We start from the raw sequence: 72,089 nt of genomic DNA on the forward strand, positions 1-72,089 counted from the left end.
CGCGTGGTACTGAAAAAGTCTTGAGAGGTGGTGTCCTAGCCAGACATCCACCCAACAAGTGGTATCAGACCAAGATGGTACAAAAACGCAAATTGCAGTGGTGATGAGCAAGACTGAAGATGGAGAAGACAGAATCAATCAAGATGGAGATCAACAAGTTTGATGATAAGAGCAATTTCTTCTTGTGGCAGGCAAGGGTGAAGGACGTGCTCATCCAAACAGGGGTTGATCGATACTCTCTTGTGCAGTGAGAAGCTGACCACCATGGAGGTGCGGGATTAGAAATGGCTACAGATGCAGGCGGTGAGTACCATCCACATGTACCAAGCGGATGAGTTGGTGATCCATGTGCTGAGCGAGACTTCTTCGACGGTGCTGTGGTCAAAGCTCGAGGAGTTGTACATGGCAAAGTCTCTCACCAACACTCTTTTCCTCTGGAGGCAGTTTTACCAACTGCGGATGGCCGAGGGACAGAGCGTGCAGGAGTATTTAAGCCACTTCCAGAAGATCCTCACCGACCTCCTCAGCGTTGGTGAGAATGTTGAGGAGAAGACCAGGGCGCTGGTTTTGCTAGTGTCGCTTCTCCCTTCGTACGAGTCCTTGGTAACTACTCTTCTAGTGGAGAAAAGCACTATCAAGATGGACGAAGTCACCGCGGCGATACTCCAGAACGAGGTTCTCAGGAGGGAGAACCCAGCTTCGAGCTCAGGTGGCGGTAGCTCAGCTTTGGTGGCTTTTGGAGGAGCAGAAGGCGGTAGACGGAGCGACAGGAGATCGCAATGAGAACGGTCGAAGTCCAGGAGGGACTTGAGCAAAACCAGATGTTACCGGTGTGAGGAGTTGGGGCATCTAGCCAGAGATTGCCCTCAACTCAAAAATCAGACGGTGACTGCTGTAGCGACGGCCGGCAGCGATTCAGATGGAGATGTTCTAGAGATATCTGACGAGATATCTACTTCTTCCCAGCAGTGGATATTAGATTCTGCATGCCCCTATCATGTGTGTTGTAGAGAGGAGCAGTTTGATTCTCTGGAGAATAGTGAGGGCACTGTATATCTGTTGGATGGATCGAGCTGTGCGATCAGAGGTATTGAGACGGTCAACTGGAGTACACATGACGGTGCAATGAGGAGATTGGGAGAGATCTAATACATACCCAATTTCAGACAGAATCTTATCTCACTTAGCAGACTGTTTTCGAGAGGCTATAGGACGGTAGCTGGTGGAGGAATCCTGAGGGTGCTACGCAGCGATAGGATTGTGCTGGAGGGGAAGAAGGGGAGCAGAGGACATTATTACCTGACGGGGAGCTCAGTGCGAGGTGGAGCTTCGGGAGCCAGACGGAGTCCAGAGCGAGGTGGAGCTGCAGGAGGCGGATCGGGCATGAGACAGGAGACTCGAGAGGACGAGAGGCGACGTCACAAGATGAGATTCCTATTGCCGCAGGACGATGCCCCGAGCAGACTCAGGTCAGGAAAAGCATAGCATATGGCAGAGATGGGATCAAGCGGTCTGGCTCGACTTCCATGTTTGCCCATCCATGATCAGTAGGCGATTGCCCCGGGGCATGGGGACGAGGAGATTCAGAAGCTCTTGGAGTTTGGAGGAGATCGAATATCGAGTTGAGGTAGAGATTGTTAGGATTTGACATCTCGAGATTCAGTCCACATTGAGCCCACAGCAAGGTTCGCGATGAAAAATGAAGTCCAACGAGATCAAGATCATCTAAAATGGAGCTCGGACGGAGAAGATACGGGCTTTTGAAGATTACACGTAAGGCGAGGTGGCGTAGGACGGCCGGTGGCCGGCGGCGGGCCTACAGAGCGGCGGCGGCATGGCCGCAGGCAGCGGAGGGCGGCCCAGGCGGGGCCGACGCGCGGGACGCGCGACCCAGGCGTGCGGCCCAGGCGGGTGCGCAACCCAGGTGAGCGTGCGGCCCAGGCGAGCATGCGGCCCAGCCCATGCACGGGCCCGCGTGCGGGCACGGCCCAGGCCCAGATGCCTTGCCTGGGCCTTGTACCTCGGTCCACCATGGATCGGGAGGTCCATGGCGGACCACGTGGGCATTTTCCACACATTTCTCACGGTCCACGATACTATTCTGTGGACCGATCGCGATCGGATGGCCCAGGGAGTTTCCAGTCTTGATCCGATGGTTCAGGGGCTTGATTTGGCTTGTTTAGGAGAACTAAACCTAATCTAATTAGGTTTAAACCCTTGTTTAAGGCCTTTAAAAGGTCTGTGCCTCAACAGAGAAGGGTGGTGGTTTGGTTTTTGCCGTGGACGCCGTACGGAATCCGTGAGGAGAGAAACAAGAGCACGCGTTGCTAAGAGAGAAGGAGCAGGAGGCTCCTGGACAGCGGACTCCGATCGCTTTAAGGGTTCAGGAGGTCTTCCAAGAGAGAGAGCTTTTGTGAGGAAAATTTCTAGTGAGAGAGAAATTGGGTGTATGATGGTTGAGGGTGATATCTCCTCTTGTAAAATTTCTTTTTCATAGTGAAGTTTGCATGCCCCGTGGAGACGAGCCCTTTTGTGGCTGATCAACATATTTTGATTGTTTTTGTTTTATTTCTTCTTTCTTCCTGCTGTATCGCGTGGTACTGAAAAGGTCCTGGAAAGTGGTGTCCTGGCCAGACATCCATCCAACATTGTTTAATTTGAAAAAGATCAAGAGTATTTCATCCAACAACATTTGATGGTCACAAATTAACACTAAAAGACAGAATAACAAAATCCCCACAAAGTTAAACCAAACACAGGACGGTTGTTTGTCAACATACTTCTGAGTGAAGATAAATCTGCATGCCAGCTGAAAGGACCAGCAAGACCAATCGATTATCTGAAACTGGAAAGCTGTGGCATTCTCCATAGAATACATTCCCCATATTTTAGCTTCCTACAACCACATTATAGGAACTATAAGTGTGCCAGGAGATACTGAACGGCTTTCTCAAGTTCGATCATTCTGCTAGTTTTTGTCATCTCAGATTTCTTCTAATGCGTTAGGCTACAGGAGGCAGGGAATTGCATTGAGGATCTGGAGTATCAGAACTAAGGCAAATAATATATGAAATCAAACTATAACAATTCTAAGCATGAACTAATAGGGCTGGTATTTTTATTGAAAATCTCTAGCCCACCTTCCCAGACGATTTTTTTGTGACTCCGAATTCACTAGTGATTGATGATGATAAGCAATTCTTTTGCCCTGAATGCTAGCTACTTCTGGGAATTGCTCGGTTTAACAAGTACTAATGATGGTTTATACATACAGGTTTTCAAAGTACAAACAAGGCCACCTCTGATCTGAAATAAATACCAAGCAGATGATAATAGACAAGACTACAGCTACCTGCAAAAAAAATATTGTTATTTAACAACAACTTCTATTAGCTGACATATGAGAAAAGAAAAAGATTGATGTCATTGACATACAGGCAAGCGGGGTGCCTGCCTGAAAAGCAAAGGTGAACCCAATTCAAAAATGAGTTTTTTTGCATGCATACCTCCAAAACATTCAAATTTGAATGAATATTTTTTAAAAATTAATATTTACATATATATATCTTTATAAAATATTTATTTTATATGTATATTTTTTTTCTTAATATATATACCTATATCATCTAACATCGTTAAAAGATTAATGTTTTAAAATTTAAATGACTAAAATTCTCTCATGAACAGATGTGTAAAAAAAAAAATTTATAAGAATATATATATATAAATAGTAATTTTATGAGATTATTCATATAAATTTGAATGCTTAAAAAAATATACATATAAAAAATTCTAATTTAATTTTTATCTATTTCATCTAGATGGTTCAGTCCCTCTTACTCTATAATATAGTAACATATTACATAATACAACAACATGATGACGATATTATATGATATTTTATATATTAAAATACTATATTATATTTTATTTTTAGACAAGATGGGATAACCATACTCATCTTATAACAACATGATATACCTTATACATTTCACAAAAATATTTTAATAAAAAATTTTAAAATAAAATATAATAAAATAATAAATTTTTATTGTTACGTAATGCCTAAATCCACAACTATGTCAATTCTTGCAAATATACAAACAAACCATCTAATATCAAATTTAAACACTTTTTTCAAAAGTATATTATTATATATTAGAAGAAACATGGATGGTTATGATGTATCTATTTTTTAGATAAAATAATTTTGATCTATCGTTTGATAAAAAAATTATTTTATGTATATAAGTTAATAAATTAAGTATATTTATTTTTTTAGTTATGTATGCTAATTGTTCTCCATTAGAATAAAGAAACAATTTACAAACCAAAAAAGAGATATTATATGCAAAAAATTTTAATTTATTTTTTTTACATGTATATCCTTTCAAATATTCAAATTTGCATAAATACCCTCATAAAATTATTGTTTACATATATACTCTTATAAATTTTTTTTTTTGCACATCTACCCATAAAAATATTTTAATCAATTTAGTTTTAAATTATAAATTTTTTAACAACATTAGATAATATGGACATATATGCAAAATATATATCTATTTTATGAAAATATACGTGAAGATATCAATTTTGAAAAAATATTCATATAAATTAAAATATCTAGAAGGACATAAACATAAAAAACTCTTCAAAAATCTTGGAGAAGCTCCAGACATTACTATGTAACTTCTGTTCCCAGTTGTTTAATAAGCCTATGAGCAGTGGATACTACCATGAGTTATTCAGCATTGAATTCCATTGGGGCCTCTTTACCCAAAAAGGACAAAAAACAGAAACTTGCCTTTAAGTTGAAATGTGATGCACGTACAATGTTCGGCAGCATTGTTACAAATTGGAGCAACAGATTTTCAAATACTTGAATACTCCAAGCATGTCACCTTAAATGTACTCAATATGTAGATACAGAAAAAACATATAGAAAAGTATCAGCACTAATAACTTTAAAGGTAGTGTACACGCAACGCTCAACAATTGTTATGGACTGGAAACAGAAGATCGTCAACTGAATACTCAGAGCATGTCAGCTTTTCTTTTTTCTTTTTTAATTTTTTTTGTTGGTGGTGGTGGTGGTGGCGGTGGCGGCGGCAGCAGGGTAGGGGGGCTGGGGGATGGTAAAGCATCAGCATAAATAAACTCAAAGGTCAGATGTCCGAAACATGGCAGGCATCTTAATGCCTCGTATCTTTGGATCCTAGGGTGAATCAACCCTCAACAGATTCTGAAACCTTATAAATGTCTGCTTGTAGCAACTGTCACTTTCTATGGATGCCTGGGATGGATCCACACTAGCCTCTGGTTGAACCCTGTGACCATCTGCCAGTTTTACCTTCAAATTTTTCCTCATGACATTGAATTTTTTTTTTTTTTGTTCAAGATAAGAGTTCATTCTTTCTCCTGTATAGAAACTTAAAATCATCAGCTTCAGATCCCAGTTTTTGTGCCAGACTGAAACAACTGGTTTCTCAATGTACGAACAAACTCATCTACTACAGCATTATTTTTCTCTAGAAATAGTTCAGCTTCTTGCTGGTCTTTGAGAAACTCGCCTTCTATCCAGTATCCAGTTCCTTCTCTCAAAACAAGTCCATGCTTAGTAGCCATCTCCAAAACCTCAGCTTCAAGACAAATGCCCCTGCCAAATCCTAAATCCAGAGTAGCTTTCTTCATTGCAGGTGCTAGTTTATTTTTCATGACTTGCACTAATAAGCCAATGCCAGTGATCTAAAACAGAGAGAGTTGTTTTAAGATAAAAAGAGAGCCGGTAAGATAGATAAACATGAACTACATTAATTTAGTGCAACATACTGAAGGAAATAATTACACTATCACTGCTATAAGTCACTGATTCTTAAGGGATGTCATATACTCAGTTCTTTTAATTGAACAGAAACATATGCATAATAGCATGCTTGACTAAGTGGTCTTGTTTTAATAACTGTACTTAATCTGACTACACACAGAATAAGTTACTTTTTAAAATCATACAATTATCTTAAAATGGATGAATTAGAATGTCTAAATAATTTTGACTAGTCAAACAACTAGTAGCCGTTCTTCATGATATATAACAAAGTTCAATCATTATGACAGGAGATCATAGTGGGTTGTCAGAAAACAATGCTAGAGAAAACTATTTTTTACCTTTCAATATATAACCTTGCTTCTCCTATTAGAAAACCCACTTCACAGTGAAAAACTCCTAGATCTAACATAAAATTAAATCTGTTTCCAAAAAATATTCCTAGTTAAATATGTACTATTAAATTACTGAAGGTTGTTTAAGTTTTTTCAGTAGAGGTAGGAAGATAAATTGAGTTTGAGACATGCAGATTTGTTGAGTATACCTTATCTTCATTGTGGAGTAAGCCTCGTCTTGTAATTCTCATTCGTACTGCTGCATAGAATTTTAAGGCATTTCCACCACAAGTTACCTCGTTCATCTCTCCAAAGCCACGATTTGATCTTAAATTTGTCCTAACCTGGACACATACATGTCACTTGAGCTTATGAGAACAAAAAGGTGGTTGGGAGAGAGGGGGGAGGGGAATAGATTACACAATACAGTTTACATATCTGGAGAAAGAATGGTAATCCAAGTAATACAGTAAAAAGAATCAGGTATTGCAATTACCAACAATGAAATTATTTTAGTTCCATTTTTGTTATCTCATGAATAATGTTATAGTAAATTGAAATTCTTAAAATACCTGAACGAGCAAATTATCCAGAGGTCCTGATTGAAGTTGATTCACAATTGCATGCTTGACCAAGAAACTATGAACTTATAGATATGATCCTTTCCTAGATAGATTTTGCTCATAAAGTAATACTATATTATATCATGTGACTCACTTAGAAATATAAGATTGGATCAATAATTTCTTATAACATGAAAACCATCATCGTGAAATAAGCTAAGTTCTAAAGGACCAACAATAAAGCCAGACGTTTATGAATTTGAAGTACTGTCTTGCATGGAGTGATGTGGAGACGCCACAGGCAAAGCAGCAAACATAGCACCACAAATCCATCAGAATTACCTAAGCCAGTGTCAATGCCTGTCTTCTTAGAAGATTACCTTTTGATATCTGATGCAAATTGTGACAAATTGAACAAGCGTCAAATAAGTTGAAGCTAAAGCATAAGCCCCAAAGAAAGACTAGCAAGCTCTTGGAAACATAATTGGACAAGAACAAGAACCATCCGATGACTGGACTGAATGAAGGCGGATCCCCAAAGCCATTCATAGTGGTCAGGATCAAGTGGTTTCAGCTCTCTGTTGGCATGCGAGCAGAGAAAGAAACAACCACATATTTCTGAAAGGTCTGCACCATAATCTGTGATCCTAGGTTGTATCATAAATCCTGTACAAGTGTGTTTTTTAATGCTAGAATTTCTCAGAGCCGTTGGAAGGCTGTCGGGCTTCTTTCTCCATAATTTCTTCCTTTGTATCTCCTCTTGAAGGAGGATTCCTCTTTCCCCCAAAAAGTAGCAGCAGCAGCAGTGGCAGCAGCTCATAAAAGATCATGGTTCTCTAGTGTTGTGATAATGCTGTTCTCGGTAGCATCAGTGCGACTCCAAGTACAGCCAACAATAAAATGCCTTTCTTGTACAACGGTTGCAACTATTTCATGCCAAATGTCTCCGCATCACTCCTAGTAGCATCGACCAGCTGCAGCATTTTTGGCTGGTGCTGCAACCAGCATTTGGGTGATATAACAGTTTTAGAGCCTAATTTGGGTATTTTTCATGTAAAGACTGTTCCTTGAACTTGTGGACAACATTTAGAAGCACCAGTAAGGATTATTAGTTTTCCAGAAAGCCTAAAACCAGTGGTCAGAATTAATTTCAGGATTGGGTTAGGCTACTGCTTTCTTTATAAATTGAACTCCTGATTGTAGTTTACAATACTAAATAAAACTTGAAACCTTTAAATGAAATTCTGTCTGTGTTTCACAAGTCCCGCATCATCTTCTCACCCCTCTTCTTTTGATTTCCTTCTTCTTTTCCTTTTTCCCACCTCATTTTTAAAATCATTGTCCTGGCTTGACATTATGCTTCCTTCCAACCTTCTAATATAGACCATTTATCATTTGTACAAGAATCATCCAGCAACTTGTTTCTTGCGATCACTGCATCTCAAAGTCATTCATGTTTGGACTTTCTCTAGCTTCCTTTAGAAACAAAAATATTTTTCTACTAATATCATGAGATAATTCCACTTGGAGGGTTCATGATGTGTCAAGTCTGTGAATTAGGCAAAGGGCTAAGTTATGTATGCCAACTGCCAGTAAATTATTGTAGATGGTGTAGATTTTATTCAATAAAAGGCACCAGCTTCACTTAAAATTATAAAATAACTAACGAATGAAATTAAATGGAAAACTGATAAATGATGCCAGCCCATCCTTCTGTCTGGTCTCTAGCAACACAACGAGAATCAAAACTAAGTCATCTGTCAAAAGAACATAAGCTACATTCGACTGATATATTTGGTTAGCCTCCTATATTTAGTCAAATCTAGTTTGTTTTTTTTTCCTCTAAATTCTGAAGTCAAAAGAAGCTCAGCTAGACTCAACTGCTACTTTTGTTTAAACTCCTCTACAGTCAAATCTAGTTTTTTTCCCTTTCATCGACAATAAAATTTCCGGTTTCCTTCCAACCAAACTTTGCATGTGTCAATGATTTCAAATGAGCAAAATTTGACACGATGGATTTGGGAATCTCAAGCCTCATTCCACTCTCTGTAGCCATCTTAAAGAACAGGCAATCCAGATAGATTTGCTTGCACAGCCTGTCACAGGCACTATTGCAAATATTGTGGCATATTATACAAAATCCTAGGACAAATAATGGAGAAACAAAAAAGTTACATGATGATGGTTTGCTTAGAAGTTGTCTTTAATTGAGACAGAAAGATTGAATAGAGAGAGAAGGTTCATAGCAAACATTTTTAAGTCCTCGTACTGGGCCCTGTACTGGTACCTTAGTGGTATAGTATACTATGCCCTGGTACAATACAATATGCCCCTGTATCGACGCATGGTACACTATTGAATTCAGCCAAGTGAATATAGTAACATGTCAATACAGAAGGCATGCCAAGCCCTATATCATAGCCCACTGAGTCAGTAGGTTGCAACCAGTACCTGCCTAGCATGGTATGGTACTCAAAATATTGTTACATATAATAGTAGAAAATACCTAAAATAGCAGCCCTACTTATATGAACCTTCAAAGCATTTCAACGGAAACATAGAAACAGCCTACTTTCTAGCACTTCAAGCCCCAGCAAAACCTGGTAAACTTTCCCACTAAGAAGCCTTCTCACGCAACCACCATCCCTTGGCTTCCAAGTACAGTTTCCATCTTGAGAAACCCCCTGCTTGTAACCATCAGCCAGTTACCTAGAAGCCACCTTTTTCTTTTACTTAGGTCTAGAATGCTAGGTAACTGCAACAATTGGATCAGATGCAGCCAAAATAGTGGAAATACACTTCTCTTTTGACATAGCAAAGAAGTAGAGAAAGAGAAAAAGTGAGCAGGAGAAAAGGTCTAGGAAACCCTTAGCATGCAAGAAAGAGAGCACATGGACTAGCTCAACAGGTACAAAACACAACTTAATTGACACGATAATTTTGAGGGATTTGACATCGAGATGGTCTATAAAGAAGGATAAGTAAATCAAATAACAGTAGAAAAAGGTGAAGGCAGAGATTAGTAAGAACTATTTATGAACAGACTAATTTGAACCAAGGGTAGAATGTGAGAAAAGGCAAATATTCAAACACTATATAAATGATTAAATGGTTTATAAATATTTGGAAGGCAGAATTCTTATTTCTATTGGCCTGAAATTGACATCATTCTATATACATACATAAACCAATATGTCTTACCAAAAGATACAATTGAAATTTATTTATTTAAATTGATTTTAGTATTCTATTGTCAAGACAGGTTCCAAGGGTGCATGCCGCACAAAAGACTGTTCTAGACCAACAGCTAGAGTGTAAGCCTATCAATGTCTTGAAGATAGCCAACCATATCACGCATCATCACTTGTAGCGTATTAGACAACAAATAACTGATTGACTCGAACCATCATATACAATAAATACAAATTGTGAGCAATAAAGAGGGCACCAAAACATAATATAGCAAGGCAATGGAGCACCAGATGCATCCAATCTAAGAGTACGTACATTCTGGGCCAGATTTTGTTGGGATCCACGGTGGATTCAGAACAGGTTGGCTTAGACACTTAGCAGTTCTAATAAATGGATCGGATTTCATGGAGTGTTTAAAGGTGGCATTGAGCAGTGCAGGTATGTTGGGCTAGGTTCGGATCAAGATTTAAACAACTTAACAAATAAGAGCTATAGATAATACCCAGAATAACCTGAAAGCAGTAAATTAGAATTTCAATCTTGCTGCAATCGAGTAAATCAGAGCAAAAGTATCAAATTAATTCTCATCAACATAAGACAGATGTGAATCGTTGTAAAGTACAGATAAATTTCACACTAGAGAAAACTTAAAAGTTCCAATATCTTATGATGCATCAGATACCTGAAAAGGTGGATTAGGAGATCTGAGAAAGGCTAAAAGTGTTTAAGAAAGCAGGATTAAAGGAAAAACACATTCAGTAAATATCAACCTTGTCAGGAATAAAATACTTATTGGTTTCCATATAGATAGTTAAGATCCATCAGTTATCGCAATGTTATATGAAAAACTGCTGTGTAAGACCATATATGAACTAATATTGTAATTAAACACCTAGTTTCTAGTCAGTATATGCTCTCCCTCTCTCTCTGTAGTATAATTGTCATTTGGTAAATACTTTTTTCTTGAGAATATTGTGGTTATTCACCATCAGTCAGGATTGCACCTGAGAGGTACCAACCAACAAATCTAACAGCTATTCAAAAGATCAGGCTATCATTTTTCAAATAATAGTCCCAAGTTTTATAGAAGTAGATGTTAAAATAGGCCAAGCTCTGTTTGAAGATAGTGAAGACTCTAATTCATATAAATATTAAAGTAGAACAAGGTGCTTTAAACTGTCTACCATCATCACAGCTATTAGACTTGCCAATCCTTTCAAAAGGAGAGTCTCCGTGCTATTAACAAATTTCCATAAAATGTCAAAAGAATAGAGTCTACCTGGTTAATAAAAATAACAAGAGTTTGGGACCGGCTTAGTGAGTACTGAATTTTTTTAAGTGCTTGGGTCATGAATCGTGATTGCACTTCTTGAGAATTGATATCTATCAAGCCCTCAAGTTCACATTGGGGAACGAGGGCTGCCACCTATCATAATACAAGGCAATTTGAGCAAGAAGTCTATGAATTTGAATCCAAAATAAAGAATCCAATCATTCTATAGTGCTAAACAAGGATAAATAATGTGTATCATATACACGTATTTTAGCCACAAAATCTGTAGTATTGTTTGGATGACATGAACTTTCAAATTTACAAACTAGTCTACAAATGATTAGTATCGTAATATGGAGCAGAATATGGCATCTAGTTACATGCTGGCACATGTGAACATGGAAATATAAGCATATATCCAAGTAAATATGGAACTCCCAAATCAAACCATCTTCCTTTTGTTCCACATGTAAAACCGCAAACTCAAACAAATCAGATAGCAACTGATACTGAAATTAGGATGAAGGTAACACAGGTGCAATTTAAGATGCAGAGGGACTATAGCTCAATATCAGATCTTGAAATCTTGAATATGCATTTGCAACTTGCGAAAAATCATAGGCATGCAGAGATTGCAGGAAGGCATCATTTGAGCTTCAATTAAGTGGATTATTTCAAGGTTCTGCACAAATAGTTTTTTTGTAGCAAATAATCTTATTCTATCAAATAGGTTCTGCAAATTAAATGGATCATTTCAGTCCCGAATTAGTTGATGTCTGAGTTCAGACTTTGTGAATTTGAATGCTAAAGGAACTTCCAAAAGAGAGAAAAGAGACAAAAAGAACATAAAGGGGAAACAAATTTAAAACTTGATCAACAGATGCAGATAAATCTTATTCTATGAAATAAGTTGAATAAATATTAAATAGCCATCCAGAGGGGGGATTTTGAGCAAGATGAAATTTCCCCATACTCCCCTTTTCTTGTTTGATGAACACCTAGATGCTAAATTTTCATGTAACTATCAGAATAATACTGAAGAGATAAGCTCAGAGCAAAACACTTGCACATTATACCTTCATGCAAGGATATCAATCAAATCAGATATTAAAATAAAATAACCCATAGCTCTTTACATTCGCAAAATTTCATGATCTTTATGAACTTGTTTGATCATTCTGTATCCTTGTTACTTAAGCTATATCAAAATCATATTCACAAGTAATACAGCAACATAATTTTGTATCTTAAAAGTTCACCACATAATCAAGTTGTCAAGTCTGATAAAAAAATACATATCTCATTATTCCATGATAGAAATTCAAGCAAAGATTATTTTCAATAAATATCAAAAATTTTACTGCTCACAAACATAACCAGATAACAGGGTGCTACAATATAAGGAAAAAGAATTGTGTGATAAATGGATCTCAGTCTAAATGGATAAACATCTAAAAGCAGAATGTTATGCTTACGTACACTATCCACAACAACAACATCAACTGAGCCGCTATTAACTAGAGTATTCACTATGCTCAAGGAATTTTCAGCACAATTAGGATGTGAAATAAGAAGATTTTCTGTGTTTACACCCATTGCTTCTGCAAGAGCTGGATCCAAAGCATTCTCTACATCAAGATAAGCACAATATCCTGCAAATAAGACAATTTTATAATTATGCAGAGAATTAAAGCAACCATTGTTATGAATGATGTCATGGCAAAATTCAGTGCATAACACAGTTTCAAAAGGAAAGAAATGCGGGTGCAAAGCCTAAAAGAAGGCACAGAAAAATAATATGGATAAAGGAATTATAGAAATAAGGAATCAAAATATTGTATCAATGTGAGTGTAAGAGCTAAATGTGATGACCAATTTTGAGGATTTAGACACATTAACAGATGAAACTGAAAATACAGTTCTAGCAAAACAATTCGAAGCATTTTAAATATTTGACCCAGGACAAGTTTTCATACATGATTCCTACAGAACTCTACATGAAAATTGTAGTTAACTATTATTAGATAAAGAATTCCTATTGGAACCATTTATGAAATTTAAATACATAGATAAAGCTAAAACATGTTATGACACTTAAATTTAGCATGTTACACCAACAAGTTCATTAACACGTAAAAATGTAAAAACACTAGTATTTTTGGAATTAACAATTAGAGACTTGATAAGCCAATATACCGCCAAGGAAGACCATGATTGAATACAGCAATTCCTTGTGGCAAGTCTATTCCTGAAGGGATTGGCCTTGGCACCATTGGCAACATAGGATATATAATGCTGAGGCTGCTGAACATTAGACTGATGGAAAAGGCCTACTGCTTATGATTATTTGTATGTTTGGTAGAGATTTCAGCTACAATGATGTTGCAAGATTATCAGAATCAGCTTCTTTCCTTTGACTATGACTTGTAAGAAAGACAGCTTATGCATGACATGACATATACCGATTGATCATGCAAACTAAGAAGAGATTTTTCTTTTGTATGGCATTCTCATGCCGCAGCTAATGCTGTCCATTTTAGGAAAAGGAAAAACAAATACAAGCATAGTTCACATTAAATGGTAAAAAGTGGAACATTCGATGGATCTAAATCAGCAAAACAAGAGATTTTGAGCTTCGTTGACAATATCAGTCCCCATCAAATACAACCCACAAATCAACAGTCTCAATTATTCATGGGAAGATCCACAAGGACACTGACAATTCATAGCAGAATAGCATTAACTCATTAATTCAATGATAAGAAACTTAGCATAGAGAAAGAAGAACCTCCAAGCTTTTGTGCTTCCTTCACGATATGAAGTGCAAGTGTTGTTTTCCCAGATGCCTCTCTTCCATAGATTTCAATCATTCTCCCCTGCACAACAAACTTAAAGTCATAAATTTAGAATCTATGGAGTTTGTCGTACAAGATTGACACAAATTCAAGAGTGATAACTCCATAAATTTAAGAATTCGTTCCATATATTGCAAGAACATAAAGTAAGAAAAAGCAGATGAAATTAACAACATGTAATCACAAGATACAATAAAAAAATCAACATGCTATCATAATCAAAATATCCAACACAATGCAAGCAGTAAAAAAGAAAAATTACAGGTACTGGAAAACAATGGAAGCTAACTGACAGAACTCTTTCAGTTGAATATATTTGGAGCACCTACAATATTTACTAGGATCGATTTCAGCATTCTTTAAATCTTTGAAAAATCCAGAATACCATCAAACAGCCTACCTCAAACAGGCATTACATATGCTACTAGTTAGTCATAACCATTATATGATTCACAACGATGAGAAATAGACCAATTTCATGCATGACTAAAGTTTTATATGCATATTCAACTCAATTCAACTCATCTAAGCCTTAATCCCAGACTAGTTGGAGTCACCTACATAAATCCTATTTCTCCCCTCCACTCAATTTATAACCATACTTTCTAAAAGATGTTGAGATATCTAATCCTTCCTTGCTACTTCAACCCTTGTGATTTTTGTTCTATCTCTACACCCCTTTATTCCTTCTACATGTATCAAATCACTCCTTCCTACTGGTGCATCACTCGACCTACATTGTACATGTCCAAACCATCTATGCCATCCTTCTCTTACTTCTACCTCCACCTTTTTACAAATGGCTTCATTTCTATTCCATATGTTCTTGTATTACGAATGGGTAAAGTTTATAGACATAATAAATCAAAATCATACTTTGAATTTGCACAAAAAAAAGGCTAGCCAACATTGTCTAAACTTAAATATTTTCAAGAACATCATATAGAAGCCATATTAGACATGCAAGACTAGTACCATTTTAAGGATAATACATGTCAAAAATGCAAAGTCTGGAATGATATTTAATTAGTATTACGAGCAGATCCACACTTTCAATAATCTGGTTTCTTTTTTTCTTTCAAATGATAATTGATTGGATGACTTACACAAGTAGAGTAAAAAGAGCCCTTGTCTTACTGACTCTATAAAAGTTATCATTTAAAAATATGTATATCAGCTATAATCATTTAATAGATTGACAGACAAAGACGATATTAACTTAAGCTTATTTAAAAAATTCAGGAAGGACAGGGATAAGAAATGTCCACACAACATCCCAAGTGAATGATAACCACATACAACATAAAGCTACAGAAGACCACTCAATACAGAATGGCTGCTCCCAATGGAAGCCAGAGATTGCTTCATACATGGTATGTACCTAGATTATATTAAGACAAAGAAAAAAAATCTAGGTAGACATTCGAGAAGGAGATGAATAAATTATCATTAAAATCACACAGACATAAGATTCTGTGCTATGTCTACTGACCAAAAAAAAAAAGTGGAATATATTAAACAAAAAGATGCTTAATCAAGAATAAGTTTTCTTGTGGAACAAGACATATACAAGTAGACCGATAATGTCTACTTCTTGCTTAAAATGAACTAATAACTCTTTATATTATTTCACATGACAAGTTACCACAACTCATTCAAAATAGATATTCCACAAATTGATAAAATAAAGATATTATTTTCATGCATATGCTGTCAAATATTATCACCTTTGGCAGCCCTCCAATCCCAAGAGCCAGATCAAGCTTCAGAGAGCCTGTAGAGATCACATGTGTGTACCTTGTACAAAAGAACCGGCTCAAAGATAAATTGGATTCTACATCAAAATCAGCTGCAAGCTGAGAGAGAGCAAGATTAAGTGTTGAGTCTTTCTCAATCACTTTTTGATCATCAAAAGGTTGATCTCTTTCATACTCCAACAGTGTCTCAACTGAAAATTAGAATAGTTTATTGAGTAACATTGTAATGCGATGCTGAATACCAATCTATGGGTTATTTCATCAAATAAGTGCTAAAGAAATTACACATTAGAACTGCACCCTGTATTATATTTATGACAAATATATGCATGTATAATAATAGACACATTTATTGAAGGTAACTTACATGAAAAACAGCCTCTTGTAAAATAAAATGAACATTTGTGATAAAGTAAGGAACTAAGTGTTAAGTTTTCATTGTAACAATAGCTACAGTGTTATTATTTAAATGGCACACACCTAAAGTATTAAGACGACAAAGTGTGAGAGAAACTAGCACTATATGTTCTAGTCAATAGAAAGAAATAAAGTAAATTTTTCCATCAACCCAATCATGTTGCAAAATATAGGTAATACTTTAAAAAAAATGTTTAGTTGAAAACATGCCCTTGCAACCAGGACACACCTTTAGTGGTTATTGTGCATTAGTGAAGCAAGATCAACAATGATAATATCTCGATTCATAGCATCTCATGGCAGTTTTTACATTTGATGTTCAATTTGCACCATGTTAACTTCTTCCATTACAAATGTGGTGTCTGACAACCTTCCCACCCACAACATTCAGCTCAGAGATGCAAGCAACCAAGTCATTTGGTGGGTGACCATTTGCACCCACCTAAAGAGATGATAAATGAGGTATTTCAACAGGTTTTTCCACTTCTGTTATGTCTCCTTTGCTTCCTAACCATCACTTTGTATCTATCCAGTGATACAGGCAGAGAACTCACGCATCCACTTTTTAAAACAAAATAATTTTTGCAGTAGAATTACAGAAAAGATGGAATCAATAATATTCCTTGCACCTATAGCATCAGGACTAGCACACATTCGAATGTCTACTAATCAAAATAGCAAGTGAAACTAAGGATTCTACCATCACCAAATGATAGACTAGTTTAGACCAATGTAAAAAGTTTGCTACATGTAAGAATCCCAAACAAGCTTCAAGCAAAGAAGTGTTCAGAACAACAGCCTAATTAATCAAATACTACAAAGGACTGAAGAAAAAAGAGATGTAAGCTGTATGGAGCATAAAACAGGCAAAAGTCAAAGGTTTTTAGCTTGCTAAAACACTAGAAGTAGAAGGAGATGGAAAAAGGTGTAAACATAACTACATACGAGTGGTGAAATGAGGAGGATATGAGTTGAAGGAAAAAGAGATGTAAGCTGTGTGGAGCATAAAACAGGCAAAAATCCAAGGTTTTTAGCTCGCTAAAACACTAGAAGTAGAAGGAGATGGAGAAAGATGTAAACACAACCACACAAGAGTGGTTAGATGAGGAGGATATGAGTATAATAAAAGAAAAATCAAGGATAAATTAAAATGGAATGGAGGATCTTATCATTCCAAGGGAAGTATGCACATCTACCAATGTACCATTGCACCCTGTGAAGAAAAGAAAACTGTAAGGAAGGTGATGAACAACACATCAGGGAATTTTGATGATCAAGTATTTAGCTTGCTATCCAGTTCAGAAACAAAACAAAAGAGGAACTTTTGACTTTCTAGATGAAACAAGAAATTAAATAAAGCTGCCCTAGTGTTCACAAAATGGGGAGTGAAACTCAGAAATATATCGTATCAGTTCTAGAGGTTAAAGAATGTTAGTGGAAGATAAAGAAAGCAAAATCTGATATCCATAAAATGAAATCAAAATTTAACCATTATAGAATATCAGAAGCATCGAATAAGGTCAATTTTTTAGATAAAACTGAAAGTAAGACAAGGAATATGATTGCAGCAATATGTTTTGCACTACAGCAGAAACAGTGAAAAATGATTGTATGTTTAGTAGGAAAAGATAAAGACGAAGAGAACAGAAGTTTGAGAGTGAGTTAGAGGAAGAAGGGCTAGACCTGGCCTGAACTTTTTTTGTTCTTATTCGCAAAAGTAAACTGAGATGTTGATCTTCACCAGAAATTTAGGTTCTTTAGAGACTTCACTTCCTAATTTGGGTCTCACAAGGTCTCTCCATGGCTAAGCAATATATTTCCTACATGGGGTGCATTAAATCCCCTTCCTGAACCCTACAATCAGAAGGCCCATATCGTAGGCCTTTTCTACAGAATAAGAAGGCCCATATCAATCAGCAAGTTTAGGTTTGATTTTAAAAGAAATATTGTATAACTCTTAGCTAGCTGAAATATCATGCATTGAGGATAGGCTGTATTACACATATTTAACCTACATATGGGGCCATACTGTCCATGAGCAATTGCAAGAAAAATTCTAGAAGTCAGTTCTGGAATGCAAAACCCAAGTCCTACTTCCAATTCATCAGAAAGATAAAAGTAGCCTTCTTCTAGAAGTGTACTAAATATTGTCAACGTAGTCATGGGTAAAACATGGAAAGAAAAAGCATGAACATAGTTGCTTTAGATTTTCCAAAAAAAACTTTGCAATTCTTTTAAAAATCATCACTTCCCAAAAGTAGGAGGAAAATATGTAACTGAGATAGTGCACACTCAAGCTACACAATAGTCAGTTGCATAGAAGTGAACTACCAACATGACCTAAGTTTCATATCAATGTTCCAAGTACATCATTAAGCTTACATGATGTTCAACCATTTATAAATTTTAGAAACAAGTGATAGAAGCAAGTCTAGCTCAAGTTAAATCACAGTCCATGTATAAGTTCCTTATCCCCACTTATGGGGTCTTTTCACAGCCTAAGAAAACCCTTAGAAAAATCTCTCCAAGCATATAAGATAAACAGGCTTCAACTTTGCATTCATGGTGGCAAATTGTTCATAACTTACTCCATCTGCCAAGAAGACCTATAACTTGGAATTTCATACTTCTTGAAGTAACCATGTATTTTGTTTTGTTTTGTCCTCTTGGCTTCTTTTTTTGATCAAGCAGAATAAGGTGAGGAAACATTGGCCTAAATAGACCAGCATATACAATTTACGCCTTACATCAAGTAAATAATACTGCATAATTATACAAGATAATGATGTAATATAAGCTGATTAAGAATGGAAACAAGTATCACCATCATTTGCTTCCATATCTAATTTAAAATTTCCAAAAAAGAAGCTGTGGCATTTCATATAACAAAGAATGGCATAAGGCAGGTACTAGATCAAAGAATTTTTAGGAAACAGGTACAGTCCATAATACTGGTGTCCAGCTACACGTAATTAGTAACAGTGTTTTACAAAACAAAAACATGATATAGAGATCTAGAGAGAGAAAGAAAGGCGAACAATAATACCTGTTGATGATAGTAAACGGCCCTTTATCCTAGAAAAAGATAAAACCTTGCTTCCTCCATTCTAGCAAGAAAAAGAAAATTCAATAAAAATCATAGTTTAAAAGCATTTGGAAGTGAAATTTTTTTTTTTACGTTCCAGAATGCATATAAATGTGCCAAGCCCTCACTATGCAAACGATAAAAATGCCTCACATGGGCCAAGACTTTTACAATCACATCCAACTATGCAAATATAAGCAACCTCCAAATCATGACAAGAATCAATCTGAAGGACAAAAATAAATTAATGTAGCATAAAAGATGAGCAAACATAATATAGTGGGACCTTTTGTCATAACCCAAAATCACTAACTAAAAACACCAGAACAACTCGAGCACATATGTCATAATCTCCGTCAAGACGAAACCTTTTCTAACAAACCTGAAACTACTATTCCAAATGAACAAAAAAGAAGGTATTATTTAAGCTAAATATGGAAGACTATTACCACTACATAAGATAAAACTCGAAGTAAAGAATATTAGTGTTCGAGTTCAAAAATCCGATCAAAAGACAACGTAAAGAACCTGGAGAAGAAAGCAGAGAGGAGAGGGACCACGCAAAGGCCGTCCTCCGGCGCCGGCAGAGTAAATCGCTCGCAGAAGTGAGGAGGAGAGCGAGAGAGGCCTCAGGGCTCTCATGGCCAAGGGTTTTGATTTCCCTCCTTTTGGAATTCGAGGGAGGCTTGGGGGTTTTAATTTTTAGCCTCCGGCGCATGCATATAATGGACCAGGCTTGGGCCTACCATACTGTGGGCTTCGACAATGTACAAATTGGCTCCATGGTCAAGCCTGGGTTAAAATTTCAAATACAGTCCCAATTACGGATGGCCACAAAATCCAAACCCGCAGACATCTTATCTCAGCCGACTCGGTTGGATCGTTGACTAAGTTTGAACCAGATTTGGATAGACCCCAAATGCTTAACCTTGGGTTTGGATCGGGACCGAATAGTTATGCACCCGATCCTTTTCCCTAATTCTCTTCCATCGCCGTCCCACAAGCACAAAGCATAAAAACAGAAAACCAAACCCTCCTCACTTACAGTTTTACACGACAAGTCGGCCACACCCACACCACCGTCCACTAGCCATCCTGTCATCCTTTTTTCTGATCAGTAGTGACACAGCCGTCAATCCGTCTGTCCATCAGATGTGTTGGAATTAAATATTATTGTTAAATATCTTAGTTTATTAAATTTATATCGTATTTAAAATTTTATTTAATTGAACATAGATTTAAATATTATTATATTATATTTATTTAAAATAGGTATAATTTATGGATCTATAGTATGACTTTGGAGTTGATAAAAATGAAAAAAAAATGCTCAATGTGACTTAATTGGGTTCTGACCAAGTCAACCGAATTATAGGTTTGGATAAAAAAATTCAATCCTAATATCATTTGAGCTCGATTTGGATAATTTATTGAGTATTTAGATTTGGATTTGGATAGTTAGAAACCCATCTCGAATCCAGCCTGCTGTCATCGCTAACGTCAATCCAAAAACTTGGAAAGCTTTAAGATCCTATCGAAGTCCAATGATAAACCCTACGAACATGATTGGGGAGCTGGCAAAAAAAGATACATCCTTTTTTGCGAGATATATCTACTGTAAAGTGAATAGAGCTACTGATTGAGTCGCCTCTTTTATTGTTAGGATTTGACACCTCGAGATTCAGCCCACATTGAGCCCACAGCGAGGTTCGCGGCGAAAAATGGAGTCCAACGAGACCAAGATCACCTGAATCGGAGCTCGGATGGAGGAGATACGAGCTTTTGAAGTCGGCACGAGAATCGAGGCGGCGGAGGACCGCCGGCGACCGGCGGCGGGCGGCAGCGGCGCGGCCGCAGGCGGCGGCGCGCGGGACGCGCGTCCCAGGCCCGCGCGGGACGCGGGACCCAGGCCCAGGCCCGCGCGGGACGCGCGACCCAGGCCCAGGCCCGCGCGGGACGCGCGACCCAGCGGCCTGCTGGCCCTTGTCCCGGTCCACCGTGGACCGGGTGGTCCACGGCACGGTCTGTGGACCGCGTGGGCATTTCCCACGCATTTCTCGCGGTCCACGGCCCTATTTCGTGGACCGGAGCGCGATCTAAGGGTCGAGGACGCTCCCGGTCTGGATCCGACGGTCAGGAGGGTTTTTTTGGCTTTGTTTAGGATTCCTGATCCTTCTCTAATCATGGTTTAAAGTCTGTTTAAGTCTTTAAAAGGCCTGAGACACAGCAGAGAAGGATGGGCGGTTTGGTTTCTCGCAGCCGTACGAACCGAGAGGAGAGAGAGGCGTGAGGCGCTGTGAGAGAAGGAGCAGGAGGCTCCTGGACAGCGGTCGCCAGGCTCTTCAGGGGTTCAGGGGGGTCTCCAAGAGAGAGAGAGCTTTTGTGAGGGAAACTTTATGTGAGAGAGAATTTGGTGTACAAGGGTTGAGGGTGAGGTCTCCTCTTGTAAAATTTTCTTTTCATAGTGAAGTTTGCATGCCCCGTGGAGACGAGCCCTTTTGTGGCTGATCCACGTATTTTGATTGTTTTTCTTTTTGTTTTGTTTCTTCTTTCTTCCTGCTGCATCGCGTGGTACTGAAAAGGTCTTGGGAGGTGGTGTCCTGGCCAGACATCCACCCAACAAGTGGTATCAGAGCAAGGCGGTACAAGGACGCAGATTGCAGTGGTGGTGAGCAAGACTGAAGATGGAGAAAACAGGAACAATCAGGATGGAGATCAACAAGTTTGATGGTAAGAGCAATTTCTCCTTGTGGCAGGCAAGGGTGAAAGACGTGCTCATCCAACAGGGGTTGATCGAAGCTCTCTTGTGCGATGAGAAACCGACCACCATGGAGGTGCGGGATTGAAAACGGCTACAGATGCAGGCGGTGAGTACCATCCGCATGTACCTGGCGGATGAGGTGGTGATCCATGTGCTGAGCGAGACTTCCCCGACGGTGCTGTGGTCGAAGCTCGAGGAGTTGTACATGGCGAAGTCTCTCACCAACACTCTTTTCCTCTGGAGGCAGTTTTACCAACTGCGGATGACTGAGGGACAGAGTGTGCAGGAGCATTTGAGCCACTTCCAGAAGATCCTCACCGACCTTCTCAGCGTTGGCGAGAACGTTGAGGAGAAGACCAGGGCACTAGTTTTGCTGGCATCGCTTCCTTCTTCGTACGAGTCCTTGGTGACTGCTCTTCTAGTAGGGAAGAGCACTATCAAGATGGACGAGGTCACCGCGGCGATACTCCAGAACGAGGTTCTCAGGAGGGAGAACCCAGCTTCGAGCTCAGGTGGTGATAGCTCAGCTTTGGTGGCTTCTGGAGGTGCAGGAGGCGGTAGACGGAGCGACAGGAGATCGCATCGAGGGCGATCTAAGTCCAGGAGGGACTTGAGCAAAACCAGGTGTTACCGGTGTGAGGAGTTGGGGCATCTAGCCAGAGATTGCCCTCAACTGAAAAATCGGACGGTGGCTGCTGTAGCAACGGCCGGCAGCGATTCAGATGGAGATGTCCTGGAGATATCTGACGAGGTATCTACTTCTTCCCAGCAGTGGATATTAGATTCTGCATGCCCCTATCATGTGTGTTGCAGAGAGGAGCAGTTTGACTCCCTAGAGAACAGTGAGAGCACTGTATATCTGCCGAATGGATCGAGCTGTGCGATCAGAGGCATTGGGACGGTCAGCTGGAGGACACATGACGGTGCAGTGAGGAGATTGGGGGAGGTCCGATACATACCCGATTTCAGGCGGAATCTTATCTCACTTAGCAGACTGGATTCGAGAGGCTACAGGACGGTAGCTGGTGGAGGAATCCTGAGGGTGCTACGCGGCGATAGGATTGTGCTGGAGGGGAAGAAGGGGAGCAGAGGACATTATTACCTGGCAGGGAGCCCAGTGCGAGGTGGAGCATCGGGAGCCAGGTGGAGCCCAGAGCGAGGTGGAGCTCCAGGAGGCGGATCGGGCACGAGACAGGAGACTCGGGAGGACGAGAGGCGACGTCGCAAGGTAAGATTCCTATTGCCGCAGGATGATGCCCCGAGCAGGTCTCAGGTCAGGAGGAGCACAGCATACGACGGAGATGGGATCGAGCAGCCTGGCTCGACTCCCATGTTTGCCCATCCATGATCAGCAGGCGATTGCCCCAGGGCATGGGGGCGAGGAGATCCAGAAGCTCTCGGAGTTTGGAGGAGGCCGAATATCGAGTCGAGGTGGAGATTGTTAGGATTTGACGCCTCGAGATTCAGCCCACATTGAGCCCACAGCGAGGTTCGCGGCGAAAAATGGAGTCCAACGAGACCAAGATCACCTGAATCGGAGCTCGGATGGAGGAGATACGAGCTTTTGAAGTCGGCACGAGAATCGAGGCGGCGGAGGACCGCCGGCGACCGGCGGCGGGCGGCAGCGGCGCGGCCGCAGGCGGCGGCGCGCGGGACGCGCGTCCCAGGCCCGCGTGGGACGCGGGACCCAGGCCCGCGCGGGACGCGCGACCCAGGCCCAGGCTCGCGCGGGACGCGCGTCCCAGGCCCAGGCCCGCGCGGGACGCGCGACCCAGCGGCCTGCTGGCCCTTGCCCCGGTCCACCGTGGACCGGGTGGTCCACGGCGCGGTCTGTGGACCGCGTGGGCATTTCCCACGCATTTCTCGCGGTCCACGGCCCTATTTCGTGGACCGGAGCGCGATCTAAGGGTCGAGGACGCTCCCGGTCTGGATCCGACGGTCAGGAGGGTTTTTTTGGCTTTGTTTAGGATTCCTAATCCTTCTCTAATCATGGTTTAAAGTCTGTTTAAGTCTTTAAAAGGCCTGAGACACAGCAGAGAAGGATGGGCGGTTTGGTTTCTCGCAGCCGTACGAACCGAGAGGAGAGAGAGGCGTGAGGCGCTGTGAGAGAAGGAGCAGGAGGCTCCTGGACAGCGGTCGCCAGGCTCTTCAGGGGTTCAGGGGGGTCTCCAAGAGAGAGAGAGCTTTTGTGAGGGAAACTTTATGTGAGAGAGAATTTGGTGTACAAGGGTTGAGGGTGAGGTCTCCTCTTGTAAAATTTTCTTTTCATAGTGAAGTTTGCATGCCCCGTGGAGGCGAGCCCTTTTGTGGCTGATCCACGTATTTTGATTGTTTTTCTTTTTGTTTTGTTTCTTCTTTCTTCCTGCTGCATCGCGTGGTACTGAAAAGGTCTTGGGAGGTGGTGTCCTGGCCAGACATCCACCCAACATTTATCATTGAGCATTCAGATAAAGCGCAAGCCAATCTCATGTCTATTTCGAGAATTTTCATAGATATTTTGCTTTTTATTTTTTCTTGGATGTATTTTTATCATAATGGAAACTAAGCATAGAGTGATTTTTCTTGGATAAATGTATTTTTATCCATTTAGCTAAAAAAAACTAACAAAATATATAAAAAAGAAATTTAGGTCATCTGATCATGATATATTTGTCTTGAAAATATGCATGTGGGAACTAAGCACAGAGTGCATGTCTCTATGATGAGAACTAGCGTTGAACTTAATTAACATTTATACACGTAGAGATGCAATGTCATACTTTTATGAGCTGACCATCCATTAATCATACAACATTGAACTTTATTAACATCTTTTGGACATTGTGATTCTCGTGTTAACTTCTATTTTGCTACTCTTGAGCATTCTTTCTGTTCCGACGGCTGATTGCCTGATTCCTAGTGGCTCATGTTGGAAGGTGGGTTGGTAAACAGAGAAATCGGAATAGGATGAATTGCCTGCCACAATGAATTTATAAGGATCATTAGGAATCGCAAAAAGGGCTCACGGTCAGATTTCGTTATTAGGAATGAGTTAGTAGGATAATAATTCTTACTTGATTTACTTCTTGTAAAATGTGTTTCTTGTTAATTTCAACTTCATTTCTTCTTCGTTTTTGTTAAAAGATCTTGACCTGATAAATAACATCCATACCTTCTTTTTCTTTCTTTTATTTTCTGGAATGAACTCTTTCTTAGAGAGAGAGAGAGGTACAACAACAAAAGAAAAATGAAAGGGATTTGTGATTGAGGAGAACCATGAGTTACTTCTTCCCCTTGGGTTAGTTCTATACCTCAAAGATGAGGAATGCGAGTAAAAGATGACACTTCCCCCATGAAGCATGGACAAGCTGCAAGTAATCTATTAGAGATGGGCATGTGCAGTGCAGTACATGTGAGTTGATGCATGGATGAATATGCTGACAAGGGAGGAAACATACTAATTCATGATATTTACAATATATCACGCTCAAATTTAAACATTTTCTCCCTATTAAGCAAAAGCCAAACTAAGTAGGGATTAAATTTTAATAATAAAGGAGTATGCATATGTGACATGCTTAGAGTATCAAGCAGTAGGGTTTTTATTTGGGCAGCATCATAAAGCCCGATATCAGCTTCTCCAAGACCAACGACAACATTTTTAAGACCTAGGGCTTTTGCATATATCACATCTTTGTGTACGAAACATCAAACTTCGGAATCAGCGGTTGATGATCTGAGTAGTCTCTAAATCATCAAAGCAACAATCCAATATGCAAATACCACGATAAGTATCTGCCCAATTAGGAATGGCAAAAGATTATTAGAAAATTTCCTTTCCATGGCTTCTACGCTAGAATTCTAAGAAGCCTCGATCCAAAGATTATTTTGTATAATTTTAATCAGATTTAATTGGGCCAAAAATTGAACATTGATTGGTTCCTGCACACGTCACTCCATCAGCAAGAATGCAGAAGTACCCGATTTTTTAATATGATGCCAAACAAAATGTTGTCCAGATATGGGTTTCTGTTCTGTAGGTCCAGCAGATTGGAAGTTCTTGAATTCATTTATCATCATGCCAGATTCTGCTAGTGCCAAGATCTAGAAAGACCAACATTTTACACAAATACTAACATTTGAAAAGATAATATTATACCCAGCTATACAGCATAGAGCTATCAATAGTTCCAGTACTTAAATGAGCACTTATCTCTACCCTTATAATGCTTATTTACACAGCAGCCTCCCCATGACACTTTCTACCATCTGGCAATATCGATGGCCTTCGGTGTAAGAAAACCAAAACCTTGAATTTAACACCAAAAAAATATTAAGATATAACCAACAATACATTAGATATCTCTCTCATCTGAGCATCCACTAATTCTGAAGATTCCACCCTGCCCATAACCATTTGCTGTGCCAATGACAACTGTATCCTGATTCTAGATGATCATAGGCAAAGCTCATACAGCTCCAAAGCTCGCAATGCTTATTCTCCAGAATGGAGCACATGCACTCGCCGCCTATAGAGCCTCAGGCCCACACATACTGCTAGGGATGCATGATTACTTGTAGGTCTCCATGTCGATCCTTAGGGCTAACCTAAGATTGATTAATGCTTCAAATCTCCCATCAAAAAATTCTGTGTAGTTGGAGAACGAGCATGAGATGGCATTCCTTCCTCTACACCGCCCCTATGGTCACCAGGGCAGGTCATATGATGACGGCTGATACGTTGGTAGAGTTTGTGGTCAGCATGTTGGCAGTGGAGTTGAACACAGGTTCAAGGTTCTCATTCACACTCTTTGTTGGCCTCTTTGGTCTTTTTGGCCTCTGTTGCATGATCTGATCTTCCTCATATCCAATTGGGCTAGGTTCGTCCAACTCCTCAGGCAGATCTGTATTCTTGGCAATTTTCTGAGGATTCCGTGGCTTTGGAGGATTTTTCTTCTGAGAATCTGATTTCCTCTGAGGAAAAGTCACATAAAGAGTCACTAAACCAAACATATGCAGTTGCATCAATAACTTGCTATATTTTCATACTGCGTGAGTGCAAGCATTTGTTTGTGTTGTGATAGCTTTAATGGTAAGAACTGAGGATGGTTAGTGCACATCAAAAATTCAGGCTTCGATTCTTAATCAGCAGCTCGATGAAGGATCAAGAGAAAAGAGCATAATCACCATACAGATGCTGGAATACCCACCTAGATGTGGTGGACCCATACATAAATAATAAAAACATCATCAAGAATCCTCATCAGTTCTCCACGTAATGGTTACAGAATTCAAATCCTTCAAGAGGCACCGAATTAACCATTGCTGATCCCAGGTGAAGATCAGGAAATAGGGAAAGAAAACTTCAGAAGTAAAAATTAAATTAAAAATACCTTTTTGTTAGTTGCATTCTCTGGTTCATATTCTGCATCCTGCATCAAGTCTTCCAAAGACACATTCCCTTCTGCATCTACATGTATACCCTTTGTTACTCGTTTTTTCTTCTGCCGATCCTTGGCCTGATAAAGGATAACTAGGATCAGTCATATGCAGTGCTCAAACTCTACAAGATGCAGCAACAGGATGCATGGAATCTTTAATATGAAACCCAACAGAGAGGAACAATATGGACTTTCTCCCATGCTGCCAAACCCAGTTTTAAGATCATTATGTAAAATGTAGAGAGATTGATCTATTTTGGAAAATGAGGGAAGGCCTCTGATCAAGAGAAAAAGAAAAAAACATTATACATAACACTGTTCAGCAGATTTTCTCCGATACATGAGAGTGATCAAAACCATATCTAAATATTATTAATTATAGGCTCAAAAGGAATATTGAAAACAAAGAAAAATAACAGAAGAACAAATGCTCACCTGCAGGGATGTTTCTCTCAGTTTCTGATCTAACTGTGCATCATCAAGAAGTAGAGAAACAACATCCTCAGGAATCAAATCACCCCGCACATGACCACCTGTCATGACCAGCTGTTGAACAGTATTCTTCTGGCTTGCTCTTTGCAAAATCTTTTCCTCAATTGTCTCCTTGCATATTAGCCTATATACGGTAACCTAAACCAAAAATTGAGAAAACACATCAAATGCAGGCATTTAATTACATGGTTAACATTATGAAAGATTAAGAAACAAAGGCCATATAGCAGAGTTGAGCTTTAAAGATGTTGTATGAACTATATGCCTGATGAATGACAAGCTAATGAAACCATCAAGCAATGATTTTCATATCTTGAGTTGTCTTTCGTATCTAACCAAATCACTGAGGTGAATTCAGAAGAGACGCAACATAGAGTTGTACATAAAACATACGCAGGTGTAAGATATGCCAAGACATTACAATAACAGAATCTCCCACACAAATTTATAAACTAAATGAACTCATCATACTCCTGATCTGTATGTCATATCCATCCAATTCAAAGGAAGAAAACAACTGACACAGCACTACAAACACATGAAGGCAAATCTAGGCATGCTTATGAATGTAAGATTCTGACTTTTTCAGTCCATAATGTTCTTTTCTTGAAGACAATTAAGCTACAAAGGTTTTGAGCCTGTTTGGATGCCACGAAATTTATCCTGTGCATGATCTCCTGAGAGGAGTTGCTGAATTTAAGGAACAGTGATAGGAAGGCACGGAGTCTTCAAATAAATTAATCCCAAAAATTCTGGATAAAATAAACCAATTAAAAATGATTCATGTTATGCCTGAATTTTCAGGATTCTGGAATTCATCAATTCTGCCCCTGCCATAAATCTCTCCATTTTACTGCTTTACTTCTTCAGCCCTCTGCAGCTCTGTGGGCGATGTCTGACAGATATGTCATGTTACATCCCGGTAAACCAAATATATAAGCACCTGATATTTGCATTCTCTATTTTATTGTCCCACATAGAAAAATCTGGCATTGCTCAAACAACCTCTTTTTTTGAGGCAAAAGGCTGTGGATAATGAAGATGAATACATAAAAAAACGTCATTTATAAGGCAGATCAAAAGTGGAAATTAACCATGTAGAAAAAGGTCATGCCGCCCCCTCAGCCAGCAGAGTTGAAATCTTCCTTTCATACGACAGAAAGCTCGATTATCTAACCAATTTCTACACAGTTCAAGCCCAAAAACCACTTTTGACATATGGAAAGCATAGCTTAGTGAGCTTCAATTCTTTTATCAGTTGTATTGAACAAGTTTTGACTCGGACATATTCTTGCATTTACATAAAAGCCGTATACATAAGTATGATTTATTCAACATGTGAACTGAAAACAGTGAAGGGACATGGACAACACCTCTCTCTCGCTCATGCTTCTATCTCCATTCATTTTGTAATTTAGTCATATATGCATGATATATTTAAATTATACATATATTTACATATTTTATGTGGATATAAGAAATGATGTAGGGAAATATCATGGGTTCTGGGGGTTTAGAACACAAAATAGCCATCTGAAATCCAAAAATGTCTATGAGACACTGTCCTGCACTTCCCTCTAGTTTCTCTAAATTAGCAATAAATGTAAAGGATGGAACTCATGTTTGCTTCCGTGGTAAGTATATGAGGTGATAAACATGGTTCAGTCCTTAAGTGGAAAATAAAAGATGCAGACATACCAATCAGCCAGTATTATGCAGCAAGCAGCAATTTTATATTAATATACTTAGGCATGTCAATGGGCCAGAACAGGCCTGGTCTGGCCCATGCCTGGGACAGCATAGCCCATAGCCAGCCCAAGGATGACAGGCCAAGACCTGACTGGAGCAGGTTTCTTGTCAAGCTGAGCCTGTTTTATGCCCTATTCATATTCTACAAAACCTTATAAGCCCAGACCCAGCTCGTCGGGCATCAAGGTTTCAGGCCCAGGTCAGGATAAAAGGCATGAGATCTGAATCAGCACTTGATTTTTATCTGCTCGGCCTTCACCGATTAAAGGACCATTGACATCCCTAAACATACCAAGCATAAAAGAGCAAAGGCCTCATGCATATAATGGAAGGTAGAAATTGCCGTATAACAAATCATAGTATTTAAGATTTTGATTAGATAGCACATTTGATTAAAACCCTTGATCACACAGAACTCAAGAGCTCCAGTACAGATCAAAATCTAAATTGGAGGATATCGGTTTCACTGACCTCCCTTGTCTGACCCAGTCGATGTGCCCTATCCATTGCCTGTAGATCTAATGTTGGATTCCAGTCACTTTCATAGAAGATTACAGTATCAGCAGCTGTCAGATTGATTCCAAGTCCTCCAGCTCTAGTGCTCAGCAAGAAAACAAAAATGTCATTCCTGAAAAAGAAAGAGAATTTTAAATCAGTCTGATCCATAGTGTTCAATGGCTCTCTGCTCATCAACAACAATACACAAACATAAATTGTGACAGTGAGAAAAAATAAATAAATGCCTACCGACGCTGGAAGTCTCTAACCATGTCACGACGATCCATCAGATTGGACGATCCATCAAATCTTAAATATCTGTATTTTCTGTAGTTCATATAGTCCTGCAAAATAATTACATTAAGTGTTTTTTTTGGGGCAGGAGGGGGGATGTTAATTATTAGCATCAGCTTGTAATTCATTTATTAGTAGACAGTTAAGAAATACAAGTTATGTGCTGTAATAGAAGGGGCTGTCAGAGGCTTTAGTTTTTTGAAAGCAAGCCAAACACCACAAAGATGCCAAAATCAAAATTGGGAACAAGTGCAGGTGCAAAGACACAGATATTCTAGAAATACTTCAAGTAAGAAAGCGCTTAAGAGGCAGGTGCAGGTCAAGATTCCAGGGAGATTCAGAAGCAGCTACATTATTCTAGGCAGTATATTCCAGCTACTAAGGAATTGACTCTCGGATAGCTGGCTCGAGAATGTGCTCATACTATACTATATAAAAGCAAACGACTCTCAATTGATAGTCTGCAACTGTTAAATCCTTAATACCCACACCATGACATTTTAAGTTTCTCCTTTTGCTTTCCATCCTCATACAACAAAACATTTGAGCCTTTAACAACCAAGCTGCAGAAAGGTTTTCCACCCTCATAGAAGAAAATGAGCCTTTAACAGCCGAGCTATAGAACCACAATAAATATACAGTCTTTTCTCATCCAAACATTGGAATTTCATTTTAAAAATTGAAGAGTCCATGACGTACTTGTACAGGACAGACAACTAATTGCCATGAAGATAAGGGACAAGAAATACCTCGAGAATATTCAACATTTTTGTCATTTGTGCAAACAAAAGCACACGATGGTTTTCAGCTCGTAGACGTTTCAATAGTATATCCAGTGTCTGAAGCTTCCCAGAATCCTATGTATAAGAGAATTTACATTAGTAGTGAACAATAATCCTCAGAGAATATGCATGATGCTAGATCACTACCACAATGATGGTTAGATACAACAACTCAGTAGGAGAATCAAAAAGGCGAGGCCTTTACCAACATGAATATGTGACTTCGATATGAGTTTTAATTCTTGGACATTTTGAAAATAATTTGGAGAAAAAATATCATTTCAATTTCTACCTAAAAAAACAAAAGGGTAGCTCTTATATACCGTAAGCATTTTTGCAGGATCAAAGCTTCGCATTGGTGGAGAGGAACCAAATATGCTGTATGGGAGCTCAAGCAAGGGCGGAACATACGATTCTGAGGGCATCTCCTGGATCAAATGATGAGGATCAATAGGTCTTCTGGGACCATTAAACTCAGACGTACGAGCAAACCCAACAAACAGTTTTTTCGTCCAAGGATGATGCAATTCCTCAACCATTTGGTAGGCAAAGCTCCTGTCAGGGCACTGAGCATTAATCTGTGGAGAAGAAAGCAACTGTCAATAGAGAAAAGGCGAACATGCCATATACGTAAATATCAGAAAAACTTGAGACAGCAGAGATCTAGTTTCAAGACCCCAAGAAACAGATCAGGGCAACAAACCCTAGCTGTAGATTTCAATATAGTGACAATTTATTATATAGTAAAAGAAAAATTTTTCAGATGTGGGGTGTTTAAGAAACTGAAAGAAACAAATGAAACTTACTGGTGGGGCTCTGGCTTGTGGAATGAAAAAATATGTTGCATGCAGAAGTCTAGTATTGGATATGAACCGATCCTGATGAGAGGAGACTAATGCCTCATATGGGTCATCACCTGGACCGGTTGCAAGCCTTCTTCTGAGTAAACTTGCCTCAGATTTTGTTGGCAGCAGCAACATCCGTGCGACAGCCCTAACCGTTCCTTTATCCAGGTGATTGTATTGAAGATCATCACCTTCTAAATCCATGAACAGGTCTAAAGTTTCATCAATAAACTGTCTATCCCACCTCATTACAGAAAATACCAACCTTTCAAGTACAGAACAATTAGCTAAAAAAGAAACTTCTGCCGGGGATAAATCTATCAAACGAGTAAACCCAAATGCTCCATCACTCATGCAATAATCATTTGAGCATCTGTATTGTGACACTGTGGACTCATAAATATTGTCTGGTGAAAATATATTAAAAAGTCTCTTCAAAGATCTGCACTGAATGCGACATCCAGAAACAGAAGAAGGCATTTCAGCATTTTGGATGATCTCTTCATGGACCAGCTTTGGCACCTGAAATAAGAAAGTAAATCCAGTAATGGAAATGACTGAGAAAAGGGAGGGAAAAAGAAAAGAAGTGTATAGCCAGAAACCTCATAAGACAATTGATAAATGAAAGAAGATGATATAGAAAAGAACCTTGTATGTTATAGGATTCCAATCTCCAGCATAATGTATGTCTTCCAGTTCCCCGAATGGAGGAGGAAGTAGAGAATTTGGGATATCCGCAAAGTAAAAATAGGAACTTCCCTCATTACGCTCAAATAACTCTGGGTGGTTGCAGACCTATCATTAGATAACAAAAGGAACATGACCACTGGAGACCAGCAATATATTTTTTTTCCATCAAAAAAGACTACTAGAGACTAACAAAACACCATATAGAAAGCTTTTTCTGATTACTGCTTTACAATGACACTGACCTACATCCTGCCTAATTTTAGATGCACTGCAAAAAAATCAAAATCTAAACAGATAATGAATAGCATACAAAATGCAAGAGTTCAAAAAAATGTGGATGAAATCAGAAGAATACCTTTCGTAATTGAATAACTATGTTCATCAAATTAACTATTTTCTTGTCATTTAGATGGCCACGACTACCATTGCACAGCTCAGTGATGGATATCTTGTCCTTTATAGCACGATAAAAAGCCAGTTGTCGGGAGCTCAATTTACAGTGAACTGTGACTTCTGTCTTCCCAGTCAACTCTGTTATGACATCTTTCTTAACCCGACGCAACATAAAAGGCTTTAGAACTGCATGCTGTTAAAAGAAGAAGACAGGTTGACATCCCATGAAGTTCTACAATTAAAAATAAACAAAATGGATAATAAGCTTAAACATGCCTAATTAATGAGACGAAACAAAATTAACTACAAGATATTTCTCTAACCATGCCAAAAGCTCTAGCAATTGTGCTTAAAAATTGCTTGTATTTTTAATAATATAAGGTAACTGGATCCATTTGAATTGTGCTTAGATTCCCAGACTTTCTCAGGTAACACTGTAGCTTGCTAGCTAGTAGTTCATTTTTTCTTTCAGTCTAAATGATTATTCAATTTGACTCCCAACAAAGAAAACTAGGCACTTACCTACAAGCCCATCAGTCTCATCATATATAATTTGCTTCAAATTGTGGAAAAGTGTTAAGGTATGCAAAGTTCCATTTTTCAATTAACTATGCTTGCGGACTGATTTTAATTCACACACATGATTTTTCAGTTTAAATTACAAAACTCGTTATGTTAGCAACATTGCTTACCAGTCTATTAAGCTGATGCTCATTCAGAGTGCCTCCATGTTCTGCATGGTTCTCGATGCTAACATAAACAACAGGATACATGAGCAAGAGAAATATGAAATTAAAATGCTCAAAGACTGAAAAGGAACATCTGGTGAAGAAATACCCTTTTGAAAACCATTCATTGAACTGCTCATGGCTGTCGAATAAAGTTGGCATGATGAAATGAAGAAGGGCCCACAGTTCAGCCATGTTATTCTGTATGGGTGTTCCAGTCAGAAGCAAACGATTTCTACAGTTAAAGCTGAGTAATGTCTTCCATCGAATGCTACAATAAAAAATAAAACAGGAGAAAATGTGTAAGTATATAAGTTAAAGCAAGATTGCAAGTCAAGTTGAAAAGAGATGGCAAATTACCTGTTTGAACTCTTTATCGCCTGGGCTTCATCTAATACCATATATTGCCATTTCACACGCCGTAAGCACTTCTCATCAGTCACAAGTAACTGGTAGCTAGTAATTAGTATGTGGAATCGAGCCTCCCTAAAAAAACAAAACAGGTCCTTAATAATCAGTACAATAAAAATATGAGGGAAAAATCAACTAAGAAAAAATATTTGAATGTGATAAAAATGAAAAGCAGTCATGCACAGCTTACCTTCGATATAGTCGCTTAGGGTTGATATTTTTTCTAAGCACCATTCTTTCTTGGAGCCCACCCCAATAAGGAAGTATTTTCAGATCAGGACAGAATCTATCAATTTCATCGGCCCAATTGTTCAAGACGGATGATGGTGCAACCACCAGAAAAGGGCCCCATATATTCTTCTCCTGCTCAAAACAATTATTTGCAGAAATTTGAAAAGCATGTAAGAGAAGCACCTGGAGACAACTTAAAAGAAAAAAAATCTTTGATAACTTTGCATTCTAATCAAAATTCATAAAATATTGAAGCCAAATATTCATCCTAGTGACAATATAGGAATGACAAATTGAAAGTGCACCAACGTTACAACAACAGAAACAATTATGACTCGGCCAAATCAAACATAGAAGTCTAGTGACTAACTTCAATGTTAAGAATTATTAATCTAACGATCACTTCCACAAACAAGAGGTGGATTGACCAACCTCAGCTAAATGAGCCAAGAATGCTATTGCTTGGATGGTCTTCCCAAGGCCCATTTCGTCAGCAAGGATACCATTCAAACCCTGTAAGGAAAAGACGATAAAATTAAAGAATGAATAATGGGGGAAAATCCCTACAGTGGCTCGTACAAACATCTGATAAAACCTATTATCATTGAAGAAGTTTCACATGGTGATCCCTCCAATAATTACCTGCTCATAACAATTAACGAGCCACTGCAATCCCCTCAACTGATATTCTTTAAGAGTGCCTTTGAACAACTCTGGTGTCTGCACAGTCGATTTTACGGGCATTGTCGAGCTGAAAATAAAATTAAAAAAAAAAAGAAACATGAATTCGATCAATTAAAATATGCAATCAAGCATCACCAGTTAATTCAACTAAGACTAAGAGACAATATGGTTGCTACAAAAGCATCCAGAATTCTATTTCCTCTTTCTCCCTTTTCTTCCCTTCTGCGCCAGTAGGGTGGAGGGCTCTTACATATGCTTGCTTATGTGGCATTAATAAGGAGTTAACTTACGGATGCAGTAGGTCTATGTCACTAGACCCTGCAATAGATGAATCATCTGCTGGAACATTAGCTTCAGCAGCTTGGCGCAGCTTCAAACATTCATTGTCAAATGCATTTGTTATCTTCTTTTGCTGGGAGACAGCTTGTTGAGCTGCCCTCAAAGCTTCCCTTTTTAATTCAGCTTCCTCAGGATCTTCTTCCTCTCCTGGTTTGACATCTCCAAGGATCAATCCCTCTTCTGGAGCTTTAGATTCACCTTCTGCCAGGGATAAGGTTTCAACCGGTGGTGCAGTAGACTTATTCTGCATAAAATGACTGTACAGCTCTGTTTGTGACAAGAGAAAGTTGAGCCTCTGCTGGTGTCTCTTTGCTTCACGAAGCTCTTCCTCACGCTTCAAAGCTTCAGCTGCATCCCTTTCTTCTTTCTTCCTCAGTTCTGCCTGCCAAGGGAGAGAACAGACCTTTGTGTTACAAAAGTTTTCTTGAATTAGATCTCAACAGCAAATACAAAAAATATAAGCCTCAAAATCCTAGCATGACATGTTTTGACACTTCAGAAGAAAATAACAGTGCAAACAAAATTGTAGAAAACTTCAACTTATTTAAGAATTGCACAACATACCTCACATTTATTCCTAATAGAGAAATATCCAAGCTCTCACAAAAGTCAAGCTATATGATTGAACAGTTTTACAATTAGTACCAAATTGGAAAAATTCCAACCATTTATGGGTAGGCATAGTAAAGCTCATTTTCATGTCACGTGGTCTCATACAGAAAGCTTGTTTACCGGATATATTTTCTCACATGAAAGGGAAGAAGCCTGAAATCAGCATTACTATATGTTAATTCCTTGTCTAAATGATTTTTCCCATTTTTCCCTACTACCTAATTCCATTTTAATAGTTTAGCCAAAAGAAAATCTGATAATGACAATACTTTGGGTTCTTAGAATACATTCCTTTGGGTAACAAACTTCACCCACAGGATTTTAATGCCAGCAAAATGACTTCAAAATAGTCAATTGAAGGTATATAGTCTAATAAGAGGAGAAAAAGTGTCTGCATGTTGCAAGGGTGGACAATAATAATTTCACCGAGCTAGTTGGAAAGTTATCAATGATGACAAATTAGATGTTATTGTCATCAAACGAAAATGGTAACATAAAATATGAAATTGAGATAATGGCAAGACATTCACCCTTAGATTTACTAACTTGATGACTTTTAGTTTATACAAAACATTAGTCATTTATTGAACGGTCTGGATTATCTTAAAGTTGGACTGATGACCTCACACTAATGATGAGGTCACGAAATCCTTCTCTATATTACATGACTTCGCACATCCACTAGATTAGATGGATGCTGAGCTAAATCCTTTAAAACAAAACTCTTTTTTTAAAAAAAATTACTACTTTTTTTTAATCATCCATAGACCTAAACCCTTTAAAACCAAATCCTACTCCCTAAATCATATTACAGTCATCCAAGAATATATATATAATTATATTTTTTTTTTTACTTAGAAACATCACCTAGATAGTTCATTTTGTTTTGAGATTAAGGTCTGAACCAGAAATTGAAGCAAGCCATAGGTTGATTCACAGCATCCCAAACCCCATCAAATCTAGCTTTTCGACATTCCTCTAAGTTGTCTTGCAAATTAATGGTCAAGGTGCGTGTCACATAAAATTCCTATTTTAGTTGTTTGCCTTAACAATCTAAACCAAATCCTGGTGATCCAAAGATGACCTTTTGGGAATATTCTAAATATAAAACCTTACAAACTTGGGGTGCATAGCATGGTTTCCATCTCTATAGGTATACACAAAGAAAAATACAAGGAATTATGATAACACTAATATAGAATCTTGCATTCTTATAGCCAACCCCAAAAAGCTTCAAATGCTGATATGTCAATTTAGAACTGCAAAATGACAAACTAAACCATAAATTAATGGATCAAACAAGGTTTTAAATACCGCAGGAATGGGACTGTACAACTAGTGCCATACTATTCCAGCCAAAAAGTACACCAAGGTATGCCCGCACAAACCCAGATTCAGCCAGCACAATGCACATTTTAGGTGTCCTGTCAAAATGGGTTGCAGCGACCAGTACCTACATGATTCAACTGGTTTGGTAGCCATCCCCTACAAACACTTTTTTTCAATTTACATGGGGGTGGGGGATAGACTATAACTCCTCACTTTTAGGAAGCTTGTGATAGACTGTAACTCTCCTTTTGTCAAGCCTTGAGAGAAAGGGGAAGAAAGAGAGAGGGAGGGAGGGTGGCAGAGACGCAGGGAGGGAGGGTCTCAATGGGGAGAGGAAGCTAGCAGGTGGTTCATGAGGTCAATGACAGCCATGTTGCACAAGTGGTAATGGATAACGGGCCCACAATAGAAGAAGGCAGGGGAGGATTAGATGGATGAGATGCGACATTTTATTGGACACCCTTTGCAGCCCATTATATAAATTTGATGCTGAACAGCATTAGAGACATGCCACAGGTCAAGTCAATTGTGGAGATGAGGCAAGCTATCTTGAAGCACACATAATACATGGGTACTTGCCTCTATGAGGCAACATGTGGAGCTATTAAGGCTAGACTAACCCAGTTTGCTATGAACTATGTAGCCTTGAAAAACCTCCTTGACAACAAATCAGATCTCAAAACAATGTGTACCTCCAATGATTGAATGAAGTCCAAGTTTGGCAAGTCATGCAAGGGCCAAAGAATCAAGAGTATTGTGCTAAGTCACAACTTCTAGGAGAAATGTGCAGATTAGAGAATGCAGTGGAGCCCTTATATGTGGTGTTGCAAATGGATCATGATGAGAAGTGGCCATAAATAGGCTTTTTTATCCAAAGGTGTTGGAAGCCAAGCAATTGATTATTGATGCAATGGGTGAGAGGAATGCGTTATTGTACCCAAGCATCATCAGAAACAGATGGGACTTGCAGATGGCCAGGGAGTTGCATCTAGCAGGTATAATATGATTGAGTAACATAGCATGATCCCTAGTGTTTACGTGAATCCCGTTTCTTACAATATAATGATAATGAATTTTGTCGAATGTTATACACAGCCCACTACTTGAATCCGAAGTACAAATACACCAAGAACATAGGCCTAAACAAGGAGCTACTGCAAATAGTTAGGGCAGTGGTGCAACAGATGTTGAGGGGTCTGGGCTTACCCACAAATGCAATCAACAAGATAGTGAACTAAAGAATGCATTATATTTCATATCTAACATTGATGCGAAGTCTGGACTATCTGATTAGGGAAAAATGTTCCGTGAGAGGTGCAAAAGTTTTGGAAAATGGGAGCTTGACAGTCAATTTCTAGGATGTCTCCGAGTACCATGAGGAAATTGTTCCAGTGAATCATTCTTGTAGTGATTGTAGGGATTCAAATTTTAATGTATCCAAGTCCTATGTGACCCTAAATTATCTAGATGTAAGGGAGTAGTGGTCAAGTAGATCATTGATGCACTCAATTTGAGGAAGATTGCCATCTGAGTCTTCTCACAAAGCATCTTGTCCAGCGAATACGAGTAGAAATAGAACACTTTTGCACCTTGATTCATGGCAAAATGTGAAACTGCCTAACAACCAAAAGGCTGCACAACTTCGATTTCACACACTATAATATAAGGCCGTGACCGAAGTACTTGAATCAAGGCAAGAAGAATGACTTGTCGGATGATGACTTTGTTCATGCTGATAATGGAGGTCGCATAGGTTGTAGATCAGCAAGCTCAAGATGATTCCATGATAGATGAGCTAGGGGATCCTCCACAACTGTGGATGTGTGTGATGTGGATGGACGGATAGAGGAGAATATATCACCCATGATGAGTGAGACCAGCAAGAGACCCTTGGGCACCGGAGGACTCTGGTCAATGATTTGATCAAAAGATGTTCAGGTCAAGGCGTGGTGAACAAGTCTCCAGAGCCATTCAGGACAGTATGCAAGAAAGTCCAAGGGGAGTGCCAATCATCAATCCGATTGAGGCAGATTATGACAGACTCGCTCAGAAGATGGCAGCAAGATACAGGAGCCATCAGATCCTAACTTGCCTAGATGGATGATAATCTCACTAGAGTTGATGATAATGACAAGCCTAATGATGGATCTGGATGTCAAGATGGACAATCTGGAGGTATTGGTGGTTATTCTTAGGGGCTTACTCTAATCACTGATAAGGTAGAGTACAACATCACATGCCGGATCAGGACCACAGGAGATGAACAAAATCTAGACATGATGGGAGATTTCCTTCAAAAGGAGAGGATCCAAAGATGGTGCAGCTCACAGCTCTCATGATCAGGGTTACAGGGATGAGTACATATAAAGCAATTGGAAAGTCAGCTGAGAGAAGCTATTTTTGGAGGTAGGAGATTTATACGCACACATAGCACATTAGAAGCTGAGTTGATGGCAACCATCAGAAGGGAGCTGAAAGGGGATGAGAAGTATCAGAGTAGGTAAGAGCTGTTACGTTGAATGAAGTGGAGATTAGTACTAGATTTACCAGTGTATCAAATAGCTATAGACCATAGATCTCATCTTATGCTGGAGGCAAATCTTCTATTGCATCAGAAAGTTAGAGTGGACAGTATGCTCCATCCAATGTACAACCTATATGCATCCTTCCACTCATCTTATCTAGGGAATCCAACTCTGCATATTATCCCTCATACGGATATAGGTATAGCCACAGGCAAAGTATGGTACTACTCTCCCACTATCTTGTGCAGGGACAGGTGGCCACCTACAACTACCACACAAACATAGCCACAATATCAGGAGCCACAACTAAGTAATTATCAGACATCATATGACCAGCAAGTATGGAAGCAATATCCAGATTCCAGGCTGATATAATATCTAAGGTCCCAACCACAAACAAGGCCTGGATATCTATAGCAAATATAAATGCTCCATTATAAATTGATTTATTATACATTTCCTTTCACAATGCATTCTTTATTGTCATTTTTAATTATAAATGTAGCTAATTTATTGATCCATGTTGACTCAATTAGTGCCGGTGTTGCTATCAAAGCTCTAGTGTCACATAGCTATTGAAATGCAACTAAAACACAAATCACCCCAACAGAAAACAAGCCTTAGAAACAGAAAAAAGAAAAAGAAAAGTGGGATTTTTGTTGTCCTGGTATGATATCAAAATAGAGCCCTGTATCATGTGTCAGTATGCGAGGTATTGGTACCATATCGATCCGGCCAAAAACCAGTACCAGCATCAACATCGGTTTTTAAAACCTTGGGATCAAATTTCTTGAAGGTTGACCATCTTAAGACATGATCTATGCGTGAATTCTTCTGCATAATCAAGTTTAGAGACAAATAGATAAATACCATTTTGAAAAAATTGGCATATGATATAGAACTTGTGCACTACAATGGTTCTTTCGGCCATCCCAAAGACATGAATTGGATAGAGTCTACACACCAAATATAGCCAAGATCATTGCACAGTACGAAAGACTTCAACTAAAAGTAATATCTGACTATCAATATGTGATTCCAGAAAAAAATAAACAGAATATTATGTTTGTAGTTTTATATTACTGACTAAGATGACTACACTGTGAAATTATATACAAATAACATATATCTACACAAGATTTTAAATCCCGTGAAATGGTGCTGTCCCGCTTTCTCTATAGGATGGGATGCATCGCCATCCCGACACTTGGGACAAGAGCTATCTCAAGACATCCCGATCGGGATGCTGGGATGCTGGCGGCATGGTCTTGTCCCAACACATAGGATGGTATCTCATCCTAGTGTCCTGCTAAGATCTGAATCCTTGTATCTACATATCTAAACTAAAGAATCTCCATTAACACCACTATGAGATTATGACCAAAATTTAAAATGATAAAATTGTTTATCACTTGGCCAAAAAAATATATACCTGCTCCTTATCTATTCTTTTCCAGAATATCAGCATGTCTTTAGCAAGCTTTCTAGTACGAATTGCAGCACCTCTCACCAATTTGAGTGACCTGCTCACCTTCAATTTTACCTGGATGTTGTAATGTGAAACTTGTTAAAACAAAAAATGGTTAAAGATTCCAGAAAATGAAAGATTTAATAAAAGAGCAGAGAAAATCAGAAAAGATCTCGGTAACATGTAAAGCTGCAGAACTCAAAACAGAAAATAACCTCTCTTTGGCAAGTCTCTGAGAAGCGTTTGGAATCAGCAAGCTGTTTCTTATGAAAATTAGTAAATATCCTGTGATGCTTTGGAATATCTCGTCTCCCGATATTCACCCACAATCTCCCAATCTTCTCTGCCTGCTCTTTCTCAATTACTGAAGGGTCTTTCTTCACTATTTGCTTCTTAGGCAAGCTGCGCTCAATAATCTGTAATAAAATATCAAAGATTTTTTTTTTTAAAAGCTTGTTATAGTACTAAAAAGGAACATTCTCTAAATAAAAATTCTAATGATTAGAACTGACCTCATATGTATCCCCTTTTTCCAAGACTTTAACATAGCAGACCTGTAAGGTACCATTTTCAGACATAATTGACCGCCGTATCCTCCCAGCTGCTCCTTCTGGAATTGAGAAGGGATCCAGATCAACATCACACACTTGGAGAGTGAACTTCTGATTCGAATTTCCAGATGGAAATGACTTCAATCTGGCCTGAAGTGATTCATATCGTGGTTGAGGCTCACCCAACCCGCTTTGATTCCAAGCCTCGAATCTTCGATCTGTAGCCATCATAGCTGCCAGAGATGGTAAATTCAATGTGCCCTTCAGGAAATATTCCTCTACCCGAATGTCCGAAAAACTTGGCAGTTTCAAGGTAGTCACAAGCTTATCATAAGTTGGAGGTATCCTATATGTGATACCCTCCCCGATATCCAAATAAGCGGAATCAGTAGAGGAAGAAAACCTGCTAACCCCACCATATTCCAAATCAAAATCAGCCTCATAATGCTCTGGTGATCTTTCAATCTCCCATAATGCTCCCTCTTCCTTTGCAGAAACTATAGGCTCACTACTGTACTTCCCCACCTTTGTACCATTACTGCGTTTCAGACCTGGCATTGCTGTCCGAGCAGAAGCCAACCCTGATGAGGAATCTCTAAGCCTCACCCTCCTATACTTTTGTACATGCTCTCCGAGCATTGCACGGTACTGCTCCTCAGTGATTTGTGATTCATAGTCTTCATCATCCTCATCACTACTATTAGCATCTCCCCATAAGGATGAGTTCGATGCAGCCTCAGATCCAACTAAACGCCTCTTCTGCCTCCTACTCAATTCTGAAGACCTAACAGTGCTGGCTCCATTACAATGGTCCAGCATGGTTCCTTGACCTGATTATCAATCAACCAAATGCGAAAGACACCTAAGGGAAAGTAGCAAAATTCTAGTATCTACCATCATAATAAGACAACATTAATTTGTGAGAAATTATATAATTAAATCATAATTGAAACTAGAACTTGAAGTATAGCCATAAGTTCCACTAAATAATGAATAACAGAATGACGAATGGAAACAAACTGATAACAAAGGTAAAAACAATAACCTACCTTGGCTACTTCTGCTCTCATCCTGACTGTCATTGCCATAGTTATCAAAATCATCTTCTAGCCGGGGAACTTGAAAGCTCATCAAAGACTACACGCAAAACCCAAGAAGAACACCAACATGCAGAATAAATAACCAATAAAGTTAACAAATAGAGCCAAACTTAAGACCATAAACTAGCTCCCTCAGAACGATCAAAAAAAAAACAAAAAAGAAAAAAAGAATCCACAAGTGCAAACGAAAAACCATTTAAGCAACACAATCTCTGCGAAAAGAATATTATCCCTCAAATCCATCAATAAACACAGCTATAGAGAAAGACAACAAAAAAACGAATAACTGAATGGACGACCAAAAACATAACGACCAGCACCCTGAAATTTATCCTCATGAAATCGCAAGAACCCTAATTTCCCCGCGAAACCCTACATTACCTACGACAAGAACATATCAAGACCAGAACACGAACACAAAAGCAGGCCCCGAGCATTGCCTCCCGAAACCCTCATGCAAAAAGCTCCAATATTTTTTTTCCCATAACGACTGGATCATTGAGCCCGAAAACGCCGCAAGATCCCAGAAGCAAAGCAGAATTGGGGACGAAAAGCAAGAATAATCACCTCAAGATTGAAGAGATTGGAATACGAAAGGCCGTTGCCGGCGTTCTTGTGGTGGCGCCGCGGGTCCATGGGGGCGGCCGCCTAGGTTTCAGACCGTCGTCGCCCGGACGCGAAGGAGACTCTGAAGCAAAGCCCTAGAGCGGTCCAAGTGGGGCGCTGTATAAAGGGGGGAAGGAGCCAAGGCGGGGGCGACTTCGCACGTGTGGGGGCACGTGAGAGGAGGAAGAGAGAGGGAAAGAGGACGAGGAGGGAGAGTCCGAGAGGGACTGGGAGGGTGCGAAAAGGCATGGCGAGCGTGTGACGGTAAAGAAGAGACGGAGAGGCGATTAGAGAGAGAAAGAAGAGAGAGAGAGAGAGAGAGAGAGAGAGAGAGGGGCGGTAAGCAGGAAAGCGAAGGGTACGGGCTAACGTGCGCCGGGAGTGTGAATAGTTCGGGAATTGTGCGGTTGTAGCTAGGGTTTGGAATTTTGGGCGGATGTTGGCTTTCCCGGTTGGGAGAGGATCCTTCCTTGCTCGCTGCACGCGGCGAGGAGAAGGGTATGAAATTACAGAAATACCCTTATCTCTTCAACGAATTGCCACTAACGTAAACATGAGATATCTGGACATTTGGGAGGCACTTTTTTTTCTTTTCAACCTTCCAAACATATTTTTGAAGGATACTATACAAGCACATGATTATCATGTTGTGAATATGTTGTATATGTATAAAAAAAATTTGGTGATAGCACCTGCTATGCATACGATTTTGTTATAATCATTTAATGAAGTCACATAACTTGGAATGATCATACACATACATATGTATTTAGATATTCGCACAGATCGATGTTTATATAATTGCTAATGTAAACCATTTATTGTTAGCTCGGAAAAAAGCATCATTCATCTTTTAAAGGCGAAGTCGGCAATTGGATTCCAGGTAATATCAGCTACCTTCTTTGTATTAGCTTAATAGCTCTGATTCTTTGAGATTAGACTTGGTTTGCTTAGAAGCCTGAGCTCGGAGCTAGATGGGATTGCGTAGATATCATGGTGGGAAGGGTCATGGCCTCTTTTATTTCAACGGAAACAAAGTGCTAGGATAACTATACTTCAAATGCATTGGAGATGAAGAAATAGAAAATTATTCAACAAAGATGTAAAAATTTATAAATTAATTAACTAAAGATCGTTTAAAAATTCTCACTTTCAAGGATATTCCACTGGATTTATTTTTTTGATGGCATCCATTTACCAAATATTTTTATAAATCAATCAAAGATCTTAAAAAGAGTGCCATATTGTTTTTGTTATGTATTTTTTCTGGTTTTTGCAATCTCCACATAAAATTAATAACCAATAGAAAGTAAGTTAAAAAAATAATTGATTAAAATTAATTCAAAAGTTTCAAAATCTCACTTTGGAAGAATATTTCATTGATATTGTTCTTCAGTTGCATCTCTTTTACTCGATGCTTTTATAAGCCAAAAAAAAATCTATAATCAAGTGCCACAGTATGTTTCTTAAATAATATTTCTACTTTTGTAGTATAATTAATTAATAATGCAGAGAAAAGTAAGTTATACAAAATCTTGCTAGGACATATTTGACTTAGACACTGCCCATGAAATCAATGTCTAGATCAAATTAATTTTACACTAAATCTGCTTAATTAGTAAATATGAAATTTGCCATCTATATTTGAAATTAATAATTAAGGGATTGAAAATGGATATAGGATTTTTTTTTTTAATATGCAATCAATATTTCTCTAAAATATATTTTGCATAGAGCTTGTTACTTAATTGTAATATCTATATGTATTTAATAATTTAGGACTATCATACAAAATTCTAATTGCTTAAGGATCCACAACATATTTCTGGAGTATACTTAGAGACAGTTATCATCTATTATCCCTTGCATCTTTATCCTCCATAAAAAATAAGTGCTTTGTGAAGTCCCTATATGTCTTTAAATTTATAAAAATAGCCCACTTTTATTAGCGTGTCAACACATTATTTATTTTACCTTTTTAATCAATTTTGAAAAAAAAAATACCAATGGTATTTACTTCTCAAAATGCTATTCCGCTGTCTAAATTATACTGTCTAGTTTGTTCTTTTTTTTTTTTTTTTTGCCCCATTATGCTTTTTTTTTTTTTTTGCCCTGTTATGCTCATTGAGATGAAGAAGTCTATTTATTTTTTATTTTTAAATAAAATAAAAAAATTGATAGAAAAATTAAATTTATCTTATTATTTTAGTTACTTAAATTATTTTTTAATTAGTCTTTAATTAAATCATTAATTATTTATTTTATTACCGTAGCAATAATAGATTGAATATGAACCGAATTGAATTAAAAACTTTATATCTATATGTACTTGTCTCAGATTAGGTCGGATAAAATAATTGGTACAAATCGAGCCGGGACCAGATAGATAAAATGAAGTAAACTGGATAAGAAACTCATCATGTAAAATTTTAAAATAATTATAATTAAAAAAAAAGATTTTAGATTAAAATTATATTGGATCGGTGCAAAGCATGCCATTGTCCATCGCGGGATTTAAATGGGTTGGATAAAATCCACCCAATCGGGTTATGATGTCCAGACCCTTCTCTGTTTTTCCTCTCACATCTTTCCCTCTCCTCTTCTTCCTCTTTTAGCCCTGACCATAAGGACCACATCAAGCTCTTTCCAGACGAGGCCCAGCTCTCCTTTGATGAAAACCGACCAAGGGTTGTAGTGTTCAATCGACTTTGATAGCGATGGAACGCCAACAAGCCATGGTGGAGGGCCATCAAGTTCCAGGTATGAATTCGCATTGTCATGGTTTAAAATTGTTGGGGGATACCGACCGACCGACTATCGGAGGGCCCGACCGGCTGGCGGCCCGACCGACCGACCGGCTATCGGAGGGCCCGACCGGCTGGCGGCCCGACCGACCGACCGACTATCGGAGGACCCGACCGGCTGGCAGCCCGACCGACTAACCAACGGCCCAACGGACGACTCTGACTGGCCGATCGTAGGTCGGGCGACAGGCCGACGGACGCCATCAGCGGCTAACTGCGGCCATTCCACGGTCCATTCCCGACCGACTAAACCCAGAGGTCCGGTAGCCGACCCACATGAAGCTCGCCGACCGACGGAGGAGTCCGACGCCACTCTGCTGGCCACCGACCTTGGGTCGGCCGACTCCACCAACCACCGTACGGCCGCCAGACGTTGTCAGCTCTGACACGGACATGCGGCACAGTTACCTAGGGGTATTGTCCCGCCGAGAGCCGGGTCAACCCTGGTGATTAGACGGCGACATGACATTTTCACGGCGGCTCTGACAGTCTACAGTGAGTTGACAGTTCCTCACTTGTCTGCGCCATTAATGACGGCGCCATACCTAGCTCCACTATATATACCGGGGAAGGCAACAGTGGAAGGGTCGATCCGCCCGTCTCTCCCACATACGCAGGCTCGCTCCTCTCTCTCTCTTTCTCAGAGCTCTCTGTCTGCATTTCACTGTTGCCCAGTCACCTCTCTGACTTGACCGTCGGAGGGTCCCCGCCGGAGCCGCCTCCGGTCAGTGCGGACTTCCTTTTGCAGGTGCACGCTTCCCGGCGATCGGGCGACGAGGCGATTGGCCGCAACAGATTGGCGCGCCAGGTAGGGGATCAGCATGACAAAGACAAGAGCTCAACGATCGAGAATCACTGGGTCGGCAAGGCGCTCTTCCCGTCGGGAAGAAGCCTCCCCGCCCCCACCGGCGGCGGAGCCTAGCTCTCCGCACCCTGCAGTGACCACGGAGGCCCAGATTGCGGCCATTGTACGGCAGATGACCGTACTGACCGACGCAGTCAAAAGCCTCCAGCAACAACCGGCGGCCCGACCTATGCCTTCCAGGAGCAGCCGCCGACGGCCGCGCCGACCCCTGTCGCCTCCATGCGAGCGCTCCCAACAGCGCTCCCACGGAGAGGAGGAGGGGCGACCACGGTGCGACGACCGACGGTCCCAGCGGCCCTCTCCTTCCCCGTTGGAACGGGCGAGGAAGGAAAAGCGGCCGCGCACACCGTCGGCCTCTCTTTCAGAATCCTCCGGAGGCTCCACCCCCGGGGTCTCCCAGCATCGACGAGCGGACGACTACGAGCGACGGTTCGAGGAGATCGACCGCCGACTCGCCCAACTGCAGATGGACGGCCAGAAGTCTTCGAACGACGTCGACTTCCAGACCGCCCAGCCTCTCTCTCGACTGGTCCTCGATGAGCCGATTCCCAGTCGGTTCAAAATGCCGAACGTGGAGCCATACGACGGCTCCACCGACCCAGTCGACCACCTCGAGAGCTATAAAGCTCTCATGACGATTCAAGGGGCAACCGACGCTCTTTTTTGCATCGGCTTCCCCGCCACACTTCGCAAGGCTGCCAGGGCTTGGTACTCCGGTCTTCGATCGGGCAGTATCCATTCCTTCGCGCAGCTCGAGCACTCGTTCGTGGCCCATTTCAGCACCAGCCGAAAGCCGCCGCGAACGTCGGATAGCCTTTTCTCCCTCAAGCAGGGGGAAAACGAGACGCTCCGACACTTCGTGGCGCGATTCAACGCGGCCACGCTCGAGGTCCGGGACCTCAACGAAGACATGGCGGTTTCAGCCATGAAGCGGGGCCTGAGGTCATCCCGGTTTACTTATTCTCTGGACAAGACCCTCCCCCGAACATACGCCGAGCTACTGGAGCGCGCATACAAGTATATGCGCGCGGACGAAGGAGCGTCCGACCGACGCTTGGTCGAGCCCGGAGGTCCGAAGGAGAAGCGAAGAAAAGGTCGGGAGCCTGCCGAACCAAGCAGGCCCCCGGCCAATAGTCGGCTTTCTCCACCCCGACAGATCCAAAAATCACCTCGCCGACAGACTCCGAGGCCGGTGCGTCCCAGGTATGACTCCTACACTCCTCTCTCCGCTCCCCGTGCGCAGATCTTGATGGAGATCGAAGGGGAAGAATACCTGCGACGGCCTCCGCCTCTGAAGGCAAAGGGCCTCGACCACCGGAAGTACTGCCGGAAGTACTGCCGGTTCCATCGGAGCCACGGCCACGACACCGAGCGATGCGTCCAGTTGAAGGATGAGATCGAAAATCTCATCCGTCGGGGGTATCTCGGCAAATTTTGAAAGGGTCCGCCGACCCGACCGACTGCCGATCGACGCCCCCAGCCGACTGAAGAGGCGCCGACTAACCAGCCGACGGCTGGAGTCATCAACATGATCTCCAAGCGGCTGGGATCGGGGACGTCTACAGGGGGGAGCCGACGAAAAAGCCGCGCCCGGACGACGTGATTACCTTCTCAGAAGACGACGTTCGGGGCATCCAGACTCCCCACGACGACGCTGTTGTTGTGTCGGCGACAATAGCCAATTATGATGTAAAACGAATTTTTGTTGATAATAGAAGTTTGACAAATATTTTGTTTTACTCGACCTTCTCCCGAATGCGACTACCGACTGATCGACTTAGTGGGGTCTCCACGCCCTTGATCGGCTTTGCCGGAGACACCGTCACGACAGAAGGAGAAATCATCCTGCCCGTGACGGTCGGCACCGAACCACGGCAAAGCACAATCTCCCTCATTTTCGCGGTCGTCCAAGTTCCTTCGGCCTACAACGCCATACTCGGGCGACCCGGACTGAACGCCCTCAGGGCGATCGTCTCGACGTACCATCTCCTTGTTCGATTTCCGACCAAAAACGGAGTCGGGGAGATGCGCGGAGATCAACAGCTCGCCCGACGATGCTTCCAAATCTTCGTCCAAAGCGACGAGACAAAGGATCCCCTGACAATCGACAAACTGGATCAACGGGAGGAGGAAGAGCGGGGTTCGCCGGCCGAGCAGCTCGAGGCGATCCCGGTAGGAGAAAATCCCGACAGAAAAGTTTGGGTCGGGTCTCAATTGCCCGACACCGAACGCCACCGACTGGCGGAGCTGCTGACGGCCAACGCCGACATATTCGCATGGTCGGCAGCAGATATGTCGGGCATCCCTCCAGAAACAATTACTCACCGACTCAACATCGATCCGACAATGAAGCCGGTGAGGCAGAAGAAAAGGTCCTTCGCCCCAGAAAGGCAGAAGGCCATTGACGAAGAAGTGGACAAGCTGCTCGAAGCAGGCTTCATCCGGGAATCCACGTATCCCGATTGGCTCGCCAATGTCGTCATGGTCAAGAAAGCCAACGGGAAATGGAGGATCTGCATCGACTATACCGACCTCAACCGAGCATGCCCGAAGGATAGCTTTCCACTCCCGAAGATCGACCAGCTGGTGGATGCGACGTCCGGATTTCAACTGCTCAGCTTCATGGACGCCTTCGCCGGGTACAATCAGATCCGGATGGCGCCTGAAGACGAGGAGCACACCGCGTTCGTGACCCCCAAGGGCCTCTACTGTTATCGGGTGATGCCCTTTGGATTGAAGAATGCCGGCGCCACCTACCAGCGACTCGTCAATAAGGTCTTCAGAGACCAGATCGGGCGTAACATGGAGGTGTACGTGGACGACATGCTGGTAAAGAGCACGCAGATCCCGGACCATGTTCAGGATCTCGAGGAGACCTTCCGCACCCTTCGACGACACCGAATGAAGCTCAACCCGACCAAATACGCCTTCGGGGTGACCTCGGGGAAGTTCCTTGGATTCCTCGTTTCTCAGAGAGGGATCGAGGCCAACCCTGAGAAGATAAAGGCGATCCTCGATATGCGTCATCCGAACACCAAGAAGGAGGTCCAACAGCTGAACGGAAGAATCGTCGCTCTTAGCCGATTCATTTCCCGATCAGCTAAAAGGTGCCTCCCGTTCTTCAAGACCCTGCGCCAGGCGAACGGTTTCTCTTGGTCGGATGAGTGCGAACAGGCCTTTGAAGACCTGAAAAGGTACCTGGCTTCCCCGCCGCTGCTCGTAAAGCCGCAGGTCGGGGAGACCTTGTATCTCTACTTGGCCACGTCTTCTGAGGCGATCAGTTCGGTGCTCGTTCGGGAAAACGAGTGCCGAACCCATCAGCCCATCTACTACACCAGCAAAGTGCTCCACGGCGCCGAAGCCAGATACTCGGAGACGGAAAAGATGATTTTCGCCCTGACCGTCTCCGCGCAGCGGCTCCGACCATACTTTCAGGCCCACGCTATCGTGGTACTCACCAACCAGCCCCTGAGGGCCGTACTGCGCCGACCCGACACATCCGGTCGACTCGCTAAGTGGGCAATGAAGCTTAGCGAGTTCGACATTCAGTACCGACCGAGGCCTGCCTTGAAGGCTCAGGTCTTGGCCGACTTCATCGCTGAATGCCCGACGACCGACCGAAGGTCGGGAGCTGAAGGCCCGGGACGAGATTCGGTCTCTGAGCCAGACCCGATCTCCACCTGGGTACTTCACATCGACGGAGCCTCCAACGCTCAGGGAAGCGGGGCCGGGCTCCTGCTCACGAATTCGGATGGGGTAGTCACCGAATACGCCCTCCGGTTCGACTTCAAGGCCTCCAACAATCAAGCCGAATACGAGGCACTCCTCGCGGGCTTGAGGATGGCGAAGGAACTGGGCGTCGACAGCCTCCGGGCATTCTCCGACTCTCAGCTGATCGTGGGGCAGGTCAAGGGCGACTTTGAGGCGCGAGATCCGACCATGATCAAGTATCTTCAGAAGGTAAAGGATCTCGTGGCCCGCCTCGAGCATTTCGAGATCTCCCACATCCCCAGGACGGAGAACGCCCATGCCGACGCTCTCTCCAGATTGGCAACGTCGGCCTATGATTCTTTGGGTCGGACGTTCGTCGAAAACCTCCAACAGTCGAGCATTGATCGGGTCGAAGAAGTGCAGCAGCTAACGTCTGAACCAAGTTGGATGGACCCGATCGTCCGGTACCTGTCCGACGGGACCAGTCCCGAAGATCCCGCGGAGGCCAAGCGACTCCGATGGTCGGCGTCGCAATATGTGATCATGGACGGCCGACTTTACAAGAGGTCGTTCTCCCTCCCTCTGCTCAGGTGCTTGGGACCGACCGACGCCGACTACGCTCTCCGAGAGGTTCACGAAGGAATTTGTGAGAATCACTTGGGGGGCAAGTCCTTAGCCTTCAAGGTCTTGCGACAGGGCTACTACTGGTCGACCATGAGGAAGGATGCGGCAGAATTGGTCCGAAGGTGCGAGCCATGCCAGAAGTATGCCAATATTCAGCACCAGCCGGCCAGCCAAATCGCTCCCATTGTCGCTCCGTGGCCCTTCGCTCAGTGGGGAGTCGATATTCTCGGCCCCTTCCCACCGGCGTCGGGCCAAAGGAAGTTCATCGTTGTCGCCATCGACTACTTCACGAAGTGGGTCGAGGCCGAGCCCTTGGCGCAGATCACCGAGCAGAAGATGGAGGACTTCGTCCAAAAGTCCATCATCTTCAGGTTCGGATTGCCGCACACCATCATCACCGACAACGGACGGCAATTCGATAACCAAGACTTCAAAGACTTCTGCGCCAGGTTCCACATCCGTCATCGACCAACTTCAGTCGGGCACCCATAGTCCAACGGTGAGGTTGAGGTGACGAACTGAACCCTGCTCCATGGACTCAAGACCCGACTGAACGAAGCCAAAGGTCTCTGGGTCGACGAGCTGGGCTCCGTCCTATGGGCTTACCGAACGACCCCCCGTGTCCCGACCGGGGAGTCGCCGTTCAGTTTGGCCTACGGGACAAAAGCTGTGATCCCGCTCGAGATTGGCCTACCGTCTTCAAGGGTCGAGCAGTACCACGAGCCGGACAACTCCGAAAGCCGGAGGGCCGACCTAGACCTTCTCCCCGAACTGCGAAATGAGGCTCAAATCCGAATGGCCTCATACCGACAGAGGGTCGCCCGGTACTACAATGCCAAGGTCAGACCAAAGCTCTTCAGGCCTGGCGACCTAGTCTTGAGGAAGGCGGAGGTGTCGAAGCCCTTGGACCAAGGGAAGTTGGCTCCCAACTGGGAAGGACCCTACAAGGTTGCTGACACCTTCGGGCCGAGAGCCTATCGGCTGGAAACCCTTGAGGAAAAAACCATTCCCCGGACTTGGAACGCCGACAACTTGAAGCTGTATTGCCAGTGAATTCTGTAATTCAATTGTCGGAATACATGTTCAGTTTGAAAAATTGGAGTTCTAACTCTTCCACTACCGATCGGCGCTCAGCCCCGACGCACCGACGCGGATCTGGCACCGACGACACATCGGCCCCTTACACGGACCGATGCATCTACAACGATGGGAGTCAATACTCCTTCGACGACTCGTCGGACCTTCACAAAGGGCCGACGGACTCTTATGAACGGGAGTTCATGCTCCCTCTACGATCGAATTTTCGGGCAGAATCCGTCGGCCGACAGGCCGATCGGGCCCCGACCGAAGAAAGGCAAAAAGCCCACGCGACTATTGTCGCGACTTCCGACCGAGCTACGGCCGGTCGAGGGATGTTCGGCTTACCACCGTCTATCACACGACGCGACCTTTGTCGCATCTACGACTTGCCGACCGACCAACGGCCGGCTGAACGACATTCGGCTTACCACCGGACGTCAGAAAACATCGAACCCGACGCAGCGGTATGGGAACCCGACTTACTATCGTTTCCCCGACACTGCGCCGGACGACGACTTCGACTGTCGGAACCTGACCTAAAGTCGGGACACATTTTACTCTCGGGGCTGAACAAGTTGCTGAAGTCCTACCGACTTGTGCGAGTTAGTGACTTGACTAAGTCAGCGACTAACGTTCGACATTGCAGACATGTTGGCATTACAAACAAGGGGAGAAAGTAAAGGGAAGTTTCATTCAATACTTAAAGAAATTTTATCTACAAAGATAAGGCCGAAGCCCGATTACAGGTCGAAGCAGAGCATAAGACAAAACAAAACCGACTAATCGTCGGAGTCAACGTCCTCAACAGGACGACGATGCGAGTTGGTCGGCGGTTCTGCTCCGACTTCATCCGTCGGGGCCGACCGATCTTCGGCAACTGGCTCTGCGACGTCTTCGGCTTCCGCCCTGTTGGAGAGACCGTCCGAAGCTGGTCTGGCCGCCTCCTCCGCAGCTGGGGCCTCCGACCCTGGCAGAACCACGCCGCTGAGGTCGAGTTCGGGGTACAAGCTCCGAACGGCTTCCCGGGCATCCTCGTACCCAACTTGGTACGAAAGGTAGCCGCTCTCCAAGAGCTCTTCGCGGTACTCCTCCGAGTCCCGGAAGACCTCGATCGCTCGACCCAAAGCCTCCTTTGCCGACTCTGCCTCGGCTTTGGCGACGTCTGTGTCGGCCTGCGCGGCGAAAAGGCCTTCTTCGGCCTTGGCGAGGTTCCCGAGACTTGCTCGGAGTTGCTCGCGCTCGGCCTCCAGCTCTTTGCCGACACTGTCTCGCTCATGTCGGAGCCGACGGATGGTTCGGGACTTCTTGGCAGCGTCATCCTTCGCCGACTTGAGCTCCGACTCCAGTGACGCCTTGGCCTCCTTGAGTCCGGAGACCTCCTCCGAGGCCCGCGACCTTGTCTCTCCAGGCCGCGCGCATGTCCCCGAACTTCTGATATCCGGCTTCTAGCTCGGATATGTTGAAGACCAGCTGCACCAAAAAGAAGAACCGACTGTTAGTAAGCCGAGCTTGCAAGGCTACGATTAAAAACAGAAGGAAAGGGACTTTACCCGAATCAGCATCGGATAGAAGGACGACAGCATGTCGGAGACACGCTGGTTCTTCATCGCTCCGATGTCGGCAGGAAGGAGCAGTCCTTGGCATAGTCTCCTGGCCAAGTCGTGGTTGGCCAGGCCCGACGCACCCTCGGGAAGCGGAAAATCGGCCGGCCCGCCCGCCGACCGACCTTCGTCACCCGACGCCATTGGGGCCTTACCTCGGCTGGCCGTCCAAGCCCTGACGTCGGAGATCGACGGCAAGCTCGAACCCGACCGAGTCTCGGCGGACGGCGCGGCGGTGGCATGCGTCGGCTGCTCAGGTTCGCGGACCTCCTCCCGAACCTCCGGAATCTGTCGGTCGGTCGGCGTGCCCCCGACAGGATCAGCCGCTCGATGGTCGGGCGAAGTGGCTCCACCGACTGACGGTCCCTCGGGCGGGACGTCTTCAAGCGCTGTCGGTGCCGACAGTGCGATCACCGGCTCCGCCTCCGACCCGGCTGGTTCGCTCGGCGGAACTACGCGGGGCCTCTTGGGAGGCTGCGACGGCCCGGCACCGGCTGCCGGCCTCTTCTTTACGGCATGATGACGTATGTCGGCTGCCGACAGTCGCGTCCTCGGCGGCATATCTGAAAAGGACGACTAAAGGTCAGAGTTAAAGAGGAAGGCAGTGAAGAAAATGAAGATGTCGGGAGAATGCAAACCGACCTAAACGGGGGACCGGGCTAAGGCCGGCGTCGTACAAGGCCTGCTCGGTGACGAGCTCGCTCTGCTTCGGCACCGAGATGTCCTTTAGCCGATGGAAGTCCTCCCGATCGTCGGCCTCCGCCCGACTGTTCTCGTTCGGATCGGTACGGGGATTCCCCCAACAGGTGGGAAACCCCCATGGAGCCGAAGACGACACAAAGAAGAACTGGTTCTTCCATCCGTGAATGGATGTCGGAAGACCAGTAATAAAAGAGAGCCCTTTCCGAGGAATGAAGTACCACCACCCTCGGGCTTTAGGGTGGGGTCGGAGGACAAAGAAAACTCGGAAGAGAGAGATCCGAGGTTCGGTCGGCAAAAGCCGACACAAGAGGGCAAAGCTGACTATCAGCCAAACCGAGTTCGGTGCAAGTTGTGCCGGGCACAGCCCGTAATAGTCCAGAATGTTCCGGACGAACTCCGGAACCGGGAATCTAAGGCCGGCCCGGAGATCCTCCAGATAGAACGCCATCTGGCCCTCGGGCGGGCTATCGACCCGACCATCGGCGCCAGGGGCGAACAGCCGAAACTGCTCCGGGATGCAGTACTGCTCCCGGAGCCGATCGACGTTCGGCCCCGAAAGTGAAGAAGCCTCCACCTCCGGGGACGACCGAGTGTCCTCGGTCGGTTCACCCGACCGACTACCTCGTGGGGACGTCCTGGCCATGAGTTCAAGGAAATGGCGAGGAGAGGAGAAAGAAGGAGGAAAGTTACTCTAGCCCTTGGAAGGGAAAAATCGCCAATGGGGGGCGGAGCGGAGAAGTACCTGGAGCGGAGGCTCAAGCGGCAGAGTCTCGACGGTAAAAATGAGAACGGTAAAAATCGTGTGGGGGGTGACTTTGTATATATAGTGCCCCCCCCAACGGTCGAGATGCAGGCACGACCGACGAAGGCTCCCCAGATTTCGCCACGTGGCATCATCAGGGCCGCTCGACGGTCCGACGGTTCGACGCACCACCCTTCAGATCGCGCCACGTCACCTCCATCCGCTCCGCCGAACGCAGACCAATGGCCGCACGCCACGTGGCGCGACGGGACGCGACGTTTGGTGTTCCCGAAGGGGCGGCGGGAATGACGGTTCCACTTCTCGATGGGACATGACATCTCGCGCCGGTTTTATCGCTGACACCGGCGGGACATCCGACACGACGGAGCGTCCGGCACCGACTTGACAATTGATGCTGATAGGACTAGATGTCTGACGCCGACTAGGCGACGGACGTCAGCAAGCCTCTCGACATTTACAAGGTGCCTGACACCGTATCAACCGGCGGTACGGTCGGATCCTCGCGTACGACAAATCCACTCCTAGTCGCCAGCTCACCACCCGACTTAGGAGTGGAGGGGGGCAACTGTTGGGGGATCCCGACCGACCGACCGACCGGTTGCCCGGCTGACCGACGTCGTGCCGACCGATAGACGGTCGGAACGACCAACTGACCGACGGCCGGCAGCGCCCGACTGACGGACGCCACTACCAGCCGTTTAACGGTCCATCGCCGACCGAGGGTAGGTCGGATATATCTCCCCCCCGACCGACTAGACTCAGAAGCCTGATGGCCGACTTACGGGAAGCTCGCCGACCGACCGGAGGAACCCGACGCCACTCTGCTGGCCGCCGACCTAGGGTCGGCTGACTCCTCCAACCGCCGTACAGCCGCCAGGTCTTGTCAGCTCTGACAGCAATATGCGGCATGACCATTTTGGGGCATTGTCCTGCCAGAGGCATTGTCAACCCTGATGATTTGACAGCCCCCGCGGCGATGTGACATCCTCACGGCGACTCTGACAGTTCACAGTGAGTTGACAGTTCCTCACTTGTCCGCGCCATTAATGACGGCGCCATACCTAGCTCCACTATATATACCGGGGAAGGCAACAGTGCAAGGGGTCGATCCGCCCGTCTCTCCCACATACGCAGGCTCGCTCCTCTCTCTCTCTCCCTCTCTCTCTTTCTCAGAGCTCTCTGTCTGCATTTCACTGTTGCCCAGTCACCTCTCTGACTTGACCGTCGGAGGGTCCCCGCCGGAGCCGCCTCCGGTCAGTGCGGACTTCCTTTTGCAGGTGCACGCTTTCCAGCGATCGGGCGACGAGGCGATTGGCCGCAACAAAAATTCTAAACAGTTCATCATTGCAGTAAAAACGTTCACTTCATATGGTTATTCTGAAATGTAATGACCATAAAAGATGTTAATTTGTTGTTATTTTGAATTAAATTATACTTCTTCATGGATTTAAGATGGTATTTTTCATGACTCAAGGCTCATAAAATTCAGTCTAAGGACAAGTTTTCCGAATGAACCTCAATATAATTACTCTAGATAAAATGAAGCTTCTTTGCATGGTGTATCATACGTAAGATTGTAACTTGGACATGTTGGTCACAGTATATATATATATTTTTTAAAATTCCAATCATCAATCTTGAATGCATTTTATATTTATCAGATGACATTTGTTGCGGCCAAAGACTTTTGGCTCGGCATATGAAGTATTATCTACTTTAGTCCGTGGACTTTACGATTTTGTTCTTTAAAAGATACCTCATGTGGAAAGGGTGTCTCTTCTTATATAAGCCAGAATCTTCCTCGACTCACAACCAATATACGACTAATGATGCCTTCTCTTTTACACCACATTCAGTCAAAAGGAAGTCTGTATATGAATGAGAAGAGCCTCACAGTTACAGGGGTGATCCCCTATTTGACGCTCCACTGTTGGTTAAGGACAAGTAAGGTATTGTCTGCTCTATTCCATAGATCTCACGGTTTTGTCTTTCAAAAAGCACCTCATATGAGAAGGATGGTCCTTTTCTGAGTATCTCTTGACTTACAACTAATGTGGAACTAATAATATCTTCTCCTCTACACCACAACGGCATTAAATATTTTCTTGTCGAGAATGAAATAACTTAAAGCAGCAGATTCTAAATTTTTGTAAATTCTATATTATAAATTTTTAAGATTGCTAGCATATCAATGGGCATGTGCTATGTACATGCCTATATTCCCTTGCAAAATTAATCACACGGTTTCAGTAAATAATGTAGTATCTATTTAGGAACTCTTATTTAGTTTTTTGAGGTCCTATTTCATGTGGTCTGTGAAGATGTAATTCATGCAATCTCCACAGAAATTAGATAAATCAGGTTAACCAAAGAAGAAATTAGATACTTCAAGAAAAGAAATTAGGTAACCAAGGGCTGGTGTATAATTTCTCATCTACTAAGAGATTTATGTATAGTTGTTCCGAATATATTCGATACAAAACTCGGTAGATGGTCTACAAACTCATACAAGATTAATAATTCATGAACCACAAGTAATACTTAATGCCCCACTTGGGGAAATACATCAAAATTATTACTGATGGATTTTATGATCTAAAGGGTAAGGTGGTTAGTGCTGATTTTGTTTTGAGGTTTAACATAGGCTAGTGCTAGCCGGTTTTGATGTAAATTAGATCGATTTTTTTATTTTGAGTTTCTTCTAAATTATAATTTATATTTTGATGCATCTGTAGAACAAGAGCTTTTCGAGTTTCAAGATTTTGTTCTTTTTGGGTTTCAAACCCAATCTCAACTCTTCCTCCTCCTACACAAACCCATATTCTAGCTCTCCCCTGCTAACCCAGACAGAAGCCGACCACTACTTTACACCGGCCCTTATGCATTTCAAAGATTGGTCCCTGCTTTGCAAGAGCTCAGAGTTACCAGAATTTACAAAAGTTTGGTCAAAGATTAAAACAACCTCTCTTATGATCCTCTCTAATCTCTAATGCTCTGTTTTCTCACATTGCTTGTACATAAGATTGGCAGTTTTGGCACCTGTTTGTTTTTATCCTTGTCCCTTTTGGGTTACATAGTGTATAGAGCTCTGTAACGTTGTATTTTCCCTCTTCATTTGCAATAAAGGATGGGTGGTTTTTACCTCCCTTTTACTCAAAAAAAAAAAAAAAAACAAAACAAAACAAAACAAAACTTTACGCCGGCCCTCCAAATCTCTATGCTCCAGCATTTGAGGAGGTACTATTCTTGGATGCTGGATACTCTTTCTTTGAATGTCCCACTCCTTCCCCTCCAGTTGTATGCATGTGATATATTCTTGCGATGCTTTGCTTCTCTTTTAAGCAGTCCAGGCGGGAAATATGCATCCCAATGCCTATGCTTGACTTAATTTACATTAGCTTTTGGGCTAACATAAAATAATTTATCTAACTTTTAATCAAAGGTTGTGTGTTCGTTTTATGTTGGGTTACATTAGCATTTACATTGAACTACTTTTCTTACTGGTGTGGATAGAATGCTTTCACTTGTTAAGAATTCAGATGCATTAAGGGAAGAAACATGCAAATAGAGGCTGCGAGCAAACTACCAGCTCTGCTGGAACTGGCAAGCTGTTTGCTTCCTATCTCATGAAAGAGAGCTGATGTTAGCGCAAGGGATGCTGAGAGCTATGTAACAGGAGACATGTCCACATAAACTATCAGCAGATGGGTCCTCAGCCATACTGAGGCAAGTGTTGGGGTTTCAAAGGATATCTTTCCTGCCTTTAGTTAGAGGACATCTAGTTTTGGCTGCCAGCCTGGGATTGATGCAGGACCTATTGGAATTGCAGTTCTTCAGGGTTAAGGTACAGTGCTTGAGACTTGCTTTTGAGAGTATGTGTAATAACTCAGATATAAAAAAAAAAAAAAAAAAAAAAAAGAGAAACAGAATCGGAAGGGAGTCTTCTTCTCCGGTGAATCTCTGATGGAAGGGGAGTCCTAGGATCACCCGAGCCCTAGGGACCCCTATAAATAAGCCTCTCCCTCTCTCAAGACCCTCCACCGATGATCTTCGAGCCCGATTCCTCTCCTTTTCTCCGTAGAAGCCGCGACAGCCTCTTCTCGTGTTCATAAAAAATAGAAGGTTGAAGAGGCCACCGGAGCTCAGGTAATGCTCCAAATTTTCTTCCTCTCCCTCTTCTCTTTCTTCCCATGTTTTTAAACTCCTCGCCGGCCGTCGGGATCATCGAAAATTCCATGAACAACGTGAAACCCCTGTTCGATCGGGACCTTTTTCTCCCTTTTTCGGCCACCGGCGTCGCCGGTTGCGGCGTCTCATCCTCGAGACCAGACCCTCATCTCTCTCCCTCTCTTCCCTAAAGGTTTTGGTCGCCAGTGACCGGCCTATGATCGAAAAATAAAAGAAAAGTAATGATCCCCTGTTTTCCAATCTCTTCTTGATTCTCGCCGGCCGAATCTGCCGCCGACCGTCCCTTGCTCCACCGCCGCCTCCACCTGTTGCCGGATCTCTGGCCAAGCCATCGGAGCCCGAGCCACCGAGGGGGGGACCTCATGGTCTTCCCCTGTTTCAGCCAAGGGAGGCCGCGGGAAGAAAAGAAAAGAAGAAGGAAGAAGAAGAAGAAAAGAAAAAGGAAAAAGAAAAAAAAAAGAAAAAGAGAAAGAGAAAAATAAAATAAAATAAAATAAAAGAAGAAGAAGAAGGGAGAGAATTTTTCTCTCTCTCCTTTCTCTCTCTTTTCTCTCTCTCCTCTCTCTACCTTCTCTCTCCAATTTCTCTCTCTAGATTCTCTCTCTATTTTCTCTCTCTAGATCTTTCTCTCTTTTTATGGAATTTTGTCTCTCTAGAGTCTTTCTTTCTCTCTGATTTCATCACAGACCCTAGGATAAATTTAAAATAAAAATATGATGATTTGAGATTGCTCCGAAATTCGTGCGGTAGATTTGATCCCAGTCCGATCCTATTCGAAATTGTAACACTTGATTCATTTTAAGTCACCCTGATAGGACCTCTGATGGTCTTGACCATGATTGCCTCATCTGAAGGATACGAAGATTTTTCTCTCTACTTTCTCTCTCTAAAATTTTCTCTCTCTTCATGGATTTTTTTTCTCTAGAAGTCTTATGGATCAGTGGAGGATCTTGATACATAGACAAGTCCTAATTTTGATTAATCCTAAGAGAGGTCCTCGATTTGTGTATTAGGATCAATTATCGATAATTTTTTTCATATATGATTTTTATATTGATCAGGATCATGAAGAGATGATTGTCTGCATATGATATCGAGTGAAATATTTTGTTAAAAAAATTCATAAATCAAAGAAGAACATTGATTTCTGTGCTTGGATCAGTCACCGGTAAATGTAAGAATCTCTGTACATGATCATCATTATATATGTTATTTTATCGTTGGTTTTATCTCCTTGATTTTGCAATGTTGGATTTGAGATCGATGAATTTGTTATATCTGAGATACTGTTATTTATTTATGTGATTTTGAGCATGAGTATGTTATATCAATACATATGTATCAGCGATTGATGGCATGATTATATGGGTATGACATATTTATTACATTGCAAAATTTGAATTGATTAATGAAGTCAAATATTTTAATTTCATGAAAATGAAAAGAAAGAGAAATATGGTTTGGACTGGCCTTGTCATGTGGAATAGCTTGCCAGGAGTTTATGCCTGGGACAGCCCCCACAGGCTTATGTGTGGAAGAATAATATGATCCGAGAAAGATCATGAAGAATCTGATTCGAGAAAGATCATGAATGATTTGATCCGAGAAAGATTATGGCCACTTTGATCCGAGAAAGATCATGAATATTTCGATCCGAGGAAGATCACAGAAATCGATCCGAATAAAAGATCGTCGCATGATTCTGGTAGTCCAAAGCCAAAGCCAAAGCCAAAGCCAAAAAGAAAAGGATTAAAGATGATGTGATAATAGAAGAAAATGGAAAGATAAGATATGAAACAATCATTGAATAAAATTGTTTCACTTATTTAATATATAATGATGCATCTCTTTTGATAAAACAGATAATCTATAAATGTTTGCAGTATTCTGGACAGTGAACATCGACTTTTATGTGTTATTGCTTATCTTTATTTTCAGATTATATTATTATATTGGTGTGATATGGGAATTCTTACTGGGCTGTAAAGCTCACCCCCTTTATCTTTCTTTTCTTCTCAGAGTTACAGGATGCTTATGATTGGCTATGACTTGGATTTACGGGTGAGCAGAAGGATAAATAGAGTGTCATAGTATCTGATCAGAGAATTGAAGAAATTTAATTTATAATTATGCAAGATTTTATGAATTATTACTGAAATTAATTGTTATGGATGTTAAAGTTGAAATGATTTATTTTGGCCTTGCATATTCTTTAGGGCTTGCTCTAAGGAGTGTGCGGCCATCACGTATCCGATCCGGATGTTGGGTTCGGGGCGTGACAGAATGGTATCAGAGCTTAGGATATGATCATTAGGGATTATGATATAAGTGATTAGAATATTACAGAGTAATATCAGAGCTTAGGTTATGATCATTGGAGATTACGATATAAATGATTAGGATGTGATAGAATAATATCAAAGCTTAGGCTTAAGATCACTAGAGATTATGAAGAGATATTAAAACTTTATGTAAGATTAGTAGGATGTGACAGAGTGGCATCTGAGCTTAGAGCTTAGGTTACGTTTATTTAGAGACAATGATACAAGTAATTAGGATATGACAGAAAGTTTAGGGTCACTAAGGATTGTCATATAAGTGATATCAAAATTTTGGGATTATAATCAATAGAGTATGATTGATAAAATCGGAGTTTAAGATTATGATTATTAAAGGTATGATAGAATGATATTACAATTTAGGTTATGATCATTAGAGAATATGATTTAAGTGGTATTTAAGCTTAAGATTATAATTATTGAAATTATGACTTTAGTGATATTTAAACTTAGGTTATGATCATAAGGAACATGATAGACATAAAACAAACGATCCGGTAATTAGATTTCGAGTCAATAGATATTAAGATGAAATTTATGTATAAGTGACATATGATATCTATAATAGAATTGATGAGTTATATCTTAGATTTCAATTAGTAAGGTTGACCTAAGTATGAAAAGAGTTGACCTTGGAATAAAGTGGGAGGTATTGATAAGTTATGTTGAGTATACTAGAGGATTTTGGAATGTAAAACTTATATGATTGAAGATCATGATTTTTTTTTTTTTAATTTCGATGATAATTGTCTGAGCATTATGAATTTTGGACTTATCAAAGAAAGTTAATTAGGGTATGGTCTAAGAAGAAATTACATCACATGAGAGAGAAATATTTTTGAACACTGAATCCATAAGAGGTCATATATGAAACTCAATCTTAGATGAAAAATATATTTATGAGAATACGAGATACACATCTTGGTAAAAATCTTTGGTCACTCAAAATATCATATTCTGAATATAATTTTTTATCTTTCAAATTGTATTGAATTTCAAATTAAAAGTTTATTTTTCTAAATTGATCAAAAGTATTTTGATATTGTTGTTAAATTAAAGAAAAAAATTAATTTTGTCAGAGTATGATATATAGGTTATGATGAAATCTTTAATAATTCGTATTACTATCTTTGGATTACATTTTAATTTTTCTTGTGATTGTTGAAGATGATGAAGTGTATTAATTATTCAAGTCAAAGTTTGGATTGAACCAAGACATCTTGCTAGTGTTAAATTTTGAATGACTTATACAAGGGACAAGATTTTATATAGATTTATTGATTAATATTAAGGGTTGTGATGAAGGGAGTTCTATAAGAAATAATCAAGTTGATTCTACTTAAGGATGTTGGCTTGAGTTCTTCTAGTTTGTTCAGTTAAAATTAATTCTTTTAAAAAGAAAGATTGATTTAAAAATTATCTAAATGATTGTAAGGTAAATCTAAGATTAACTCCAATTAATTCTAGACATGTTGAATTCTTGAAGAGTGATGAAACTTATACAATAATTTCAAACATAGAAAGTGGATCAAAATTTAATTTTTATATGCTATACCCGAAGGTAGTGAAGATAAAGAAACTTAAATTTTATCCTAAGTCTTATATAAAATTTGAAGGTTAGATCTATCTTGGATTGATCTAACATATAAGGATATCTTTATCTTTGATAGACTTATATAGTTTGATAAATTAATATCAGAGTGCGCAACAAAAGCATGGTGGGTTAAATTGATTAGAAATATTAATTCTTTGATTTCGAAGATATTATGGAATACATTAGTTGTAAATAAAGAATGATTTTAATCTAATCATAGTCGGATAATTTTTGTTAGTAGGTTGTTTCATTGTAGATAATGCCAAGAAATTTTAGATATCTCAAGTTACAGCTTGATAGTTCTGGTATTAGTTCAAACTTAGAAAGTCCTAACATAGATCTCATATTTTTAAAATTTAATATTGTTACTCGAACTGATATAGAAGATTGAGATTTTCTTAAGATGAGAGTCTACATATAAAATTTGTTGGAAGGTCAAGAGAAGAAAAAAAAAATCGATGAATGTGAAGAGCGCCGATGTTTGACCTTTATTTATTTTTCTATCAAGGATAGTCTGAGATAATTATGAATTTTGAGTAGAATATATTAGACAAATAATGATGGTATATTAATACAAGTCCAAAATATTATAGTTCTTCAAAAAGTTGAGAAATCAATAAGAAGGGATGAGTTTGAGATTTCAAATAATTTTTGTTATACAAGATCATGAGAAATAAATAATATATATGACATTATCGTAAGTTTGAGAATGACATGAAGAATGTATACTTTGAAATAGGTATCTCGAACAACATAACCTAATTTCGAAGACGAAATTATTTTAAGGAGGGGAGAATGTAATAACCCAGATATAAAAAAAAAGGGAAACAGAACCGGAAGAAGACTCCTGATGGGAGTCTTCTTCTCCGGTGAATCCCGGATGGAAGGGGAGTCCTAGGATCACCCGAGCCCTAGGGACCCCTATAAATAAGCCTCTCCCTCTCTCAAGACCCTCCACTGATGATCTTTGAGCCCGATTCCTCTCCTTTTCTCCGTAGAAGCCGAGGCAGCCTCTTCTCGTGTTCATCAAAAATTGAAGGTTGAAGAGGCCATCGGAGCTCAGGTAAGGCTCCAAATTTTCTTCCTCTCCCTCTTCTCTTTCTTCCCATATTTTTAAACTCCTCGCCGGCCGTCGGGATCATCGAAAATTCCATGAACAACGTGAAACCCCTGTTCGACCGGGACCTTTTTCTTCCTTTTTCGGCCATCGATGCCGTCGGTTGCAGCGTCTCATCCTCGAGACCAGACCCTCATCTCTCTCCCTCTCTTCCTTGAAGGTTTTGGCCGTCGGGGACCGGCCAATGATCGGAAAACAAAAGAAAAGTAATGATCCCCTGTTTTTCGATCTCTTCTTGATTCTCGTCGGCCGAACCTTGCCGCCGGCCGTCCCTTGCTCCACCGCCACCTCCACCTGTTGCTGGATCTCCGGCCAAGCCGTCGGAGCCCGAGCCACCGAGGGGGGACCTCACGGTCTTCCCCTGTTTCAGCCAAGGGAGGCCGCGGGAAGAAAAGAAAAGAAGGAAGAAGAAGAAGAAAAGAAAAAGAAAAAAGAAAAAAAAAAGAAAAAAAAAGAAAAAGAGAAAGAGAAAAATAAAAATAAAATAAAATAAAAAGAAGAAGAAGAAGAAGGGAGAGAATTTTTCTCTCTCTCCTTTCTCTCTCTTTCTCTCTCTCCTCTCTCTACCTTCTCTCTCCAATTTCTCTCTCTATTTTCTCTCTCTAGATCTTTCTCTCTTTTTATAAAATTTTGTCTCTCTAGAGTCTTTCTTTCTCTCTGATTTCATCACAGACCCTAGGATAAATTTGAAATAAAAATATGATGATTTGAGATTGCTCCGAAATTCATGCGGTAGATCTGATCCCAGTCCGATCCTATTCGAAATTGTAACACTTGATTCATTTTAAGTCACCCTGATAGGACCTCTGATGGTCTCGACTATGATTGCCTCATCTGAAGGATACGAAGATTTTTCTCTCCACTTTCTCTCTCTACTTTCTCTCTCTAGAATTTTCTCTCTTTTCATGGATTTTTTCTCTCTAGAAGTCTTATGGATCAGTGGAGGATCCTGATACATAGACAAGTCCTAATTTTGATTAATCCTAAGAGAGGTCCTCGATTTGTGTATTAGGATCAATTATCGGTAATTTTCTCCATATATGATTTTTATATTGATCAGGGTTATGAAGAGATGATTGTCTGCATATGATATCGAGTGGAATATTTTATTAAAGAAATTCATAAATCAAAGAAGAACATTGATTTCTGTGCTTGGATCAGTCACCGATAAATGTAAGAATCTCTGTACATGATCATCATTATATATGTTATTTTACCGTTGGTTTTATCTCCTTGATTTTGCAATGTTGGATTTGAGATCGATGAATTTGTTATATCTAAGATACTGTTATTTATTTATGTGATTTTGAGCATGAGTATGTTATATCAATACATATGTATCAGCGATTGATGACATGATTATATGGGTATGACATATTTATCACATTACAAAATTTGAATTGATTAATAAAGTCAAATATTTTAATTTCATGAAAATGAAAAGAAAGAGAAATATGGTTTGGACTGGTCTTGTCATGTGGAATAGCTTGCCAGGAGCTTATGCCTGGGACAGCCCCCACAGGCTTATGTGTGGAAGAATAATATGATCCGAGAAAGATCATGAAGAATCTGATCCGAGAAAGATCATGAATGATTTGATCCGAGAAAGATCATGGCCATTTTGATCCGAGAAAGATCATGAATATTTCGATCCGAGAAAGATCACAGAAATCGATCCGAATAAAAGATCGTCGCATGATCCTAGTAGTCCAAAGCCAAAGCCAAAGCCAAAAAGAAAAGGATTAAAGATGATGTGATAATAGAAGAAAATGGAAAGATAAGATATGAAACAATCGTTGAATAAAATTGTTTAACTTATTTAATATATAATGATGCATCTCTTTTGATAAAACAGATAATCTATAAATGTTTGCAGTATTCTGGACAGTGAACATCGACTTTTATGTGTTATTGCTTATCTTTATTTTCAGATTATATTATTATATTGGTGTGATATGGAAATTCTTACTGGGCTGTAAAGCTCACCCCCTTTATCTTTTTTTTCTTCTCAGAGTTACAGGATGCTTATGATTGGCTATGACTTGGATTTATAGGTGAGTAGAAGGATAAATAGAGTGTCATAGTATCTGATCAGAGAATTGAAGAAATTTAATTTGTAATTATGAAAAGTTTTATGAATTATTACTGAAATTAATTGTTGTAGATGTTAAGGTTGAAATGATTTATTTTGGCCTTGCATATTCTTTAGGGCTTGCTCTAAGGAGTGTGCGGCCATCACGTATCTGACCCGAGTGTTGGGTTCGAGGCGTGACAGTATGTCAGTAAAGCCTGCTGAGGTACTGTTATGCAAGGGGCAGATTTTTTTTTTGATGAAGTGGTGCAATTGATAAGGTGACATTTTCACTTGCCCCTGCAGAGAATTTGATTCTAGCCAACTATGAATTTTTTGGGTCAAGGTTCCATTCATTGTTTTCCAGAAAGATGGGGTAGTGTACCAACCCCCCCCCCCCCCAACCCTCCACCATTGTTTCAACCTATAGAGCTCTGCTTAATCACCAGAAGGATGAATCCTGGAACTGCCCTAGATATGAATCATCCCTTAATGCTTGCACAAAAATCGGATACAATTATTATGGCTATGGTTTTGTGGAGGGCATGATTTAGTTATAACATAATGTGTATCTTGATGGTTTCTCTCTTTTTATAGCCTTAGGCATTCATCAGTGAAGTATATATAGAATACCTGCTGCTTTTTTTTCTTGCTGAAATTGATATATCTTTAGAGTTGGCAGGCACAATATTAATATTTTAGCCAGGATGTGTTCCTCTTATTTTCACTATCATATGATTAGTTTTTTTTTAAAAAAAAACTTTAAGAATACATATAATTGGTTTTTAGTAAATAATATTAAATTAATGTGTATACAATGGTTAATGATGTTCTTACTGTATTGGCTGATTTCTATATGTTTCAATATCTTTATTACTGTATATAATTGCAGCTAATAGTCTTTCTTAAAGACTTTCATCTCAGTTGAGATAAATCAAAATCCAGAAGAATGTCCTTAAGTTGGAAAATTAATTTAAAGAGGAATATCTCAGTCGAGATGAAAAGAGAATAGTTCAACAAACACTCTTTATTGGAGAATAATAGCTCTAATCAATTATTACACGAATCGAAGATTACTTCAGAAGGAAATCATTTTGTATTAGATAATTTTATACTCCTATCAAAAAAAAGAATCTCACTCTAGATCAAACTTTCAAAAGAATAGCATCAACAATATTGCATCTAGTATCATAACCTGTCAAATTCCATGATGGTTGAACAAAACCACTGCTAAAAAGATGAGAACTGCATTGCAAGACAACTTTTGCATCCTTTACATGCTCTCCATAGGGCTGGTTTTATTCTTCATGGCACTGAAGGAATTATTTTTTGTCAGATCTAAATCCCTTAACTCCTCCTCTATTATTGTAGCTGAGCTTACTTCAATTTTTCTGATGGCATCTAGGAAATTAACATTAGTATGATTGGATCTGAGCTTATTGTAATTGTATCACACCCCAAACCCTATCCTTGGACCAGCCACGTGACATGGCCGCATATGTCCTTGGGCATAACCTTGGAAAATATGGGAGGCCTAATAATCAAAACCAAAATACTTAATAGCAGAAGATAAGAGATTATGGTAAACAAAATATTTCATTAATGGCTGATAATTATAGTTGTCCAAAATATAAGATTCAGTTACATTTGGTAGCAAATACCAAATCTAACGAGTAATCTCTTGTCAAAAATCCTGAATCAACCCCATGAATCTAGATGTTTTGCAATTTTGAAATAAGTTAAAATAATAATATGAGCTAACAGCTCTGTAAAATTTCTCCAAGCATGCACATATACTAACATGAATATGATAACAAATTTTAGCAACTGCTTAGAAAATAATAAGGTTCAACAATTGGTAATTAAGCAATTATTTAACATTATACTTATACTTCATGTATAACAAAACCAGCATGCACATGTGGGTTTTAAAATAACTCCAATGTATTAAGTATATCATCAAAATAGCAATATACAAATCATACATCATCAGATCAGTAGCTCCATTCAATCACAATTCAATTAAACTACCATTACTATTATTATTATTTTGATTATTAATATCATTATTATTGTTATACTAATTTGATTATTATGGATCTGATCAGACTTTATAGCATTTGGATTATTCATGGTCATGCTTCTATCTATTCTAATCATAATCGGTGTCATGTTCCATATTTCTATCCATGACAAAGCCATATTCAGTGCGTGTACCATGTTCCTATGCACGGCGAGCCTATACTTGGATATATATTATGTTCTTGTCTATGGTGAGACTAAGATATATATCACATTTTTGCTCGTGGTGAGATCATACTCAAATATATAGTAGTATTCTTACTTCTAATGAGACTATACTCAATTTTTATTTAGTCCAAATATCCTAAGTTTAAATATTTCAATTATTCTATCTTTTATTTTTCTAAATGTTATTTGTTTATGATGTCCTTACTCCAATTAAACATAAGTAATATCATAAAGAATTAGCATAAATAATATTATAATATATAAATATGAAATATTCACAATTATATAGGTGATTATGCATATGGACTTTTACTAATTATTTATCTTAATTATTAGCATATGTTATGTGTATATACAAAATATCCATAAACATGCAAGTGATCATGTTCGGGATCGTTACCTCTATGGGTCACCAAATCTGACCAAAAAATCATCTCCACATCTTCCTTAGATCATCCAGCGTTAAGGGTCTCCTTGGATGTCCATAACCATGATAATCCTTCGGCTGCGACTATCAGTACATTCATACAATTAAATCAACTCTTGAGTTAGATAAATAGGAGAGAGAACAAGTGGGGATTGATGGCCCTCCTCTCCATGGTCGACAAAAGTATCGGTTGAGTTTGGCTCAACTCGGCTCAAGGGTGGAGAGAGAAAGGATAGAAAGGGATAGAGAGGTCAAAAGAAAGAAGGGGCATTCAGCCCATCCATGGGAAGGATGAGGAAAAGGAAAAAAAAGGGGATGGAGTCTTACCTTTGAGGTGATCATGGTCCCTGACATAGGGATGGATCTTTTATGGTACTTAAAAAGTACCACATGATGCTATACATGTTTCAAAAATGTTCATCAAAAAATGAGTGGCCGCGTGTGTTTGCACACGCGTTAAAATACTAAGAAAAGAAAAATGGATAAGTCCCAAGGACATTTGAATAGTCTAGATAAATATCCCATAACTGTTCTTTTTTCGATGAACGTCTCAATATATGCACAGCACTCTGCGATACTTTTTGTGTACCGTAGAAGATCTCGCTCCCCTTGGCATGGACGCGAGATGGAGTTGACGTGTTGTCGAAAGAAACAACATTTGGCTGCTGATGGGGCAAGCGGTCGGAAGGCCAGAAACATACAAGCGTCTTTGATGCCAACTTTTCATCCCGTGAGATCCACGAGTGGCCGCATTTGTATATTTCCAAGCATTGGAGGGAGCTAAAACATTGCAGTCCTGCGGTTGTTGTAAGATTCGGACAATTCTCAATCCTCACCACTCTGAGCGAACTTAGGTTCTGATGCAGATGAAGCATTCTCAGCCTATGTGAGTTGGAAACTTTCAAGTATTGGAGCCTGGGGAGGTCTAAAGAGGAGGACCATATATTGAAATTGCATTCCCCCCATAGTTTCAGACTAACTAGTGATGGAAGAGCAGGTATTGCAGTCAGTGCCTTGCATTCATATAGCTCCAACTCAGTCAGTGGGGATGAAGGCAAGCCTGGAAGCCTACACAGCTTGGGACAATCACTTATTGTAAGCTCACGAAGGCGAGGGAATTCACCATCCTTAATCCCACACCATTCCTCCCACTCCCACATCTCAGTGAATTCCAATGTCTCCAGTGCTGGGAAGGCCTTGGTGATATCTGAGGCACAGCCACAGAACTCCCTGCCAATACCTCGCAAACTTTCCATTCCTCCTATAGAGAGGATCCGCAGTGATGGAAGTTGACCGAGGGGTGGAAGGAGTGCACATTTGTCATTGCAGAACTCGAGTTTCACAGAGACAAGTTTGGAGAAGGATCGATCACCCATCCAGCATGGAAGTCTTGTGCCATTATATCCTCGTATAACCAACTCCGAGATGTTGGTATGAGGTTGGAGGTTCTCAAGCGTAGATGCCGCTGTCGATTTATCAACAGCTAACCCATGTCTGTTGCTGACATTGTTACTGCTTTGCCTACCAACAAAGGCATCATCGATACTGGTATTGCCTCTGTAGCTGCATGGTTCATAGCTATGCGAATGCCAACACAGTGTCAGTTTTTGGATGTTCTTCATCTTCTTTAAATCAGGATTCATCTCCTCAGTCACCTTCTCAAGGCCCACCATGCGAAGCTCTCTGAGTTTGAGGTTTGTCAAATCCTTTAATTCTCCTGTTCCACAGTGACATTTATACCCTACATAGAAAATTGGCAGAGTCTGAAGATGAATCAACTTTCCAATCCCAGGTGGAATGCAGACATGTGAATCATCCAATATTGGTAGTATGAGATGCCTTAAACTAGTAAGGTTCCCTATGCCTCTGGGTAACTCCAAAAGATCATAGCAATGCTTCAAGTCCAATACTTGCAAATTGTACAGCACGCATACTGATTCAGGCAGTACCCGGATGCTAGTGTTCTGAAGACGAAGGTAGCGAAGGTGCTTCAGCTCCCCAATTGAGTCTGGCAGCTCTTCTATGGCAGAGTGACTCAGGTCCATTGCTCGTAAGCATGTCAAATTTTGAAACTGATCATTTTGCATCTCCAAATGTACTTCAAATGGCTGCAGTCTATTTGACCCAGGTATGAGCAATGT

General features: G+C 41.2%; 3 protein-coding genes across 4 annotated transcripts in view; all 3 read right to left on the reverse strand.

The window, feature by feature from the left end:
- Nucleotides 1-4,787: 4,787 nt before the first annotated feature.
- LOC105057675 (DNA repair protein recA homolog 2, mitochondrial) lies at nt 4,788-20,041 on the reverse strand. Of its 2 annotated transcripts, XM_010940355.3 has the most exons (8): nt 19,833-20,041; nt 19,266-19,326; nt 15,773-15,993; nt 13,979-14,066; nt 12,670-12,842; nt 11,197-11,343; nt 6,372-6,506; nt 4,788-5,748 (listed from the first exon to the last, which is right to left on the reverse strand). In XM_010940355.3, exons 1-8 carry the CDS (start codon nt 19,944-19,946, stop codon nt 5,449-5,451), a joined length of 1,239 nt encoding a protein of 412 aa, XP_010938657.1. In that variant the 5' UTR covers nt 19,947-20,041; the 3' UTR covers nt 4,788-5,448. The 2 variants fall into 2 exon arrangements, with proteins under 2 accessions (XP_010938657.1, XP_029124070.1); XM_029268237.2 differs by lacking the exon at nt 11,197-11,343.
- A 6,122-nt stretch (nt 20,042-26,163) lies between these two features.
- Nucleotides 26,164-44,043, reverse strand: LOC105057676 (chromatin-remodeling ATPase INO80). Its single transcript, XM_010940358.4, has 22 exons — nt 43,774-44,043; nt 43,156-43,243; nt 42,068-42,936; nt 41,771-41,971; nt 41,520-41,630; nt 35,573-36,003; nt 35,241-35,349; nt 35,031-35,111; nt 34,558-34,730; nt 34,317-34,442; nt 34,066-34,227; nt 33,921-33,978; nt 33,191-33,421; nt 32,794-32,940; nt 32,107-32,667; nt 31,624-31,878; nt 31,268-31,375; nt 30,474-30,568; nt 30,198-30,354; nt 27,921-28,115; nt 27,438-27,563; nt 26,164-27,018 (listed from the first exon to the last, which is right to left on the reverse strand). Exons 1-22 carry the CDS (start codon nt 43,840-43,842, stop codon nt 26,764-26,766), a joined length of 4,608 nt encoding a protein of 1,535 aa, XP_010938660.1. The 5' UTR covers nt 43,843-44,043; the 3' UTR covers nt 26,164-26,763.
- Nucleotides 44,044-68,282: 24,239 nt separating this feature from the next.
- LOC105057744 (putative disease resistance protein RGA3) overlaps nt 68,283-72,089 on the reverse strand; it is a 5,668-nt gene continuing 1,861 nt past the window's right edge. Inside the window, exon 1 of the mRNA XM_010940434.4 lies at nt 68,283-72,089. This exon is cut by the window's right edge and continues 1,861 nt beyond it. Coding sequence (XP_010938736.1) covers nt 70,413-72,089 — 1,677 coding nt within the window. The 3' untranslated portion in view covers nt 68,283-70,412.

This window comes from Elaeis guineensis, chromosome 14 (assembly GCF_000442705.2).
Source record: "Elaeis guineensis isolate ETL-2024a chromosome 14, EG11, whole genome shotgun sequence".
Classification (NCBI taxonomy): Eukaryota; Viridiplantae; Streptophyta; class Magnoliopsida; order Arecales; family Arecaceae; genus Elaeis; species Elaeis guineensis.

Bases quoted from the DNA above. Each gene is read 5' to 3' on its own strand.
- LOC105057675 (XM_010940355.3), bottom strand. From the start codon at position 19,946: ATGAGAGCCCTGAGGCCTCTCTCGCTCTCCTCCTCACTTCTGCGAGCG. The intron at 19,327-19,832 runs GTTCTTTACGTT...TTTTCTTGCTAG, and splicing joins CTCTCTGCTTTCTTCTCCAG to AATGGAGGAAGCAAGGTTTT. The intron at 12,843-13,978 runs GTTCTTCTTTCT...TCTTATTTGCAG, and splicing joins GGAAGCACAAAAGCTTGGAG to GATATTGTGCTTATCTTGAT.
- LOC105057676 (XM_010940358.4), bottom strand. From the start codon at position 43,842: ATGGACCCGCGGCGCCACCACAAGAACGCCGGCAACGGCCTTTCGTAT. The intron at 32,941-33,190 runs GTATTCTTCTGA...ATCTAATGATAG, and splicing joins TAGTTATTCAATTACGAAAG to GTCTGCAACCACCCAGAGTT. The intron at 27,019-27,437 runs GTATTTTTAATT...ACTTTTCCTCAG, and splicing joins AGAATGCAACTAACAAAAAG to AGGAAATCAGATTCTCAGAA.